This window comes from Rhinolophus sinicus, chromosome 17 (assembly GCF_057876585.1).
Source record: "Rhinolophus sinicus isolate RSI-liver-muscle chromosome 17, RSI-T2T, whole genome shotgun sequence".
Lineage (NCBI taxonomy): Eukaryota > Metazoa > Chordata > Mammalia > Chiroptera > Rhinolophidae > Rhinolophus > Rhinolophus sinicus.
In genome coordinates this window covers 102,453,575-102,525,663 of record NC_142517.1, presented here as the reverse complement: position 1 = coordinate 102,525,663, position 72,089 = coordinate 102,453,575, and the positions used below count along the sequence as shown (strand labels likewise).

The 72,089-nt window shown below is 33.8% G+C and overlaps 1 long non-coding RNA gene across 1 annotated transcript; it reads left to right on the top strand.

Moving 5' to 3' along the window:
- The first annotated feature begins 23,611 nt into the window (after positions 1 to 23,611).
- Positions 23,612 to 56,578, top strand: LOC109456546 (uncharacterized). The gene is made up of 3 exons (XR_002138889.3): positions 23,612 to 24,089; positions 24,225 to 24,309; positions 52,297 to 56,578. It is a non-coding gene; the product is annotated as an uncharacterized LOC109456546 (long non-coding RNA).
- The last annotated feature ends 15,511 nt before the right edge of the window (positions 56,579 to 72,089 follow it).

Genomic DNA, 72,089 nt, shown 5'->3' with positions numbered 1-72,089 from the left:
TTTCTTTATGTAGATTCAAGTTTCTGACCTATATCATTTTTCTGCTCTCTGAAGAACTTCTTGTAGCATTTCTGACAAGTTACATTTACTGGTAGAAAATTCCCTCAATTTTTATTTGCTTAAGAAAATTTTTATTTCTCCATCACTTTTGAAGGATAATTTTACTGGATGCAAAATCCTAGGTTGGTGCTTTTTTTTCTTTTCTTTGAACCTTAAAATTTTTGATTTCACTCTTTACTTGCATGGTTTCTGAAGAGCAGTCTGATATAACTTTTACCATTGTTTCTCTATAGGTAAGGTGATTTTTTCTTCTGGATTTTTTTCAATATTTTCGTTTTGTCTATAATTTTCTTCAGTTTGAATAGAATATGTGTAGTTTGTTTATTGTTAGTATTTCTTCTGCTTGATGTTCTTTGAGTTTTTTGATCTGTGGTTTGGTGTCCATCATTAAATTTGAAAATTTCTCAGCCATTATTACTTCAAACATTTCTCTATCTCTTTCTTTCTTCCTTTCTTTCATCCTGTCTTTCTATTTTGTCTCTTTTTATCTTCTCATTCTCCTTCTGGTACTTATATTAGGTTTATGTTACACCTACGGTAATTGTCCTATAGTTTTTGGACAGTTTGTTTTATCTTTTTCTCTTAATATTGTAGTTTTAAAAATTTCTATTGATGTTTCTTCAAATGCACTGATTTTTACCTTGCCTTTGTCTAGTCTATTGATTAGCCGATCAAAAGCATTCTTCATTTCTTTTACAGTGTTTTTTTTTTTCATGTCCTTTTTGTTCTTTCTTAGAGTTTTCATTTTTCTGTTTACATTTCTCATTTGTTCTTGCATATAATAGCCTATTACATATAATTGGCTGTTACATGGAACTGATAATGTCCACTTTTTCTATGAGAGCACTTAGCATATTAATTATAGTTGTCTTATATTTGCAATCTAATAATTCCAACACCTCTGCCATCTCTGAGTCAGTGCTGATGCTTGTCTCTCTCTTTAAACTGCATTAATTCTCTTTTAGTATATATTTTTTGTTGAAAGCTGGACATGATGTAATGGTTAAAAGAAACTTTATAAATAGGTCTTTTGTATGAAGTTTATATTTATCTGTATGAGAGTTAGACTATGTATATTACTCACTATAGCCGTGGGTGCTAAAGGCAATAATTTTTCTAGTGCCCTCATTTTCTTCTCTCCTATTGTCTTTGGTTTTTCTCAGACATGTTTCTAAACATGTTTAAAATGACTTATGGTACTTTGTGGCTAGCCTTTCCACTCTGAGTTATCATGTGATCAGTAGAAGGTTTTTACTTTAATGTAGCTTACTCAGTGTTTTTCTTTATGGTTAGTGCTTGTTGTATCCTGTTTAAATATTCCTACTGTAGGTTCATGATGGGTTACTCCTATATTCTCTTTTGAGTACTTTATTATTTTTTTCCATTTATATTTAGTTCCACTAACTGCCAAAAAATGCATTCTGTGTATGGTATGAGATAATAGTCAAATTTTACATTATCTTTATGTAGATAAACAATTTATATAATATATTTTCCAAAATGAGACACTCTGAGAGTGAAAATGTATGTAATAAACAATTATGTTTAACAAAGAGGCAACCAACAGAGAAGATTTTTGCAAATAATGCCTCCAATAAGGGGCTAATATACAAAATATATAAGGAATTCATACAATAAACAACAATAACAGTAAAAAACAATCCAGTTAAAAAGTGGGCAGAGGACCCAAATAGACATTTCTCCAAAGAGGACGTACAAATGGCCAATAGACATATACAAAGATGCTCAACATCACTAATTATCAGAGAAATGTAAATATAAAACACAATGAGATATCACTTCACCCCAGTTAGAATGGCTTTCATCAACAATACAAATAATAACAAGTGTTGGAGAGGCTGTGGAGAAAAAGGAACCCTCACATACTGTTGGTGGGAATGCAGACTGGTGCAGCCGCTATGGAAGCCTGTGTAGAGGTTCCTCAAAAAATTAGGCATAGAATTACCATATTCCTCTCCTGGGTATTTACCCAAAAAATCTGAAAACATTTATTTGTAAAGGTATATGTGCTCCGATATTCATTGCAGCTTTATTTATGGTGACCAAGACATGGAAAAACCAAAGTGTCCTTCAATAGATGATTGAGTAAAGAAGTTGTGGTATATATACACAATGGAACACTATTCTGCCATAAGAAAAGATGAAATAGTGCCATTTGCGACAACATGGATGGATCTTGAGATTATCATGCTAAGCGAAATAAGCCAGACAGAAAAAGTCGAAAACCGTATGATTTCACTGATATGTGGTATATAAAACTGAAAACAATGAAAGAACAAGACAAACAAATGAAGAAACTAAACTCATAGACACAGACAATAGTTTAGTGGTTACCAGAAGGTAAGGTGGGAATGGGGTGGTAGATGAGGGTAAAGGGGATCAAATATATGGTGATACAAAGAGGACTGACTCTGGGTGGTGAACACACAATGTGATATATATAGGTGATGTACTACAGAATTGTACACCTGAAATCTATGTAACTTTACTAATAATTGTCACCCCAATACATTTTAATTCAAGAAAAAAACAAATAATTACATTAGATCAAAATCATCCCCACACCATATTTTGAAAATGTTTACTTTTCCCATTGCTTACAGCACTACATTAGCGTTTGGGATTAGAAATCATGTAGTTTGCAGTGGGGTCAACTGTTGGTGGGCCTCTTAACAGGGGCTCATGAATCCTCTCTGGGAGTGTCTCTAGCACTTTGTTCGAAGGGCTGGTTTGGGAACAAGAGTCTGCCTAAGGGCTAGCAGCTGGGTCCATAGAGAGAGGTCCTGTACCCAGGTGTGTGGACAGTATGGTTGCTGCCTGGTCACTGGGTGGGTCCCCGAGCAGGCAGTACTGGCTCTGGACCATAGCTGAAAAGGACTTAAACCAAGTCCCAGGATGGTTCAGGACTAACAGCTGGGACCAAAGTCCACAGACCTGTCTCTAGAGGCACAAATGGGCATGTCTCCCACCAGATCCCTAGTTGGGCAGGACTGCCCCCTGACCGCAGCTGGGAGGTTCATGAAGCCAAGTTATAGAACAGTTTCATGATTCACAGTCAGACCAAAGTTTGAGGGCTTGCCTCCGAGGACATGTTTGGTGTTTTTCCTGGTGGGTTTCTGGGTGGGCAGAACTTCCCACGGACCATAGCTGGGAGAGGCTAGAGCTGAGTCACAGGGCTGTTTCAGGATCTGCTTTCAGACTAAGTTGGTTGGCTTGTTTCTGGTGGCACCAGCAGGCCTGTCTCCCAGGATATCAGGGGCCTGGCGGGACTGCTCATGAACTGTGGCTGGGAGGAACTGGAGTCCAGTGACTGAGCCATTTCAGAATCTAAAATTAGACTAAATTTGGTAGGTTTGTCTCCAGGGGCTTCCAGATCACAACTGAATGGAGCTGGAACTGGGTCATGACGTTACTTCAGGGTCCATAGCCTGGGCCAAAGACTGGGTCTATTGCCCGAGGCATGGTAGGCATGACTCCTCCTGGGTCCCATGGCCTATGCTGCTGGTGGCAGCACCAAAGCCAAATAGAGTTGTAGCCGAGACCACAAGCAAAAGAGCTGTTTTCTGGTGTGTAAATAGGACCACAGTCACCAATCAGCCACTTGGGCACAGGCCTGCCTTCCCCAAAGGACCCTCCTTGGTCTTGGACTCCATCGGGTTTCACAGTCTCCTACCTGTATCTCAAAGCTCTCACAAAAACACACTTTTTTTTTTTTTTTTTTTCTGTGAATGGCTGACAAATTATTGTTGTTGAGGGAGCATATGAGTGAGAGACCTTTTATTCCATCATCTTGCTGACATCACTCCCCCTGGAGGAAACTTAAATGGATATTAACAAGTGAAAGAAGCCAATCAGAAAAGCTGTATATGATTCCAACTGTCTGACATTCTGGAAATGGCAAAACTATGGAGGTAGTTAAAATATCAGGGGTTAAAAACATCAGGGATTAAGGAGAGGGAGAGATGAATAACACAGAGGATTTTTAGGACAGTGAAACTATCATAATGGTGAAAGTATGTCATTATACCTTTGTCCAAACCTATGGACTGTACAATACAAGGAATGAACCCTAATGCAAACTATAGATTCTGGATGATAATGATGTAGGTTCATCAATTGTAATAAATGTACCACTCTGATGGGGGGAGAGGATAATGGGATAGGCTATGAATTTTTGTGGGCAAGAAGTATATGGAAACTCTGTATTTTGTTTTTAGGTTCATTCTATGAACACAAAACTTCTCTAAAAATAAAGTCAATAGAAATAATCTAGTCCAAAAGTTTATATGAAATGATTCTTGTGCATTTTCAAGGTGGTAATATATTGAAAATTATGAATAATATAAATTTCCCAATATTTTGCCACAAACACACACACACACACGCACACACACACACATATATTTTTAACAAAGACTAGATGTTGGAAAACTGGTATCTTAACACATTGATGAATTCAGATTTCTTTTTTAGTTTCCCATCCTTTTACTGAACAATAGCTTTTCAGGAGATTAACTTTGCTGTCCTGAGCAAGAATTAAATTATTAATCAATAAAAGTGTAACTCTTGTTCTTAATATTTGCGTAAGTTCTTTACTTTTATAAATAATTCAATTAGTTAGAAACTTCAGAAAACATTACATAATAATAGCTATAAGAGTGGGGTTTTTTTTGTCCTTTAGTGGAAATGCCTTCATACTTCTTAATATTTCATTTAATTTTTATGTTTATTCACATGGTTTATTCACAAGGCTGGTGCATCACACATTTTTGAACTACCCTCCCTTATATGTTACCACTTTAGATTAGAACACAAATGATGAAGTTTTAATTTGTAAAATAACCTCTCAAAGAGTTTAAATAGACAAAACCTTCTGGTCTTTGACTGTTTCAAAGAACTCGGTAGTAAAACATTGTGTCCAGTGCCTTATGGTGGGTTTTTGTTTGTTTGTTCGGTTAATTCCATCTATCAAGGTTTTTAAAAAGTGTCTTTTACTGGAGACTTAGGATATCTATATTTTGCTACAAATATAGTCCACTTTACCACAATTTCACATGTACTTGGTGTGTGCCTGGTATTTCACCAAAGGGATGCTGGCTCTGCTGGGATGGGTGGGTAAGTGCCTCTTTCCTAGACCACAGGAAGTTCCATTTGCTGTCCTCTTCCTGGGGATGGGGTCTCACTGCTGCTGCATCACTACATGTTTTGCTTGATGCCAAAAGCTGGAGGCAGTAAAAAATAAGTCAGTAATATTGCACAAAATATAAAAGTCAGGTAAGAACCGACTTAAGGGACCCACAACCAAAACGAGGAAATATGGTAAAAGGAGCATTGACAGGCTAGACTAGAAATTGATTGGTTGCAAAGGCACACTCATGTTGTAACTGACGTATTTATTTAATTTACTCTCACACTCCATAGTTCTGGTGTTGGGGTACCGAATAAATGTTTGTCTGTACTGGCTTTGCAGCGTGTAGTCATATTTCAGATGCTGTAATTTGATAAGCAGTACATCTGAGTAAACTTAATCATGACCTCTGTTTTATTGTGTAATAAGAGCAGTGACCGAATTGTGTCGACAATTCTTACAAGGCTGGTATTTACAATAAAAGTGCCCTTTGTTTCTATTTCCCTCTCCTCTCTAAAGCATATTTTTGACTACTAATAAAAGGAACCTAAAAATTGGGGGCAGAGGCTCTTCAAAAACTGCCACATGAGCCTTCAACGGTTCATCAGACGGAGCCCATAACAGGATCTTCCCCAGTTTTGCAAAATCTGAAAGAGACTGGTTGTTGAATGGAAAGAATCTCTGCAAATCAAGTCCTGAGTGCTAAGGTCATTGTGAATGAGGGTAAATCTTAAGGGAATTACCTCTGTTTCGGTGACAATGTGGGTTATCTCAGCTCCCAAATCTCTACTTCAACATCGGAATGCAGCTGGTGAACCAGAAGAGACAAAGACCCATCCATGGGTGCCACACATGCATAGCTGCATATGTTGCTTCACATCGGTTTAAGGACATTAAGCATGTTTACCATCTCAAGCTAATTGATATTTACCTGAATGCAAACCAGATTTTATTAACTCCTATACTACTCTACATATTCCTTTCAACCGTAGCCCATTCTATAATTAAATGGACTGCTAATAAGGCTGACAATGACAACAAATATGGCTTGCAAAGGGCAATTTTGAATAATGGAAACTTATTCTGTGACCAGAAGTCCCAGGAATTCACATAGTCAAGTGAGGGTTCTGATTTGCCTAACTGGGAAATGACTGATTATAAGGAAGGCCATGTCAATAAATTCTTACCAAACTAATAAATAAGGAAATAAAAGTTCATCCTTATCTTCATCCAATTAGGATAGATTTATTTTATTTTAGCTAACATTTTGATATAATAATTGTAGCTAAAAGATAAATAACACACCAGTCAGGGGAATCATTTTAGGGAAGCAGTTATTTTCTTAACTAGCAAAATATTTCTGGAGTCTTTGCTGGTTATATCCGGAGCAAATTTAACAAAGATCATGTTTATTAAAAGTCCCTTTGGTTTATCGCAGATTACTTTTCAAGATCTAGTACTTTACTCTCCTTATTATTTCCTCTTCACCATGTTTTCCCTCATTTTAAATTCTCCATTGAGACTGCTTACCAACTCGATTATCCCCAAACTCTCACTTTAAGTTAAAAAAATAGTATATTCAATAACCCTAGAACAAATATAATTTATAAAAATAATAATTTGCAGTGCCAGCTCTTTGGAGGGATTTTTTTTTTTTTTTTCCCTCCTCTGTGAATGTGTCTAATGAGAGACTGTGTATGTATCAGGAGGGGAATAGACCATTTGGGTTCCCAGATTGCTTGTCCTATTTAGCATTATTATTTTTTTTTTTAAGTTGCAATTAGTATTAGCCTTAAGAAATGAATGAAAATTGGCGATGAATGAAAAAGTTAATAGATGTTAGTATTGTAATTAGCAAGGGTCTGATCTTGCAAGAGTGGTTTTACAACTGCACTCTTTGGAGGGCTTGCAAGTCTCCAGCCTGTCTGCCTGGAGCTTTGCACCACATGTGAGGGAAGGGTTTCAGTGGAGAAAGAATGAATTGCCCTCCTCTGCCACCCTGTGATAATGGGAACCCAAGGAAACGATATGAAGTTTGAGCCTCATTCACCCTCACAGACATAGTCCGCCTTTTTACCAGACAAGTGAGAACAGAACACAATAGAAGTTTAAATGGGCCGTGGGAGCAGACATAATGTAATTGAGATGATGTTTTTATCTCAGTACAAAAAAAAATGGAGCTGTTAGATGTGAGAAAAGAAGCATCTAAATATGTTGCTGGAAAAGAGTGATCCCTTAACATGAAGAAGTAGCAATTCCTTTTGTGCAATTTTTCTACCATTTGTCCAGAGGTCATCTTTTTCCTTGGGTTCGTCCTTTGTCTGAGTGGCACAGAAAACAACCTAAGTTTGCAGTAAAATGTACTGGAAAAGAAGTCTAGAGAAAAACATAAAAGGACTGAGAATAAAAAAATGTAATTAATACTTGTTTCGATATAAATTCAAGTATAAAACTTTACAATTGGTAAATATATTTGAAGCTAACAACACTCATTGATGGTAATGGTGTCAGGAAATGACATCTCTCATACATTGCTTGTGGGCATGGAAATTTTTAAAATGTTCACGGTGGGCCATTCAGCAGGGCTACAAAGTATTAAAGAGGAGAATGTTATTTGACCTTGTGATTACAGTTCAAAATAATCTACCATGAAGAAACAGACAACTAAAGTATTGTATGTAAAATGTATGGATGTTTCTTTCAATATTGCCTAGAATTATTAAAAAAATAAAATAAATAAAAATAAACAGTAATAAGGTATAGGCTAAATGAATTATGGTGCACTGATACAGTGGAATACTATAAACTATTTTTAATAAAAGAGTTTAAATACAAGGGAAAAATAAAATCATAGAGGAAGGAAGACATTCTAATTAAATCACAAAGTAATTATCACTATATTAAAATTAAATTTTTTTGCCTACAAAAGTGTAAATGACCAACATCTATAAAGAAATGGTAATCTGGGGAAGACACATATGACATTCAACAATTTTGATTTACTTAATATGTAAAGAGAGCCTGTGAATCAATACAAAAACCATCAACACCGAACAGTAAAATGAGAAATGTTCATAAACAGCCAAATTCAGATTAAAAAAATGCAAGTAGTCAGTAAGGACTCCCAACCTTATAATTTTAAAATTTTAGCTAAAGCAACAATGAAGTACTACTCTTTTACCTATCATACCGGTGGAGACAAAAAAAAAAATAAAAAAAAAAAATAGTAGTGTACAACTGTGGTGAGGGAGAAAAAAACAAGTGGCTTAATTTCATTTTTCTAGAAACAGAAAATGGTAACACATTTGAAAAACCATATGGTAAGAGCTGTAAAAAATTGAAATGTATCTATATTTTCACCCCACAATTACATTTCTAGGTATTTATCTTACAGAAATACTAGCATATATGTTACATTTATAAGGAAGAATATCTACTGAAACATTGTCAGAAAAGCTAAAGATCAAAAATAAACTAACAGTATACTTAAGCAAATTGTAGTACCACCTTTTGATTGTGATACTATATGGCTAAAAGAATGAAGTAGGTCTATATTGCTGATATTTGACCCTTTGAAGGTCTGTAAATAAATGCATTACTAATGGAAAAAGTGTCCAAATTTGGTCTATGGTATGTTTTCATTTGCTTAGAGATCTGGAAAGATACACAAGGAAAAGAGCTTGTGTTGGGAAGATGATGAATTCTTCACTCCACACAACTTTGTTGTGTGTAATTTTTTCTACCATAGGCATGAAAGTATTTTTCAATATAAACTTCTAGATTACAATTAATAATATATAAACACATGGAAAAAATATACCTAATATGTGTATTTAGTGTTAAAAGCCATGTCTAAGGATAATCCTTTGTCCATAAAATACATATTTTGTTGTATATTATATTTTATCATATATAATATTGTTATATTTTATATATTATTGTATCCTTAGTTAAGCACAAAAAAATTAAAACATATATAATAAATATTAATAATGCTTAGCATCTCTGGTGGAGTTATTGGTGATTTTGTGTCCAAGCTCTGCCATTGTTAAATAGCCTGGTTTTCCTGGGCCAGGGATTTGTAGAGGTTCCTTTGGGCAGAGAGGTATCTTAGTAGTATCCCAGTTCATTGATTTTCATAATGCAAGTCTAACTTCTCAGTTCCCCCACATTCTATATCTCTGTGATACTTCATGGAACCCCGCTTTCCTTGTTTGTATAAACCAAACCCAGCCTAGGACTCCCGATGCTGGCAGTTCACCTCTCTCCCTGCTCCCGCTGTTCCAATAAGGGATATACCTATTTCAACTTTGGTTATGTCCTTCATCTTCAGAAAGTGTGAACATTTGCTTGTGCTTCTGAAATCTGTCATGACAACCCCTCTCAGATTCCTGTCTCTTCTGCTTTTTCTCTTCTCTTCTTCTTACTAATCAATCTCTTTAATCATGTTTTCAGATTTCCCCAAATTGACCTGAGGGCATGATTAGAATTGAAATAAACAAATACAAATAATAGCATTGACATAAAAACTAAGTAAGCTTTGATGCTCACCATTCATTCTTTTATAGCATAGCTTTGAGATTCATCTAAGGCAACTGGACCATTGTTCAATGAATATATCTTAAGGACGACTACATGGATACTTTCTCAGACTCTGTATATTTAGGAATGTGTATAATGAGTTTTATTACCCCTCAAAATAAGACTGTGCATGCTGGGTTTTATTTCCCTTCAAAATACAGTTGATTCTTTAATAACGTGGGCAGTAAGGGACACCCACCCTGGGCAGTTGAAAATCCATGTATAACTTTTGACTTTCCAAAACTTAACTACTAATAGATTACTGTTGACCAGAAACCTTACCGATAACATAAAGTTAATTATCACATATTTTGTATGTTACATGTATTATGTACTATATTCTTGCAACAAAGTATGCTAAAGAAGAGTTATTAAGGAAATTAGAGAAAATACATTCATCATATTTATTGAAGAAACTACATGTATAAGTGATCCCACACAGTGTGAACCTGTGTTGTTCAAGGGTCAACCCTATGGAAGGCCATCTCTGTTGATTTCTTCAATTTAAGATGATGAAAGAGATCTCAGTTAAACTCAAGTTTTCCTTATTTATAAGCAACTGAATATATTCCACTGTGACTCTCATCTTAAAAGATGGACCGATTAGAGTAATTACATTTAATATGATTCTGTTGCTTCTGTAGCCACAGAAATCTATGAAAATTCTTCTTCAGTCTCCAGGACTTTTGCTGATTTTTACCCTGGCTTTAGAATCTCTTGATTATATTGGTGGTGACATGGGCAGGAACCATCAAAATGCCTGTGTTCAAAATGTTATCCCACCTAACATTTACACATTTATTCCAATGAGGCTGCTAAACCTCAAAACATACATGTAACTTCTATTTAAAGTAACCTTGTCTTATGATAAATTTGACACCTATAAATGATTTATTTTTTTCCAAACTATTGTAAGTTTTTCAATTTTAATAAGAAAACAAAAAAGTTAGTGAGAAACCTTGAAAATCACATTGTTGTCTACACAAATTAATTTGTGATGAAAATGTCCAGAGGATTTCTTGGTTGACCCAGTGACCTTACTTTGAAGTTAATTCTAAAAAATGATTCTTAAATTTTCTTAATTGCTGGAATTATTATTGAAGTAAACATATACCATCTCAAAATTATTCTCTTTACAAATAGCTGTTATGAGAGTTTTCATGTTCAAATATGCATGTAAAAATCAATCTCCATAATTTAGTCACATCTCAGATAAAGTTATTTCATACTTATTGTATTAGATTCCTCCAGTTCATACAATATTCTCTCTTTCCGTGAAATGAATAAATTTCTAGTTGCCTGAAAGAGTTATTCAGTTACCAAAAGTGCTTGGCTTCTACCCAAAAAATAGTTTACACAGTGACAGTTATGAGTGATAAAGTGATATGAAGAGGTACTTATATACTCACAAGAGCATACATCTGCTAATAACTGGAATTGCCCTCAGAGCCTGCAGCAACTTCTTCTGAATGTCTTCAATAGTGCAAATTTTTGTCTTTTTACAGAAGACCTGATTTTTTATATACTCAGCTAAGAATTTGTTCAGTAGCATTGTATGATTTCCAAAACTCACAGAAAATCTCCTAGTAAAATAAAAGTAAATGTATTTTATACCAAATTCCACATGGTAACTTCATGACATTATTGAAAATGCAAATTAAGAAACCATAGACGTTTTAAAATATAGAGTAAATAATTCTTTGTGTTCAAATATATTTTCAAATCATGATGCAATATTTTAAATGGGAGCTCAATAATTAAAAGAGCAATGACTTACCGGCATCTTGCCTATTAATAAGTTTTAATGTCTTATGGCCACATAAACTATAATCAGTCATAATTAATATATAACTTAATAGAAAACCATTATGAAGTGTATATTCATGTTTACTTTAACTCCCTTTTACATTTTTTTGTTTACTAGGAAGTTACCTTTTACAGGTAAGCTATACCTATGAACTCCTACTTCTGAGGTCTTCATTCTTTCATTATTACTTTTATTTTTTTAAGATAAATTTAATTTGTTTCTCTCTACTGCATGTTGTCTTCCCATATTCAAGAATGTAGATTTATACTCTATCCTGAAATAACCTTCACTTGACTCACAATCTTGAACAGCTATTGCCCTAATCTCTTTGGGGGTTATAGACAGGTAGAAAAGCGTCAACTTGTTCTGAGTCTTGTATGCTCTACTAAATATTTCAGTCATTATTCTAAGAACAAAGTATTTAAGATAAGGAATGGATCTGGAAGTAGAATGATTGGATGGTTGGAGACATATTTAGAAACTAAAATTGCCAGGATTTAGTGATGGATTAGCTATCAAATGACTCTTCAGTTTCTGGCTTAAAGAACTGGATAGATGGTATATTTGTTCCCTGAAATTGGGATTTTAAGTTATTTAGAGGAAAGATTCTAGAAGACACCATGACTTAGAAGTACTTTGGATACAAGTTGGAGGAGGTGTCAAATAGGTAGCTGAGTTTATAAGACTGAAGCTCAAAAGCAAAGTCTGGGATAGAGATGAACATTTGGGATTCATTTGGTTATAATCAAACTATAGACATGAATAAAGTTGCCTGGAAAGAGATTAAAAGTGATGTGAAAATAGGGCTTAAAACCAAGCTTAGAATAATTACACAGTGTATGATTAACATAGGAAACTGTCTGCAATAAAGACTTATGAATAACCAGGGTTAAGAAAATGGAAATGTTAATGTAAATCAAGCCAAGGGAAGATAATTTTCTAAAGAAAATGTTGCCAAATCTGGATTAGAGTTAAAATCTTTTTTCTTCCATTAAATTTTGGAACATAAGAAATCTCTGTGGATCTCCGCCAGAGCCACTTTGGTGGAGTGATAGATCATCCAGTCCCTTATAGACTATGATACAAACATTACATTCATGCAGATCCACAGTGATCTACTAGTCAAAATCAATTTTCTATCGTCAGTCTTATTTCTCCTTAAACTCTGTTGATGATGCTGATTATCCCTTCTCACTTGGTTATTATTTCTCTTAATGTCATAGATAATTCTTACTCTTCCTTCCTTGGTTCTTTTCTAGTTCCTACCTACTGTTTGCTTCTCCATTTGGTTCTCTCTTCCACAAGTCTCTCTTCCAATTTTGCTTTTATTTGCAAAGACACCTTGAAGACCACAGTAATTGGTTAGTGTAATACTGTCACTGCAGGTGGGAAATATACAGGTGACAAGGGTAGCCAATCTGACACTGATAATGTTCTTCTAAAAGTTTTTAATTTACTCACAGAAAATATATTTCTCAGTGTATCTCTCATTAATTAACAATTTGTGGATAAAATTGTACAACGTAAGTTGTTCCAATAAAAATCTTAACAAAAGAGTCCAACTTTGAGAAAGCCCACAGCATTCTAATCAACCAAGTTTAGAAGCACTGATTTAACCAAATTTTCCTTCAGATTTGCAATTATGTGATGATGACAAAGTTCAAAAAGAGATGTAATTTTGTATTTGAAAAGAATGTGAACAGAAATGTGATATTGAGTTCCTAATCTATGGCAGACATGCTAACCAGTGTTTTCTCATTTAATCTTCACAAACCTCTCTTTTAGATAAATTATATTATCTGTATTTTGTTTCAATTCAGGAAATTTTGACTAAATAATCACTTTTATTCAAGATTTACAATGATAGAAATAGGATTGAAATTCAGTTCACTAAAACTTCTACTTACATGCTTTTATCACTATTATATCCAGTAGTGTTTTTCATAGTTGCACAATATTTCCAAACACAATAAAGTATAGGTGATTACATTCAGATCCTAATACTTTATTTAAAAATTGAAGTAGAAAAGAATTTGCATGAATAACAATTTTAAATAATTTTATTATGTTTGGTAACCATGTCTGCATATAGTTTGAAATGAAATGTATGGTTTGCTTTTGAGGACAGACAGCTAACCTCAAGGTTCACTGAATTTCAAATACAGTGAAGTCATGCTTTAAACTTTGACTCTGAAATCACAATGCAAATTATTCCATAAATAATCTCTCTAGCCAGAAAATTCTAAACATCAGTTTTTAACCTTTTAATTTCATTGATAGATTCTCAAAAGACCAACCCTCCAGTTGCATTATTAGCTTGTGCATTTATAGTAACTAACTAATAATATGTCCCTTTAATATACAGCACATAAAAGAAAAGCTTGTGATGTCAAGTTTCCTTATTTCAGGATGCTTTTGTTACTTCAAGTTTCTGTAGAAAGTAAAGTCATTATTATGTGAATCACTATTTCCAAAAATCAGAGAGGGGCACAAAATATATCTTAAACATGTATGATTATTTTTGAGTTAACTTAGATTACAATATTCAGTTGATATTCTTTGAATATTTACCCTAAGATTTAAAATTATGGTCATAAATGCTAATTTTACATTAAAATTAAATCAAAATAGACAGACACAGTGGTATTTCTTTAGAGAAAATAGTAAGTGAAAATTAGGACTTTTTTATTTTTCTGATAGGAGTATTGCTATTGCTTCAAAAGTCTGGTGATTTTTACAGTAATATATTTAGATTTCCCATTTTCTCCATCCTTAATAAAAAATAAGTGGTTTCTAACACTTACCAAATACTGAATTTAGAATAGTTCATCTATTTGTTTTGAAATTTTGAATAATAGACTAAATAATGGGTTCATAAACAATGCTTTTAAATCTATACTACATTCCTGAAACTAATGATTTTTATTTTATTTTATTTTATTTTATTTTATTTTATTTTATTTTATTTTATTTTATTTTATTTTATTTTATTTTATTTTATTTTATTTTATTTTATTTTATTTTATTTTATTTACCAGCAATAGGTAATTTCATTGTTTCTGTCTTTGGGATTTTGGAAAATCATCATTTTTGGTCATAGGCATAATTAGTCACCTGACATTGTATATATATAGTGTTACCTTAGTGAGAAGCAAACATTATATTTTTAAAGTGTATTGTAAATTATTATAAAAGTGTTTACATATAGTTAGTTTCTTTTTTGCCATTGCAAAGTGAAACTAAATATTTCAGGTTAAGAATGATTTTACATTTAGGGTCTATTACTATTTATGACTTCACTCCACTTCTTTGTTTTGCTTTTCTGTTCCCCAGTTACTTTAAGGAATTTGAATCGCAGTAAGTTACATTTATTTTGAAATAAAAATACAGTTCAAAACAACTTTCATTGCCAGTGGAAATTTTCTAAAGGTATCTATATTTTTTTAGGGATCTGTGATTTATTTACACATTCCTTCTCTGTAAGACAGTCTGTTTTATCATAATAAAACCTACAAATAAAGGATCTGTTCCACGAAGCAATGTTGACATATTACTAAAAGTACAAACACAGTATTTGTTTGTCAAAAGTGTTTCCAAAAGATTATTTTATCAAAGTAAAAATATAACACTTAATAACAATTTCCATTATGCACTTGAAATTTTGAAAATATTCATGAATGATTACAATAACTCACATTCTCGCACATCTAGTTAAACACACACACACACATAGGTATGTATGTATATGTATATGTATATCAGAGAAACTGAATTTTTTATCAGCTGTGATAATGACCTTGAAAGATAATCTGACTTTTTACCTAATATAATTATTTTCTTATTAAATTGGGTTCTTAAACCAGGATTATTTTTGGCATTTATCTAGATATTTTAACTTTATTTTTGGAATCTAGAGAGAAAATCACCGACCCACTTCACTCTCAAATGTAAATCAAATACACATATGGTAATTATATATATATATATATATGTGTGTGTGTGTGTGTATGTGCTTGTATTTAAGACATAAGTAGTGTAATGGGCTATTTGTTTCTATTCTAAACAAGAAAATTAACTAATTCTTATTCTTTTTAATCTGAGTAATATCAAAAATAATTTTTTCCTAGAGCCACTTATTTATAATTAAAACTTTCAGCTCAACTAACTTAAATGTTCTCCTTTTTATGCTGCATAACACAACATGGCATGACTGTTGCTGATTAAACTTATATCATTTTTAATATGGTATGTGCACAAAGTCATTAGAAAATCAAAAACTAGTGGTGAATAAAGATGGCAGAGAAAAATTTAAAATCTTCTTTACTAACATAAATCATAGCCCAAATGTAAAAATATAAGTAAGAGATCTTGTATAGAGCTTGTTTGGGATGTGCAAAGTTTTACATTGCCTAGGTGAAATATTAACAAGGAGGAGTTGAGAATCAATGTAATATGCAAAATTACCTAGCACAGGTGTCGGAATATGGTAGGTACTTAATAAATGTGTGTCAAGTCAACTGAAAGAAGACACATTAGTAATTTGGGAGAAATATTTGTATGTACTTTGAATATAGAGTAACTTGCTATAGTTTTAATATGTTTGCATTTTGAGAGTTTCAATGAAGGAGATTTCTTTCATTTAATTTACTTAACTTTGCTTTAATTGATTTTTCAGTGAATTCCTTGTGGTGTCAATGGTTCCCCAGGGTGCCAATTTTGAATCATGCTATGCTTAATTTTTAAAAAATCAACTAGCTTAGGCAAATGCGTTGATCTAGGAAGACAAATATAAAAATATCTCCTTTTATACTGATATCTAAATGTAAGATTTTTTTACTGTTGACTTAAAATTAGTCACTTAAAAAAGCTTTAGTGTACTATTTACAGCATTTATATCTCATATAATCATCAAATGTATAGTTAAAAGTATTAGTGAAGGCAATATTGAGCACAGTCTATTGACATTGAAATATGTTCTGACTGATTACACTGATGGAGACTTCAATGTTTTCTAGACTGAGTTGTATCTAATAGTGGGTTTTGTGTTTTTCTTTATTTGTCTTGCTATTTTCATCTACTTTCCCCACTTGACTCAGACAACAGCAATAATTCGTTACATTGTGAGCAAAGAAACTTGGGTAAATCATAGTGATAACAAATAAACATAAAATTACATATGTAGATGTATATATACACAAAGTGCTTTGTTAACAAAAGAAATCAGTGTAAGGAGTACTTATAGAAATCAGTATAAGAAATAGTTGTGCCAGCATCATCTAATTTAACCCTCATGCCCTGTTGTTCTGGAGCCAGCTCCTCTTGGCCCACAAGAGGTGATTATCAAATTATCAGGTTGCTAAACACAACTATTATTATAAACAAACAAACAAATAAATAATAAACGTACCATAAAATAAATTATTCTGAAAACAAAGATAATAAATACTCAGAATTTAGCAATTCTTATTTACTTTACTGTATTTTCTAATATCTTTGCTTTTGAGGTTTTTTAAAATCATTGCAGTTGTATCGTAGAAGTAATATTATATAAGTAAAATGATATCATGTGAAATACTATAGTATACAACATAATGATGTGCATCTCTTCCCAACTCTGCATTGGAAGTTTGAATTTGGCCATGGTGGAAGGATTTACACTGCAAGAAATCAGCAAATTTTGCAAATCAGATAGTTGTAAGCATTACTGGCATGGCACAGATCTCACAGTCCAATCAAAGATATAGACTATTTTATGGAAGTAGAAATTTAAACTCAAAGATTTACCCAATGCCACTCATCTCACATGTGTTAAAGCAACATGTTCTAATTGACTCTAAACCAACATCTTTTTCAGAGATGCTCTGTTGTGTAGCAAACATCCACATTGTAATGTCCAACTCCATTGAGCACTTCCTGGGTGCCAGGTTCTCTGATAAGTACTTGCTATGCTTTATTTTAATTGCAATGGAATAGTTATAACTCTCATCTTTATTTTATAGATGAATTAAGTATAGCTTTGAGAATGTATTACCTTTTCCAGAGTTGGAATCTGAACTCAGATCTCTCTATCTATGAAACCAGAACTCTGCTCCTACTGCTTATCCGAGTAACCCTCAATGGGTGATTTAAGACCCAAAAAAGTGGGCGGAAAAATAGTATACATATGAAATTTTCTAATTTTGGCATAGGACTTAATAGTCTACTTTTATTTTCACTGTAATTCTTACCTATTTTTAAAAACTATAAAGCTGTTATAAAATTCATCTATTTCTTTTCTTTTTGATGCTAGTAACAAAATGTTTCCTTTCACCCTTCCCTCCAAAAGGCCACAGGCTTCTTTTTAGGGTTTTCTAACTTAAACCTGTTCTTTGCAGAAGAGGAAGCCAAATCCTAATATAAATTCAGGCATTAAAAGAGACTTGAGACGTATTTCAGGAAGCATTTTCAAGATGCACAATATTATTTAAAAATAAAACATTAGTGTTTTTTACTCACTTTTCAAACCTACTTAAAGGAGTTTCAGTAAGTAATTTAAATAATGAGAATGACTAAAATCTAAAATGACTGATAATGGCATTAATGTTTTTTATTAAAGAGGTGGAATCCTTAACAAGACATCAAGGTTTTGGTAAAAGAGAAACATTTAGAGAAATAAAATGATGAAATGCAATTTAAAAAGGAACACTAAATATCATAAACTAAATATCATTACTCTATGTAGGAGAAAAAAAAGAGCGAGAAAGGAAGTTAAAAGAAACAAAAATATTTTGGTAATAGCAAAGAATGATGATGGTGTCTTTATAGTTTCCAAAATGGCTACCAACCAATGAAGATGCTGCTATTTTGTATTAATATTCTTCTTTAAATTACATACAAACTCACTTACAGATGAGCCATATTCAAATATTTTCTGCAAAAAAATATATATTTGCTCTTTTGTTGTTACCACATTTTATTCAGTAGTTGTATGTAGTTACAATGGTAGAAAACTTTCCATTTAAAGATAACTTAATGCTTGAATTAATAATTTTTAACTTAACAATAGCCAGTGTTTGAAAGCAACAGGATCATTACCTAACGGGAGATACACTTTACTTACTAAATATATTTTTATCATTAATTCCATATCATTTTTTGAAATGAAATTCAAATGATTGAATTCTGATTTCTTCACCTTTCAAAGAATGATTTTATTATTGTCGGGAAACTTTTTTTTTAAAATGCAATGTTGTGTGTGTGTGTTTGTTTTTTTAAACCCCAGACCTGATAGAAAAAATCTTTACAAATGAACTGTGAAATCTCTATGAATATTTCACTTTAACCAAACTTTACTTAAAAAATGGTATCTGGAATAATATAAAAAGCTTCAAAATATTCAGTAACATAGGTTATGATATTTTAAAAGAGAATTATGCTGTCCTTTTATAGCATGTGTACAATTTTATAACAAAAATGAATGCTACTGATACTTGAAGCTTAAGATGGCTAAATAAAATCTATTTTTGTTCTTTCAGACTGAAAAATCTATTGTTCAGATTCTACAATGAGAATGGAAAAACTATACACTTACCCAGGCTTTATATACTAAGCTGCTTTATTTGTTTGTTTGTTTGTTTGTTTTTCAGATACTACAGATGCAAGCAGAATGATAAAGAGAATTATTTCAACTTGAAGTAGGTTAAGAGAATGGCTTTCATATAGAATTGAATTTCTGATTTTTTTTTAACCATTCAAAAGTTTTGGTTTACGTGATGTGAATTTTAGTTTAGAACACCATTAAGTCTATAATGTCACAAGTAATACATTCATAAATAGAAATATATTTTTTAGAAAGTTGATTTTAGTAACATTTTCAAAGGGGTGATTTTATTTTTAAAATTTTTCCTTAAATACATTTTTTTAAATTGACAATATTATGATCAAATCACTCCTAAGGTAAATCATCTTCTCACTAGATTTATTATTTATGTATCTTTTAATGCACAAGCCCCCAATTTTTTTTTGTAAAATTGAAGACCTCAATACTATTGAAAATAGTAAGCTGTGATGCAGATTAAAAGAACATGTTTTATTTTAACTAATAATCACATTATTATTTTTTCTCTTACATTGTTGCTTTAAAATATCTGATGATGCTAAGTTATTAGTATAATTTATGAAAAGTAAAATAATTTGATTTAAAATTAAGATTAGTTAACTAAGAATTTATATTACTTTATAATATACTATTTTCCAATATTTTAATGTATTAACCAATACTACCAAAAACTAATAAGAAAATATGACAAATATGCACTATCAGACTGATTCTCTTTATACCTTAAACATTATAAGATTTTTTTTTCTGTATGGTGCAGTTATTATTAATGAAAAATTAATTATTATTTACTTTTAACAAGGTGGTTCTACTCATGTATGTATTTCAATTTTAATGAGTAGCTGAATAAAGTAGAATTTGGATAAATATCACATAATTTTATATTCAAAATTGGAATAAAAATATGTTGAAACTCTAGTCAGTAGATAAGCAGAAGAATTAGAAAAAATTGTGTATAATTGCATCAATTCAACATTTTTATTAAGCTATTTGATGTATATATATAGTACCTTATCTGGTTGAAAACATTCTTGTGAAGGCAATGCTAGACTTATTTATTCATATTATCATACTCAGATATACTTAAAGATGATCATACTTGATAAAGAAATATTGGATTTTGTAAGGTAATGTATAAATTATCCACCAGAGTCAGCTCTTTTATGATAAATTTAGATGTTATATTATTGCTCTAAACAAAAATACAAAGCATGATTAGAGAATTTAGAAGCAGGATGCGAGAAGAGGGGGTAAGGAAATATTTTCAACTGCTGCATTTGGTTCGTGATGACATATCAAGTAAGTGTATTATTTGTCAAAGATATTGTCTTTCTGCCTTAGAATGTTCATTGATGGATTTCCATTTGTTGTTTTACTATTTCCTGAATGCAAAGCAATAGTTAAAAATTCAGGATGATACATAGCCCTGATAAATAAAGTTACTCCCAATTTGATAAACGTTTCCCCCCCTCATTTGTCAAAAGTGAAATAATTATAGTACTTATAAAATCCAACTGCCTGGATTTTTAATTTTGCACTGTAAATCTTAAACAAAAGTATATACTTTCTTGAACATTAATCTTACTGTGACGCTCTTGTCAAATGTTATTTTCTCTTAATCAAAATAGTTGCTTTAAAAATATTAGACATTTTTTAAAACTGAAAACCTTATTGTGAATGTATTAACTACATTTTAGAACTGGGCGAGGCCTTTGAGGTTATCAAATCTCATCCCGATATTTTCCTGGAGAAGGAACTGAGGCCAGAGGAATTAAATAATGTATCCAAATTGAATAACTACTTAAAGGCACTTAGAGGATTTTTCATCCCAAGAAATTTAGAGAAAAAAAAAAAGATACCCTGTAGCATCCATTTCTTTTTACTTGTCTCATTAGAATTACTCTGAATCCGTGAAGCCACAAAGCAACTAGGGTATCATAGATGCCCTGTGGGGACAGAGTAGTAAGGTTTTACACTTGTAACTGTGTGTGTGTGTGTGTGTGTATGTGTGCGCACGCGCATCTGAGGGTCCCTGGATTTCCCCAATCTATTTTCTTAGTAACCGTGTCCATAGCTTTAAGTGTAAATGACAAACAATCCTTTTTGTCAACATTTTGAAGCTTAAGGTACTTTTAGGAATCTCATTTTTATTCTTTCAGATAACTCCTTATCTAAAATAATATTAGAAAATAAGAGGTTAAAAGAAAGGAAAGAAGCATATATCCAGTATGTTCAATAACAGTGCCCCAGAACTGTACTTCAACTGTTCCAAAGACTGTGTTTTCACAAACAGAAAATTATGTCAGAGCTACATGGTAAAACTTCATTCCATATTGCGATTCCCCTGTTGTAACCATTGCTGATGCCAACACATGTTCTGCATAAGTAGAGAAACACAAATTGAACTCAAAATGCCCCACGAGTATTGTGCTTCATCACACCCTGGTGTCCCGTGTGTGGCTGAATGAATAACAAATGACCGAGCTATTAAGACACTAAACAAAAGTCATCTAGGCCCATAATATTGATGTAACAGCATCTCAATATTGTATGTGCTTTCATCAGTTTGTGTAGAATAAATCTTTCTACCTTTAAAAAAAAGTCCTACTGAACTGGGTGGTCATTTGTTCCAGGCATTTTTTAAAAAGGGAATTCTGCTGTAGCTCTTCTGAGTAGTTACATATGTTTAATATTACAGGTATATCTACAAATGTATGATTGTGCAGTTTCCAGGGTTTTTTGGTTTTGTTTTTTAACAAGATCTAGTTCCTGATGCTGGCCTTTATAAGTTTGTCTTCATCATAAACTGCCAAATAGACAACTAAATGTAGTATGTCAAATAGTTAAAATTATATAACATGTATCGCTGTACACCCAGACCTCCTTTCATTATGATTAAAATCTAATTTTTAAATTGTTTTGAGAGAGCATGAATTAAGGAAACTACAAAGTGTGTGTGTATTATATAATATATATATATAAATATTATATATAAATAGATATATAAATATTATACACACACACACACACACACATATCCCTCCCCAGAGCCATGATCAAGAAGGAGTTTATTAATGTCCTTTCAAACGTGAGCTCCAGTCCAAGTGCTGTGCTTGTGCATACACATGTGTGTCACATGTGGGGGGGTGTTCACAAGGATGTTAGAAAATGAGTTGTAGTACTCTGCTTTCATTCGTTGTTCCATAAATATCCAAACTGTCAAGTTTTAGTAAATTGCAAATAAAGAATCTACTTTTGTCCAACATTTATGACAGTTTATCTGCATTTGAACATAGTGGCTTGCTGTACTGTGAATATTTCCTATAAAATAGCGTTTGAGTACATTAATGTGACCAGACTTCCAAAGCCCCAAGATAGCTGCACCAGTTGTCACAGTGCAGGCAGATGTGATGTGAGCATCCTACGATATGCATGTAAATTTATATATTTCCCAATCATCCTCTATGTTGGAAGAAACATCCTGGTTTTTAAGTTATTTAATTATTACCTAGGCTCCAGTTTCGAGTTTTAAAATTTGTAAAGGTAAAATGTTTTTTTCCCTCAGATTAACACAGAAAATAGAAAGACTAAGGCACATTAAGGCCAAAGGCTGCATTTTGTAGGGGATAGGTTCTGGTTGAATGAGATCTGGGATGTGTGCCAAATTAATAGAAAAAATCCTGTTTTTCCTCTCCAATAGCCACAATGTTCATTATTAAGAAAAGCATATGAACCACAGGATTTGATTTTAATAACACCAATGTCTTCATTAATCTGTACATTCCATTTAGCCTCATTATTGAGCAAATGCTGAATTAATGCAGCACATATTACTGTTGGACTTCCCTCACAAAACCTTTCTGCCCTCTTTTATCATTCATTCAAGGACTATCCGGTATATATGTCGTGTTTTTAAATAGGCTTGTGGCCCTGGAGAGCTGTTTTCTTACCTCGGCTCTAAGAGGCAACCTTAGGCTTGGGCATCTACAAAGGGCTGTGGGAAGTGAACTGCAGATTTTCATTCAAAACCATAATTATTTTTCTGTCATTTTAATGCTATCATGTCAAGAAGGCCTCTTCGTCACCTGCAACTGAGATGATATTTCCTTGATGGTCCCTGGGCCTCCTTCTAAATCAAGAGTGGTGATAGCCAACACTGCTTTGTATCTGCGGAACAAATAGTGGCCTTTGTCCAGCACAAGTCCCTAAACAAACTTAATCTCTCTAACACTGTGACAGATGACATTTAGATGTCCTTGTTACCCTTAAAATGAGTTTTATTGACAATCAGAGAACAAAAAGAAGGCCCGGAGAAAGCCCAATGTTTTATAGACTTGCTAACAACATCTTAGAGCAGAGGGTGAGGAGAAAGCCTGAAGTTGCCCCCATTTTCCCCTGCTTTGCTATATCACCATGACAACAGATATAGAAATCACTTAGTGACTCCTAGAAAGAAAACACAGTGACACAGTACCCCTTGTATGGCGAATCAAGCTAAAGCCTTCATTCAAATGGCTATTCAGCTTGGGCATTCATGTAGAGGATAGGGTGGATTTTACACAGGTAACTACAAGAGAAAGGCCAGCAAACTCTCCAGCCACAGCATATGGCAGAGTCTCTGTCTAATTAATGCATCCTCAATAGAATTGATCCATTTTAAATTTGTTTTCCTTTACTTGAAACATCATTAATGTAAAGGGCAACATTAATCAACATCGTGGAACTTAAAAGGGCATTAAAGAGTGATCTTTTTCCCTATGCAACAAGAATCTTTTCAAGTCGTTGTGTTAACGGCCGCGGCTTCTGAGTTTAATCAGAAGGCAAATCTAGAGAGGCCTCTACTGGCCAGTCTCTCTCTGTGCAGCTGTCTGAGGGGAACCGTCCTGGAAAAACAAGTAAGAGAATGATTTTCAGCTTTTATTGGGAGGGTGCACACAAGATGGATCACCGATGAACACACCGTACAAAACACTGAATAATGGCATTCACACTTTTGAAGTTGTCAAGTGTAACTGTTTTTTTTCCCCCAGGTAATAAAAGGACCGTAAAGCTCTGATGAATGAGCTGCTTGAACATGTTGAGATATTTTAAGATTATTCAACAATGAAATAACAGGTAATCTTTATTTTTTTAATTGTACGTGATACTCTCATGCAAGTTTGAGATTTAAAACCATTCTAATAGGAAATCGTATTTCTTGACATTGTGTTTGGGGTGGGCGTTGGATGGTGCACACTGTTCACAAACATATCCAAATATTTTCCTCAACCAGCAAAAAAACTGAAAGAAAATCTTCAGATAAAACTTAAGTATCCAAAATTATTTTTTTATTAATTGCAAAACAAAGTTTACTGCCAAGATTTCCTACTTATAGTGAGGAAATGTGAACCAAATAATAGTCCTCTCAAGTGAAATTTTACGTGAAAATATCATTGCAGCATGTTTTTTCGTTTGTTTGTTTCTTGGGTTCTTTTTGTTGTTGTTGTTGTTTTTAATCAATTAGGCCAAGAATAGCCTCACTGCTTTTTACAGTAACTTTGGGGGAGAAAAGAAAGATTTTATTTTTTCCACCAGAAGTTTAAAATTATTTAACATTTCCTGGGGTAAGATTATATATGATGTGTTTTCGTGTTCTGTGTTCCCCTTAAGGGAAACTTAAGGGTTTTTTTCTCTCTGAAAAAAATGACCTGACTCCACATATGTCCTTTAACTTTGAAAGTTTTCAAAAGGCAAAATCCTAATTCTGTTCTTGTTTCTCAACATTCATATTTTTACAGTCAATACTATTTGAAATCTGATCACACCAGGATGCTATCTAAATTGCCCTTCAAAAATCTCATGAGTTATTTTTTTGTTGCAGACTGATATCTTTTACTTTAGGATTCCTCTCGGCATTTTTTTCAGTAGGGTCATTTCACATTTCAAATTGTTTCATGCTTATTTGAGGTAAATTTTTAGTCAAGCAATTTTTCATAAGATACTTTGGGAAGCATGGCTCAGTAAATTACTTTCTGGATTATGTAGGTAATGTATGATCTTTCAAGTAAATTCTGTTAGATGTCTTGGGATCACTACCTTGTAGTCCCAATAGTGACACCTACTGGTAGGAAGAGAACCAAAAGTAGTTTTAGTTCACTTTCTGTTTATTGTTTGGAGAATGCTACCAGGGACTCTGTTGATGTATACACGTACTTATTTACAAATTTTTCAGGTCTTTTAAACATAAAACTGTACATTCCCCAAATTTTATTAGTGAGAGGAAAAGCCCAAACAGTATAATGCAAATATTTAATTATAAAACACAAAAGTTACTAGCAGAGAAATGTGGTCTAAGTTAACACTGAATAGTGTGCAGATATGTAATTATGATCTTTTCGGTTCTTATATGGCATAGAAAAATGAGAAAACAAAATTTTGCAGTATTTTTCCTGAAAGTGCCATATTTACAGTTAGAAATAGAAGATGGACAGTCAAAAGTCTTAACAGAAATGTTTACCATTTCTCTAAAGTTTCCTTACATGTTTATTAAATGTTTTATGTTTAAGACAGAGCAAAGTTGATCCATGAACAAAAAGTAGAGTGTATACTTCAACCATCTTGAGGTTTTATGCTAACACTAAAAATGTTCTTCCAGACATGGATTTATCACACAGAGAGACATTGAAATCACATTGGAATGTGATCATTTCTCAGCTGAGCTTGTTCTCTCCTGGTTGGTAAAATATTGGACACAATGAGAGCATATTCTGTGCATCAGAGAGGATTCAACATTAAGAAACAAACTGCCAAAACTGATCTGCTATTGAAAGGAAATAATGATCTTTGTTTCTCTGTGAGGTTTCAGTGATACTTCTTTCTAAACTATATTTGTTCTTAATTTATATATACCATTAGTACATCAGAGAATTTCTATTTTTCATACAGCACATAAAGACTTTCATAAGACACTGCTTTAAATAATAATCTGAAGGCCCAAATAACACCTGTATAGTTCTTTTCTTTTTTTGACTGAGTAGCAATTTACTTGTTAAACTATAAAACATAACATATCAGTAATTCTGGAGTTTTACAGTCACATGAGATAAAAAATAGCAAAATAGAAAGTAATCAACTTCAACCCAAATTCAATTGGAGTGGGCATTTCGATGCAAAATGTGGCTGATACTTCTTTCAGAGAACTCAGGATCTTTATTGATATTTCAGATTACAAAGAAAAGATGTCTATTGGTCCCCAAAAATATTGTTTTGCTATGGGTATTGTGGTCAGGCATATGGTAAACCAGCGAATAATTTACTCCATGGTACACATTTATGACTACTTTTGTGATATCACTGTGAGAAACATGTGAAAATGTCTCACAAATTATGTGGTAGACAGTTCTATTGGTGTCTTTGAAACCATCTTTGGCTCTGCTGTGTGCCTTTGTTTGTACAACTTGAGCACATGCGTCAAAATGTCATCCAGATTACAAGCATGCAGGAAATGAAGTAAACTGTATCAATATCAGGAGCATGCTACTTTATTTCATTAAATACTTCATCAGCCAATTTCACTTGGTAAAACTGAAAAATTCCTTCTCTGTATTTCTTGCAAGAGATGTTTTATAAGGTTGTTGTTTATGATCTGAGAAAAAACCTTCAATAATTATTTATGATAATGAATATGAGGAAACAAAGGATTTTTTTAAAATCACACAAATTGCAACGCACAACATTTACACAAAATTATTTGGCCAACACCCTGGCAATTAAGTTGGGATACAATGTGCTCAGGGTGCAAACGAGAAGAGAAATGAAAACAAAATAGCCACAAAGATTAGGAAAGTTTGGTTTTGAGTTGGGTGTTCCTGAGTACCTGAACTAGCAATTCAGCAGATGCTCAGACACAACTATAAAGAAAGACCTTATTTTGCCTTTAGAGAGTTCACCCAGAGATTACACAAGGGATTTGCACAGAATAAAGCTTCACAAAACCCAAAGGCTGTCAGAAGGAAACGGTATCCAGGAGGACAGGGCAGGCCAAGCATCCCTCCAACAGCAAAGCCACACAAGAGAGCCAGAGGCAGTGCAGCGGCTGCCAACACAACTGCCTGCCACGTCTGCCAAGGAGCCAGAAGCCGCTTGTGGGAAAATATCACTTACCCTTAGCATCTGGGTCCTGTGATTGTTATCCAAAGAGACAGAGTGGTAAGATATAGTGGGATAAACAGCATCCCATTAAACACACACATGCACACAGACATGCACAACACACAAACACATACACACATACACACAGAGAAATACACACACATGCACACACACACACACACCATTCTCTCTGTCCACAGAGAGAGATAAGCCATGCACTGCCTTGAATTAGAAGGACTTCCTCTAGTTGGAATTTTTCAAACAAGATTGATTCTTAGTTATATATTCATACTTCATAATGAGATGAGCTTTAGTAATTACTTTTCACCAATAGCTTTGGTCTGTAAAAAACAGAAATTGGTTGTTATTTGCAATGTTTGCAGATGTGTGTAGTCCACTATGAAAATTTTATTCCCTTGGTTGTAGCTGGCTGATAGAATTATTTAAAAATTAAAACCTGATCATGGACAAACTAAACAAACTAAAATGAGCTTTGATGTTAAACTTCTTTTTCCTTTTTTGGTTATTGTGTCACTATTTATGTTTAAGAGGCCAGGTTCTAAACATAAACTAACTCATAAAATAATTGGGAAATTCTTATTCAATATGTATTATATATAAGCATAATGCAATATAAATAATTTTTAATATATAATTATGATTTTAGTATAATATATATATTGCATATGTACTGACTTAAGTTTGATAATGTCTTTTCTAAAATATACACTTTCAATTTACTTCTGAACTAGTGTTTTTGAAGTTTCCAAACATAACAATGTGATCATGTAGATTCATTCTGTATTGAAATATGGGGCAGGGGAGGGAATCTTGAGAATTTAAAGATTGGAGACACCTTGTGGTTAGCACAAAAACCTTAACTGTTCAGCAATATACTTATTCTTTGAAGATTATCATAATTGTAGAAAGCAAGTAATGGCCTCTTTTTGAGTCTTCAGTAAAAGGGTAGAAAAGTATTTTTCATTTTAAATATTCTGCTGTCATATCAAGAACAGAAAAGAATGCTGTTTTAAAAGTTGATGGCAATATGAAGTACCCAAAGATACATTTTTTTTTCATATTTGAATTCATAACAAGTCAATTTGATTACCCAGGATAATGGAGAGCATTTGGAATAACCATCTCACTTATTCACACAGTGAATTTATTATTAAAACTTTTATTTTCCATGAATAAAATTAAAATTTCAGTTGCATTTGGATGACTAAAACCATGTGCATTTCAAGGTCATAAAATCCAATTGCTTATTTATGCATGTTATCTGAGAAAAATGTATATGGGTCATTTTATGCTATGATATACATATTGACATGCATATCACTACTTATAAACATATTCCACATGTACATAAACTATATTATATGGACATTTAATTTTTTTATTTGTACAAATAGCAAAGTCATTTAGGAGTGTCTTCCATGTAATGATAACATAAAGACAGTGTTCAAGGGAGATAAAATACTGTGGAAGTGCAAAACCACATAGTAAACAATTGATATGTTTTATTAATTTTTGTTGTTTTTCATACACACACACACACACACACACACACACACACACACCAAAAGAAATTAGATTCTGATAGTGTTTTGATTAATAGATTATTTTTTTCTGGTTCCAAATAATTTTCAAATCATTCAAATTTAGTTCCACATTTATAACACTTCTATACCAACTAGAAAATGATGGTGAAAAGTATTTCTTTTGTGTTGCGTATCTGTGGTGGTGGTGGAGCCTGTGAATCAGAACAATGCTCAGTTATGGCAACAAGGAAGAAGATAAAGGAATAAATAGATTCTAACCATTTTATTTCACTTAAAAATTTTAAATGCTCAACTGAAATGTGAAATACTTCTACAGTTTTTATAAATGCATAAAATAATTTTTGACTAAATGCAAAATGTCAGTAAGAATTCATAAAAACATTTTTGTGCTAAGTGATGTTTCATTTCCCATAAAGGAAACAAATGTCTCCAGAAAGATATGTGTAAAGTCAGACCTACTTTCTCAAGGACGTTTAAATCATTATACTCTAAAACTACAATCTTAAAAGCAAGCATTTCATTTTAATTTTATGACCAAACTAGTTGTACATATTTGTCACTTTTGTTATACCTTTTCCATAAAATTTTTGTGTTTGTTTCCTTGTCTATTTGCCTTCTTTTTTTTCATTTCATTTTCATTGCTAAGGTTTGCATCAAACAATTTCAACTCTTGTTTTTTCAATTACATTTATATCGTGCCTTTAACTTTTATTATAATTGTTTTTTTTTTCTTAAAATTAACTGGTTTCTTAACCCATGAATTTAATTAGGCATTCTTTAATATCACATAATACATCTTAGGATATAGCATTATATAGAAAAGCATTTCTCCAAATCCTAGTGTATTAAACTGACTGAATTTCACCTTAATATAATTACATGTGGCAGGACCATTTAACCCTTGATGATCTTAGTATTTTAAATTCTAAAAGGGAAGATCACACTCATTTACTAAAGCCAGCACAGTTTGCATACTTAACTAAATACATAGCCATGAATCCCAGGGATTTTTTTTTTTTTTTCCCTGTAAGATACCAGCTGAAGCTGCAGAGGACAACTTAGCCTCCCATTCCCTGTGTTCATCCTATATTCTTTACAACTGTCCAAACTGTATTAGAATTTGCTTATAATGATGTTATATGATGTCCTTGTTGTGATACCTGTGTTTGCGGAGAACTTAATATTGATTTACTGTGTCTTTCGCCCGTCTTTGAGCAGCCTAGATAGCAATTACAGCTGTTGGTGGTATCTATTTTGTCTTTTCATAATTGTCATTTCTTGGTCTACTTAAGATTAAAATATGAAAATTGTACCACGTGCACATCAACAGTGCATTAGCCAAGTTATCAACAATATCTGTGAAACAGCATCATTTTAACCATGGTTCTTTACATTGCCTCTTTATTTTATTTATGAACATTGCATGCCACAGTATAAACTTGAACAAGGAATGCATTCAAAGGTGAGCCTCCTGACATCAAGTTCTCATCTGGACCATGACTATCTTCCTGAGAAATCACCAGGGTCTTCTCAGTACCTACCTGCCTCTGCCAAATGCTTTCTCCCCCTCAGACTGAGGTTTCTGACAAGCAGGGCTGCTTTGTTATTTTTCAACTCTGACTTTAAAGAGCCCTCACAGTTTTTGAGCTCTCTCTACTATTCTCATTTTAATCTACATTCCATAAAGAATATGGTACTTTTTACAGGGAAAGCCATTTTTTAATAGTAGAGCAGACTTGAAATGAGTTTTTCCTAATCACAAAGAGGCCTACCAGGTATAGATTTCTTCAAGGGACCATTAAGAGCTGCTTCAAAATTCAAAAATGTGTCATTTGAAGACCAAAAAAACTTATATGGGGTTTAACACTGTCTGGGCTCCTCTCATTAGGAAATTTGTCAAACAGAGGCTGTAAAAATAAGTTTTAAATTGGTGGAGAGGAAACTCTTTTTGCAACTAATTTTAGATTTTTTTTTTTTCTGGTCGATTTATATAAAACGCACAGTTGAAATAACTGAAGCATTTTACGATTCTGTCTTGACTCAACAAACCTTGAACTGCTGGAGAAGGATTTTTTATGATGCACAGTGAAAATAAATATTTCAAGATGAAACTGAATAAATATTTGAATACTCCCCCCTTCACACACACACACACACACACACACACACACACACACGCTTTCCGACCAGCAGACTAAATCTACCTAGGCCCTGAGAGGCATTCATTTTAAGAATCAGTATTTTTTATTTTACTACATCTGTTTTGGAGACTTTTCAAAAAAGGACTATGTGCTGGGAAATAATAAATGCATCTGCAATCTCTAGCAGAGGCCCTTCTTCACGATACCGTGTTGGGTGTTTGTTGGTGTTGTTATTGTTGTTGTTGCAACCTAGCTGATAAAGGGTTTCTCTTACACAAGAGAATTTTGACAGGGTTGACTCCAGACAGCTTTCCAGCTGAGGTCTGGGGCCTTGCTGAACCTTCAAAATTTTCCCATTTGAGCTGCATCAAAGTGAAGGAAATTCAAGGATCACTAACGTCTCAGATGGTAGCACTTGCCCTAACAACGAAGGTTCAGGAATTCGTTGGAGCAGGCTGAGGTCATTTTTCTCCCCTTTTCTCCTAATGCTTTTCTCTATTAATCAGAGCTCAGAGCTCAGATTGGTCTTCAACTTCCTCCCAATCCTTGCTAAGCCTGTCATTTCTAGCTATTATTTACTTTAATGGACTTTGGCTGATCCCTTATGAAGCTTTGGATCTGAGAATAATAAGGCTAGAGAGTAAAGCTCATGGACATGGGTGTGGGTTTGCCTGCAGATTAACCGTGGCAGATGGGCTTTATTGCGGCTTCCTGTGTCCTGAGTGTTGATTGAGAGGGTATAATGAGAGAGGTGGTGTCTACACAATGGTCACCGCCACTTCATTGCACTTTGCGTCTAAACAACCCCATTTTTCTAAATCTTTGGGTTGTGAAATTTTAGGAAGTCAGAGCACAAGAACAAGTGCAAAAACAACTGTAAATAACCATGAATGTTAATCCAACACTAATTGGTCCCTTCTTTCAACATGAGTCCATTTTGCTCAGTTTTTTAAAAAAATTCTGGGTAAATTAATAGCAAAGATGGTTAAAAAAATGTTCTTGCATTAGGTAGTTTAGGATGCAATAGTGAGCAACATGTATTTTCTGTGTGTGCTTTTTGTTTGCTTGAATTTTTTTGTTTGTATTTTGTTAAATATATGCTCTGTTTGATTATTACCACAGACAACAAAAGCTGAAGTTGTCATTATCATCAGATGCTTTGGGAGTTATCATGTGGAGGGTATTTTTTCTGAATTAAACTAGAGGACACTAAAAATAATATCAGGGCAATTGTTTCATCCCTTGCATAGCAAATCAAAGAATTTTTTTTGCCTTTTTTTCCTACATTTGATTTGAATGTCTGCTCATTTGCAACTAGCCATGCAATTAAAATATTTTTGTTACAGGTGCCAACTAAAGGCCTTTTACACATTTCTCATTTTTAAGATTTTACTTAATTCCTTCCTTTCACCAATGGATTAAATCACAACTATTGATTCTTTTCTTCCTTTGGGGCTTTACCCATCTGTCTTAATGCTTTCATCCTACACCCCTTGGTCTCGGAGGGGTGTTCTGAGAATGAACCGCCAAAACCTGGAGAAGACTAGGTCAAGTTTGTGTACAAGAGTTTAAATTTTTAGTGACAGTTCTCTCTCACAGCCGCCTGAAAGTTTCCACACAGTGCTGCACAAGCGAGCACCACCAATTATCCTCCTCCTTTGAAAACCATTATCAAGTTTTTCAAAACTTCTTTCATTTCACTGTTGTCATTCAATGAAAAGGAAACTAACCACCATGTCAAGACAACTTCGCTGCCTAGCAACGCAGGGCCACATTTTAATTCTGACTTGCTTCTGGTCTTGACTAATAGAAAGTGACTATGTTAAGCCAGTCACAAGAGTTGTTTGTCACTTCTGAAATGCAAACAAAACTATATTGTTTTCCAAAGTATTGGGTGTGATTGATGTAAAGATTTACAGTAACATCATTCATTTTCCCTTGTGTTTTAGTAGGATTGATGTCATATCCTTTCATGCTTTATTAAATGCTTTAAAAGAGCTCAAAAAAACATGACGCTTTTTGTCCTTTAAAGAGTCTAAAGAGGGTTTTTTTTCCAGTGAACTAGACTCCAACAACTTGTGAAATTTAATGAATCTATTCAACTAATGTCAGCCACATCAATAAATAATTTAATAAGAAACCATCATCCATGAAGGCGAATGCAGTTCAAACAATCAGAGAGGAACAGACCAGACCAAGGTCAACATTATGGGGTGGGGAAGGAATAGTTAAGCTTTTAAATTGTGAGTCTTAGGGTTTGATTGATCAAATTTTCCCACAGCCCTGTATCCTTAGCTGTTGGTATGAAAAGCTGCAGGTTGCTACTAGTGCGATTTTAATGATAAATCTCTTCAGGCATATATGTTGAGATTTCTATAGTGGAAACAAACACATTTAAATTCCCTAAATTCATAAAAATGGTTATTCAAATGGAGAACTTGTAGTTGTGCTTAAAAATAAGTCTGCTGCAAAGGACTGGAAGCCAATCAATAAAGTAGAAAAGTATTGCTGTTATATTTTAAATGCTCTCTAAATTTGTTGCCATTTTTAGTGTTTCAGATAAATGTATAGATGAACTTTATTTACTAGATACTTTAAAATATGCCAAGATTTGTGTTTTGAATGTGCATAATCTAGATAAAGGTAATATTCTTCTTCAAAATGATATATCAGAATAAAAGAAATTACACATTTAATTATCATTTCTTTGTGATGTTTTCATATTCTAAGCAGTAATACAGCATTGCTTATCATTTAACAGAATGTTTATTAAAAACTACAGCTTAGAAATATCAACATCACACAAAAAAGTTAAGCTAGACTTCAGCAGCATGAAAAGTCAGTAGACATGTCTATTCCTTTCAATTCTGACCTCAAATGGCTATCCTTTTCCATAAACCTTTACTCACATTCAAAAATGAAAGCTAGTAAAGAAGGGCAAAAAACACACAGTTGAAAACTCTTTAATCGTAATAGACATATGTTTTGAGATGAATAAAAAGTATTGAACATGAAGGATAATAATTGAGGTTAAAGAAAAAGAGGTTATTTATCTTGACATTAATTAGAAATCTTAATGGGCTTTTATAAACTTGAAAAGACTCAATTTGTTAGCAATATTTTGTCCAATGGGCCTATATAGACAATAAATATGAACTCAAAGAATATTAGTTTTAACTGAAGCAGGAATGGTTTGGGTTCTGTTTAAGAAGACCATCTTTGAAATATTGTATTATGGTAGCACATGATGTGCTCAAATACGCCTGGCTTGGGCCTCAGACCTGAGTTTGCATCCCACCTTTCCACACTTCAAACAAGGGCATGATACTTACCCTCCTGCAGCCTTCATTTCCTGTCTATGAATAAGGCCGATAACATCCTCTTCACAGGGTTTGGGGGTGATGAGAGAGCATCTGGCCCTTTGAAGGGCTCAATATGTCGTAAGTAGCAGTGATAGTAATATCACTATAAAGTATTGCTTAAAAGCCCAAATTCTGGAATTAGTCCACCTTGGTTTAAATTCTAGTTACTAGCTGTGTGACCTTAAGCAGATGGTTCATATTTTCTGATCATCAATACCTCATCTATAAAACGAAATTAATAATAGTACCTACATCTTAAGGCAATTGTGAACATTAAATAAAATGTTATATATAAATACTTAAAACTTGGCCATAAAGGTAAGGGCTCAGTAAACAAATGTTAGTTGTTCACGTTATTAATCTTGTCTTTCCTCAGCTATTAAATATAATAATAATTTGGCTCCTCACATTATTTTGTGTTAAATTAAAATTAAAGGCTTTGTTTCCAGATTGGTAAGAAGACTACTTAAACTAACAAAGTCCATCTATAACAGAAGGAGTGGAAAGATAAAAGTAAGCTTTTAACATATTGTTTATTCTAGCTGCAGTTTTAATCAAATACCATCATGATCATTGCTGTAGTATGTCTTGGCAAGCCTCATAATATTCTAGCTCCAAATCAAAGATGCTTTGCCAGCTAAGTCTAATTATTTTGCACAGCCAATCACCATGCGACAGTAGTAGGCACAAAATCTGATGTTTTGAAGCCCAGTCTTCATTTTTCTCAGAATTTCCAGCAAGAGGACCTATTTATGATCCAAATGCAACATGTGGCCGTGTATTATTTGTCCTACACAGATTTTTTAAATTCTTGTTATTAAGTTGGTTCACAACATTCAAAACTTAGATTTCACGTTAAAATTCAGATTTCTAAGTTCTCCAAAAAAATCAGACTGCCAGAGTGAGCCGGCTTTATTGGAGTCGAGTAGGGCTGAGTGTCCCTGATGCTTCTGATGAGATCTGAACTCTTCACCCTGTCCACCTTTGCTCTCTCTCACGGGGCATTCATCTGGATTTACACAGCTAAACTAGTGCCTGGCCCCCAGAAGCATTTTAGATTTTAGCACAAGAACTCAAATTAAAAATTATGAAAAAATTATTAGCTAAATCCAACATTACCTGTAGTACTCTGGGCCCAATGTACTTTGTAATTTCATTACTTTTCCTTCAGTGTCTTCCTAGGATATTTGGTTTAGCTACTCTTGAAAAATGTCCAAGACAACTTGTCTTAGTTAGACTTGAACGTAAAACATCTTTTTCCTTCGCTGTATGTAGCTTTTCTCCTAGCTGGATGGAGAAAAAAATTAAGTCCCCAGGTAGGATTTGGGCACAGGCTTTGAATAGCACAGAGCTCTGAAGTTTGTCGCATGGAACTTGTGACAGCCTGCCGGCCTGCCCAGGAAAGCACTGTGGTCAGACAAGGGTGGTGATTTTCCTGTTTCTCCTCTCCACCACACCAGACACTTTGTGCCCAACAGGTGACACCATGTGAAGTCTGACCAGTGGCTCTTAGAGAATCCAACTGATAGCTTGATAGCTTCTCTGGGAGGGATGAGGTTGGCCACATGAAATTATCTTGTTGAGAACACATGTGTGTTGATACAATCATTTATGTATTTACTTTATAATTTTTAAAAATTATTTTAAGTTGAGTTATAATTATAGTGATGAAAATAAGTATCATAATAGCATTTAAATAATACTTTCAGACTTCTTCACATTGTTCTCTAAATACCTTGGTTTGCGTTCATTTGATAATATTATTTATCCCCATTTTTTAAAAACAGGCTATGACGAACTAAGTATTTTCAAGTGTCAGTTATTTCTTCATACAAGCATCATTAAATTTCATTTGTGACAAGGTGTGTTTAACTAACTTATTAATTAATTAGCAAGCTAACTAACTAGCTTCATAAATAAAAGAATAATATGAAGGTACAAATCTCTGAGCCTCTTACTACCATAAATCTGAACCTCTTACTACGGTCAGTACAAAATGTACTTTGGGCTGTTTTGTCAGAATGTGGGAATGAGTTTCACGGGTATGTCTGGTGTAGTTGAGTGGAATTTGGAGTGTTTCTAGTGACCTTGGATGGAATAGAGTTATTTCCTTGCTTTCCACTTGAAATTGTGGCCTCTTTCTTATTTGCACAAATCCCCGATCATCAAAGCGAATTATCTGGCCGGTACTACAACATGTGTTAAATAGCTCATTACTTATTTATATAGACATTTTTGTCATATTCAAACTTGAATTCTCATAACTTAAAAACACCCACAAGCAGATAATAAAAACAATTTCAATTAATTAGTGTTTCAACCATTGTTTGCTATGCCTTATATATAGGTATTTTTATTTAACTTTATATAACATTTTTTATTTACCAAGAAGTTTAAAATAAGTGTCTGCATAAGGAAATTTCCTCTTAGGAAAATATACTAAATTTTCTTGTGATGGCTAGCTGCATATTTTTTTAATGTTCCTTTCATTTCCTGTCACAAGATGTTAACCTCAAAAAAACATTTGGTATCGCTGAAATAAGATTTTTTAAATATTATTTTCAAACCACAGTCATCATTTTTTGATACTCGTGCCAGTTGAATCTTATTGCTCGACTATTTAATCTCACTTGTCATGAGAAATACCAACACAGAAAAATAATTTTGATATGAGAAAAGGACTTAAGAAAAAGCTTCAATATCCAATTAAGAGTTTGGCTCCTCAAGCTTATATCTAGACCTAGATATAGAAATCTGTGTCCCAAATTTAATCTAGACAAATGGGGTCTGGCTAATTTCTCATTTGGAAAGAAAAACCATAAAACATGAAAAGTATTCATAAATGTGATTATTATTTTAGGTGAGGCTTTTTGTGCACAAATAAATATTTATATGGGTTCACAGTCTCTAGATTTAGAATGATTTTGGAAATTGCGTAGTGCAGCTTCACAAACAACAAGGAGACAGCTCTCTGTATCATTCCCTACCTCAGTGGGTTATTTTCTGGCTCTTCCCAATGATGAGAAGCTCCTTTCTTTTTAAAGAATCCTGTTTCATTGAACTGTTTCAGTTCTCTCTTGGGGTGAGGCAAATTCCTGGCTCTGACTTCCTAGGTCTCTGTTGAGGATGACCTGGCAATGCAGGTAGAGCAAAGAGGTTTGCAGAATCATTGATCATAGCCGTGAATATAAGCAGCTAACATGGTGTTTCACGCATAATATATATTAAATAATTACAAGTGAGTGTGAATACGTGAATTAGATTCTCCTGTATCTGGGATTTGTCTTAAGGTAATGATAATTGTGCCAGTCCGTCTCCCCCTTGCTCAAAGAAGAGTGCTGTTAGGGGAAGGAGAGCGCAGCAACACAGAGAATTCTAATTCAATTCAATCACTACTCTGCCTCTACTTCCCTTTGCTTCAAAATCTAACCCCACTCCCTCATCCCCAACATAGTTGGGCCCAATGTAGTTTTATTTTGGGGTGAGTCCAGACGTAGGTTTGTTTTGCTCACAGTGGAGAAAGGGAGGACTAAAACAGCGAAAGATATGTGCCCATTCTGTCATCTCATCCCTTAAAATGACCTTGATGCCACAGGAGTTGTCCCAGCCCTGGGCAGCCCTGAGCAGGAGTTACTGAAGGGTGCCAGGCCCCTGTTTTGTGTTGTTACTTATTTTCATGTCAGGATGTCCTCAAGTCATTATTTACTTTAGTAAATATTTCCAGAATTCCTACTTGAAATCAGACACTTCACAAGTACTGAAAATACAAAAATGAATAAGATATAAGCCCTGCCCTAAAGTTACTCACCATCTATTGAGAAAGATAGACATATGAAAAATTTTTTTTTCAATGAAAAGAGCCTCAAAGAGAGATCAGCATACCGCGCTGTATATAGGAGCAGTAAATGACTGTATGAGCGACTAGAGTGCAGTTCTGTGATTATCAGCGACAACCACATCTTAGAAGGTCCGCTGGTGTTTCAGAACAGAGGGTGAGCAGGAGGAACGGCAGTGAGCTGCATGGCTGGAACACAGAGCATGATGGGAAGTTGGGCAGGAATGATGGAAATTAGGTCAGACTGCAAAGGTAGTTTTGTATTATTAACGCAATGCGATTGCTTCCATTAGCAACAAGATATATTGCCTAGACTGTAAATGGATTTAAAAAAAAAAAAAATTGAATTAATCAGAAGGACCTGTTCGATTTGCTTCTTTCCATGAATATACTTTTGCCCAAGAAAGTTTTTATCCACACATGAAAAAGAGCAATGCCAGAAGATTAATCATTGGTAATACATTTTATACAAATTTTAGCTAAATAAATGAACTTTGAGATTTCCTTTTTCATAATGAAAAATTTTAAACTATTTATTATCAATAGAGAGATGGCAAAATGAATTTTGGATTACTCATACAATAAAATACTATGGATTCATACAATTAAGTTGTAAAATATTAAATTATATAAAATTGATAGGTATTACATACCTTGTTGGCAAAATACAAGGAGGTTTCAAAATACACAGTAAGAAATATAGATAATAGTATTAGTGCTGGTCATCTCTGAGTAATAGGATTAAGGATGATCTGAACTTTCTTCTCTTTAGTGTATCTATTTAAATTTTGTCTATGATACATATGCATTATTTTTTGTATAAGAAAAAAATGGCTAATACCCAATGGGGGAAAAAAACAAACTCTTTTGTTGTAACAAGGACCATCTTCAAACACTCATTCCCAGTTCAGTCTTCCTATATAGATGGAGCAGTAGAAAAATGTCAAGATGTTTCAACTAGTCCTCAGACCCAACAATTGATATGGGTGTCTCCATGGTGGCACAGCTGAGTACCACTCAGTCCACATAACATCAGTTCTGACCTGAAAGTGTTTCTCTTGTTAGTTGAATTTATCCTACAAAACAAAAGTTGATTGAAATTCATTATAATTCTTCCACTAATTTTTACATATATATGTAAAAACATATACATATATACAGTTTTAGGTATGATGTTCTTCAATAACTTTGTTTTGATAATTATCTAAATGAGTAAATATATACTTTATAAACTTACCATTATTGCATTTGCCTCAGTTGCATAGAGTTCCCTTTTATCATCCTTGCTTTTACTTGGAAGTCTTGGCTAAATATTTTCCTTACTAGATCTGATATTGTTTAGATTAAAAATTTCCCAGTTTCTATTTAACAAATAACTCAAATAGCAAGAAATTTAACTACTTGATTATATAAATGTAAAATTGTGTTTTACACTGATTTTGAAATGCTACTAATTAGAAGATATCTCATCTGCAAAATATTTTAAAACAAAATTATTTAATATCAAATTTTAAATGGAATCCTTTCATCTACTTCCAAAGCAATTTTAGAAAACTAAAAATTTTTAATAATATGGTTCTTCATATTTTAGTAGTGTCTTGAAAATGAGCATCAACATTCAGTGATAGCCAGGACTATTAAAATGTTGCTTTACTTTTGAGCAAGGACATCTTTTTTGAACTTTATTAAAAAGGCAGCCATAAATCATCATTGTAGTCCTTTGTAAGCAAAACACAGAAGCCATACATAGTTTGTACACCAGCAGTTTCATCTTCTCTTCATGTTGTGGCAGATTAATACCAGCTTAGCCCAAACATCCAAAGTTATGCTGCTGGCAATGTAGCCATCTGTTTTTAATGAATATCTGGGGTCTATTTTTCAGTTAAGCTTCTCTTATTGTGTGTGTATGTTGCTTTTCCAGAGCTATCTGCATAATTGCTTAAAGATTTTACTACAAAATTAATATCCTTGCTGTGAACAAGGGAACAGGGCAAAAACCAGGATGACAGAGCCTGAGACGAGGTGAAAAGCAAATCCAATTTTTCCTGGCACCATAGAAACCTCGTCAGGACTAGCTTTATCTAGTAATCCACGTTTAAACTTTAACCTGTAGGGGGGCTCTTTGTGTTACATAATGTAGGCATAAAAGGAGGCTGAATCACTAATCAGATTAATCATATTTTGTAAGACTCAAAAGCTTCATTAAAAGGACCTGGTATCTAAGTCACACATTTTTGTTGGTGGTGGTGATAGAAGAGGCATTTGTCTTTAAAATAAAAATAAAAAAGAGAATGACATGGAAATGCTCAAATATCTGCAACTTCTACTGAACCTATAGCAAATGATACCAGAACAACATACTATCTTAATTCATAAAATTACTTCACATCTTCACAGAATCAGCACATACAGTATCTCACTTTCTTCATCTTTTCATCTGAGAAGGTAGTATTGGATAAAACTTATGATTGCTACTACAACTTTTTTATATATAAATTATATGTTATCTATATATAAAATGTTATAAATGTAACATACCTAATGTGAATGAAGTTAATAATGTGTTATTCTAAGTCATGTCTCAAAACATTTTATAAAGTTGATTGTTCAATTAAAGAGAAGAATATTTGATGGAAATGGAGACCCTTCTCAGGAGCAAAGTGAAAAGGAGGATCTTTGTAGGTACAGCATTTATAAAATGTGATGCAAGGAAATGCAGTTGCAAATTTCTTTGTTTGTTGAACAAGAAGGAAGAGAAATATGTCACTAAACTAAATCTTTGCAAGCAAAGCAAATCTTTGAAAAAAGAGGCAAATGAGTTCTGTGGTTGACAGTCTGTAACATGACTAGGTAATTGTGGGGAAAATGCAATTGCATGTGTAACTTTATGTACACAAAGATCTCCTCTTTGAAAACTCAACCCTTATACTTTAAATCAACAAATAGTTTTCAGCGTATGGTATGTTACACAAATGCTTCATAACAAAACTGCTTTAATAATAATCTTGGTGAAAGAGCTTGCCTACTAATAGCTCTCAAAATTCATTTCACGCTACCTGGTGAAGGATACCATATAATTCTGATGTCTAATTAGGAGTACGTATACATTACATTGGTTCATTTTTCTCAGCACAATATATATCATCCAAAGGAAAAATCATTTTATAAGATTATATAGTCACATCTGTGGAGCTCTAGATCTTAAAATGAACTATACAAAATTGTTCATCAAAATACACAAATCTTTATAACAAAGTCATTTAGGATGAGGAAACTCAGCCAAATGGAATGGGTGTGTTAACAACAACAAAACAAACAAGAAACAGAAGCAACAGAAACAACTTTTTCAGTATGTGATGAGATGATATATAATATTTATATTATTGACCCTTTTAAATTGTATTGCACAAGACCCAAGTCTAGCAACAAATTTGTGGTTTGAATATTATAATACTCATAGTTCTTGAGTGAGCTATTGATAAGTCATATGCATGAACTCTCAGCAGTATAGATGCATAATTGACAACACCAGAATAGTCAAAATTGAGATTTTCTGCATTTATAGATATATGTATCTATTATTAATTATTCATAATAATAAAAGTATATCTCTATGTTAATTTCAATATTCTAATAGTGCCTCTTGCCATAAGATATAAAAACCACCTTTTGGCATTGAGGCAGAAGCTCTTTTCTGTGGAACTGGAATTTGCATGGCTTGTGTTTTTCTACTTCTATCCCCACAGATAAGCATAATATTAAAAAATGCCCACTTTAAAAAATATTGCTTTGTAAGTGTTTGTTTAGATTTTGTGAGCACCTTTTACCTATGATTTTGAATTATGAAGACCTTCACTATTATATCAGTTCCCATAAAGAAGTAAAGTATTTCATTGTAGTAGCACTAGTTCTACTCAAGTGCTTTGACCATCTCTCCTCAAAACAGAAACAAAAACAAACATATATACACATCAAAAAAATAAAGAGGGTAACAATAAGGCCTTACTCTTTTAAGGATTTAACATCAGAGATCATTAGGAATTTTGACCTCTGATGACCTTCGGCCAAGAAGTGACAATAAATGTGGTACTGTTGATCTATTATCAGGATACTGGACATCTAGTTCTTCCAGAGCATCTGTGTTTTCCGTAAGTCATGTTAGGGTCCTGGCTGTCAGTGTGTAATCTATAAAATGGGGGAAATGACCTTAGTTCTCTGTAAGCCCACTTATAATTTAAATACTCAGTGATGCTAAATATATGGATAATGCTTGAAGGAAAGTTTTTTCTTTTACAAATATAATTAGTTAGAGGTTTCTCAAGTAATACGGACAACAACATAATTGCTATGACCTCAGTTTCACTCTGCAGAATTATGTGGTCATCTCTACTATACAAAGAAAGTTCGTCAGTCTAGTGGATGCAGATAATATAGGCAGCACTTTGAATCATTTGCATCCCCTAAGTCTCAAGCTGTTCTCAAATTGGCAATTTTGCCTAAACTAGGCATTTATTTGATTGATTTTTTTTTCTTTCTGCCCTGAATAAATTGTGACAGTTTTTACCTTGTCTCAGCATCAACTCACTCATAGTAAGAGGAAGCCAGACATTCAACTCTTGGGTGATTATAGTTCTTGCACCTCCAGTATGCAAAACATTTAACAAGATTCAAAGAATGAACAGAAATACAGAGAGTGCTTTATTTTCAGATCTTTCTTGATGAAATACTCAAGCCCATCTTTCAGATAAGATAATTCTCCACCCTCCCCCAATGGAGGGAAAAACCTTTGCAATGCTTTAAATAAAAATAAAACAAACACAAACAAAACAACAAAAAACCTTACATGACTGCTTCTAAGGGAAAAAAATAATCCCCTTTGGAATAGAGAGCAGCTGCAGAGACATCTGTGGGCTGAACAGAGTCCTAAAAGAACAATTGCGCATACATCTGTGGAGATAAAATAAGTGATGGATAAAATGTGAATTAAGAGCTCACATTCTGTAGATACTGTTATAAATGTATAAGAATAAAATGAGACTTATAAAACATCTTTTCTTACTTCACCATCAACTATGGTGAATTAAGATTCAACCATAAAAGAGCAAAATAAGTGCTGGATTAAGAAAGGTCAGCTGGAGGGGCACAAAACTGTTCCGGGTTTCTTTTTGCAGGGTAGACCTAAGGGCACATTTATGTTCTCAGTGAATACTGCAAATTTTCATTTGACCATCTGTACCAAGAGAAATTTTGGTACTATCCAGCACACCACATGTGTCTTATGCCACTATGCATTCTTTCCTTAATAACCTAGAATATTTTTTCAAGCCTTCACACCAGTTTTGTAAAATGTGAAGTGGACATGCAGTTCAGACACTGAAAAATCAAATATTTTGGAAATTCACATAACAAAAAATATCTTTAGATGTCATTCATTTCTACTTTACTTTCCAAATAAAATATTCCAGTCCAGAGCAGCTAAGAGACTTGGCCAAAATCTCATGAATAGTGGCAGTACTTCTACAAGAGCTTAGGTGTTCTGGCTTTCGATGTGCAGTTCTTAAAATTATACTCTTAGTTATCTTGGAAATATTTTACAAGTTTTATAAAATAGCATTATGCTTCTAGACATAAATTGAATGTTAATTAGATTTAAACACCTTATGATCAGGGAGCACGTACATATTATTGGGTAGAGTTTTTTAAAACCTTAACATTCTGATAATTTATTATGCTATTTAAATTGTTCCAGATCGTAGGAAAGATGGAAATCTTCCTGAGACATCCAGTGTACTTTCAAACTCCTCTCGCCAAAAACCAAACAGGGTATCACACAAAGAACATAAATCAATCACACTTATGTGTGAGGTTACAAAACATTTCTATACACCATTAGCAAATCAAATCAAATTGAGTAGTATATTATATGTATAACATAACCAAGGAGGTTTTCGTCCAAGAATTTAGGGACATTTTATCTGAAGGAGAAAAGCAGCAAGTCTTGTAGATGAAGGTGAAAGAGTGTAATTTTCATTTCTTTTCAAAATTATTCAAAACCCAGAAATCAAAAAACATTTATTTCACATGATAAAGACTATCTTAAAACAACAGACAACAATTTTTAAATTGTGAAATTCTGGAGTCACTTCTGTTATTCAATAGTTACATATATTCTACTTAATTGCTATAAAAGATGACCACATTATAGGTATAATTATTACAAAGGAAAAGACAAAAATAACTCTAGTTGTAGATCATATGTCTGTGCTTGGAAAGTCCAACATAATCACTTGGATCAACCGAAATAATACGAGCAATAATGTAATAAGTAAAAGATATAGTAACAAATCTAGTCAAGAATTAACAGCTCAATAACAATTTAGATTTTGAACCTGTCAGAAAGAAAAAAAGTCTTATTCAAAATAACAAAGAAAAATATATGATATACAGAGAGAAGAAAAGTTAACTGCAGTAATAATCTAGAATTAGAAAATTAAAAGATAGTAAATGAAGGCTGAAATATATAGTGTCTTATTATATTCCTGGATTAAAGGATTTATAAACATAAAGAGATGCACTTTCCCAGAGTCAATCTATAAATTTGTATAAGTTATTCAATATACCAAAGGGATTTTCCTTCAGAATTTTGCAAACTGATTCTTAAGTTTATTTGCAGCACAATAGCAGCAAAATATGAGAATTGCAAAAACATTATTGGAAGGAGAATGAGAAAGCCTGGCTGTATACAATACTAATTTACATTCTAAAGATACAGTAATTAAAGCAATATGACACTGACATAAGCATCAATCTAGCAAGATACAAAAGTCAGAAACATACCTGAGGACATATATTAAGTACATGGTAAAGGAAATAGGTCAGATAGAAAAGTAAGTGAAGTTTTAGTAAATGTTATTGATGTAGCTTATTACAGTATATAATAAAATTAATTCCTGATGAACTAAAAATACAAAGTTAAAAATGGGCTCAAAGAAGTACTATGATAAATATGTAGGTCAAGACATATAAACTTGGACTGAGGATGACTTTCTAAGTATGCTACCAAAAACAGAAATATAAAGGCAAAAAATCAATAGATTTGGTCTCTTCTCACCACTACACCACTACCTCTCCTGCTGAGGTCTGCCATATGAGTTTATTTCAACATGCTGGTAAAACCCTCGAGGCAAACAAATTAGGAAAACAGCACTAGGTACCCAAGGACTTGAGAGGAAAACAATAAGGTGGTAGAAGTATTCGGAAAGGGGAGTCAGAAGTTACCACTGAAAATATATCTTAATTTGGTGTGCCTGTAAAATTCACAGGCAATATAAAATGACAATTAACTAGAATAATAGTTGTAATAATAATTTATTATTTTAAATAATCATTAATATCAGCATATTATTTCTTCTACACAATGTGTTCCACTCAATCAGTATTTAGAATTTAGACTCAGTACTTTCATTCAGCTGTATTATAAATGAAATTGAGTTTTTAAAATAGGCGGCAAACCCAACCACTCTGCTAAACATATGGGTCTATGGGAAAATACACTTTGTTTTCCAAGTGACTGACTTTTAAATAGACTTTGAAAATAAAACTATTAATAAAGCATGAAATACTTATATAAATATATTTTTTTCTGTTTATATATGTGTCTGTATATATATACATATATATTAAGGTTTTTAATTTTTATTTTAGCAAGCGATTCAATACAAAAGCAATAGAAACATGTATTAACAAGAAGTTTACAATTGAATACATTAACAAAAAAATCTGTATATATTATTTTTTACAGCAATTTTACATGGTAAATTAACTGTAAATTGTTCTTTTTATATCTATCTGCTGTCTTAATTCTTAAAGTATTATAGGTAGAAGGCCTACCTAGCACTATTTACAAGTACCAAATTAAGATTGTATAACTTATATAAAATTTAGCACAACTGAATTTGGCAGCTCAATTTAATATCTTCGACTATTCAATAGGCGTTCTGTGTAAGAAAAACACTACTTGGACATATTGACAAAAGACCAAAAATTAAATAAGTTTTCATGAAGATATTAAAGGTATCCATTTTGAGAATACTTAGTCAGATACCAGTAAAGAAAGCTGATGCCAGATTGGTCCCATGAACTACAGTTAAACCCAAACCAACTATCTGACAAATGGAAACTTAGTGTCTAAAAGATTTGTGACAACCAGTTAAAGTATACCTGTCAAGTTAACTTGGAAGATGGTGGGGATTCAGCAATTAAGTTTGTTTCAGTATTGCTTCAAGTTCAATATATACATACACCATATTTCCCTGAAAATAAGACCTAGCCGGACAATCAACTCTAATGCATCTTTTGGAGCAAAAATTAATATAAGACCCAGTATTATATTATATTGTTACATTACATTATATTATATTATATTGTTACATTATATTATATTATATTATATTATATTATAGACACAGTCTTATATTATGGTAAAATAAGACTGAGTATTAATTTTTGCTCCAAAAGACGCATTAGAGTTGATTGTCCGGCTAGTTCTTATTTTTGGGGAAACACGATATATATATATATATATATATATATATATATATATATATATATATATATATATATATTACAGGCACACATAGATCACACATTATATAACATAATAAAATGTATAACAATAAATGCTTCTGTGTAATATAAATGAAGTTTGACCTGATGAATTTTTAAATTGTTTAGAACTAATGACTCCCTTTTTCCTAACATTTTCTGCCCTTTTATCAAGAATGTCTGTATTGGTATCCTATGCCTGTCGTATTGTATTTTCAAAGCACATAATGTGTTTCTTGAGTTTCACAGGTTCACAGATGGAGAGGAACTCTTTCTCAAATGGATCATAACCAGAGCCTTATCAGACCTAATTTAGATGATTTAGCTGATGAGATCGGGGGCTTTTGAGTTGATGAAATTTAGATAAGATTTTTGGACTTGAACCAATGCTGTAATGAATTGAGACTTTTGTGGATGAATGTATCTTACATGTGGGATGGACATTAATCTTTAACGTGAGAAGGTGAAATATAGGCAGAATGATATCCTTCCCAAGATGTCCATGTCCTAACTCCCAGAACCTGTAAGTATGTTAGATCACACAGCAAAGGAGAATTGATATTGCAAATAGAATTAAGTTTGCTATAATCAGCTGACCTTGAAAAAAGGCCCAATGTAATTACAAAGGTCTTTGTAAGTGGAATAAGGGAGGCAGAAGAGAGAGAACCAGTGAGATGGAACTGAGAAAAGGACTTGGCCCAATGTTACTGGCTTTTAAGATAGAGGAAAAGGGGCTATGAGCTAAGGAATATAGGTGGTCTCTAGAAACTGGGAGGAGCAAGGATGAAATTCTCCCCTTGAGCCTCCAGGAAAGAACCCAGCCTTGCCAACCCCTTGATTTTAGCTCAGTGAGACCCATTTTGGACTTCTCGCCACCAGAACTATAAAATAATTAATTTAGGTTGTTTTTAGCTATCAAGGTTGTAATAATTTGTTGCAACAATAATAGGAAACTAATATAGATTTAAATGTATTTAAAAATTTTATGTATCTTAGACACAATGATGACTTTGGGAGTTAGCCTTTAGAAAAAGGATCACATTGCTTCACTCTCCAATAGAAAGAAATTCTTATCCATTATTTTCTAACTCTAACTGTAAATATTTGGGCACAATTATTTTTATTATCTGGTGGTGGTAGATTTTCACAGTGGCACATTTAAAATAAGCGTAAGTTTAGTGTATGACATATCCATACAAAAGTTAACATTTCTATTCACTTAGTTTTGACTTTCCTGGGTGCAAGAATCTTGACTTTCATCTGTTCACTAATTCAACTAATATTTATTGAGCACTCATTCTATGCCAGGCATTATTCTGGGATTTGACAATAGTATTGAATAAAAAAAGTGATTTTCTTTATTTCATGAACCTTATATTTTAATGAAGAAAGATAATAAGCTAAAAACTGAGTAAACGAGGAAATTATTGGATGATGATAAGTGTTAAAATATGATGATTGATTATTGTGTGGAATGAGTGATTAGGAAACACCTCAGATAAGTGACATTCAAGCTGATAGCTGAATGACAAGACAGAGCCAAGGATGAGAAGACCTGGGTAAGTCATTATAGACAGAGAAAACCGCTAGCAGTAATGTCTTAAGTTAGTGTTCCAAAACCCGGAGAAGGGGAACAGTATCAACTGTGTTGAATATTCTTCAGAATTCAAGAAAGATAAAAGGAACTATTGGAGTTGATAACATGAAGCCCATTAGAAGGTTTTATTAGAGGGGGTACAGGGTAGATGTTAAGATATGTATGTATATATATAGATAGATAGATAGATAGATAGATAGATAGATAGATAGATAGATATAGATATATATAGATATATATATAGATATACAAATATACATATATACGTACATATGTGTATATATATCAAACAATATGGTGAATGTTTAAATTTTAAAAAATTATTACAGTAAAAGACACATTGTCATTAATCCCCCTTAAAATACCCCCCCCCACACACACTTTCAACACATTTATCCCATCATTCTTGGCACTTTCAGAAGCAGTTCTGGAAAGTCCTCCTTCATGAGTGTCTTTAGTTGTGCTGTCATGGCTGCCTCGATGTCCTGAATCATTCTGACTTTGGGGAAGAGCCAGAAGTCACACCATGCCACATCCAGTGAAAAAGGTGGATGAGGACACACCATAATGTTTTTATTTGACAGAAATTGCTGTACCAGAAGTGATGTGTGACAAGAGGCTTTGTCATGATAGAGGATGATTTACAGCACACTTTGAAACACACTTTCTCTTAACCGTAGCTCACACCCGAATGACTGCACTGAACAAGTTGAAACTTGTCACACACTGTTACTAAGGTTCGATGCACCATTTCCTGTATTGAAGATCCCTGTTTTTCTGGCACTCAGCATCAGCATTCACCGTATTTTGTAATCACAAATGAAAGGCTCCATGTCTCACATCGCTACTGGTAGGCATCTTCTTAATTTGGGCTCAATCTTTAACCAGCTTTGTAGCTTGGGCAGTAGCATAACCCTTCATGGGCAATACCATTAACACTCAGGCAATTATAAATTCAGAAACAGAGTTGAATCATTTTACAAGACATAGTGAAAAGCAGAATAAATATATTATCTATCATTCACACCGGTGGCTAATAATCAACACCGAGCATTTGCGTCTTCCATTTAAAAATGGGCTTCCTTTTTTATCTCCAAGTCTCCTGAGACCTTCAGGGAAACCAAAAACATTAAAGAAAGGTTTTTTACATAATCTCTATGTCCTCTCTTGACAGTAACATCAGTGTTCAGGCTCTGCAAAACCAGACATGTTCTGGATGGCCTGTTTGTTCTAACAGTGTTCTGTCCTTTTTCATGCTCCAAGGATCGATATCTCAGATTTTCGGCTTCTCCAGATCCTCGGCTCAGAAATTATATCTCTCTTGCCCATAAAGAATCTCATACTACAACCTGTTTGAAATACTCCACTTGTTAATGAGGCTTCAATAATGATCTTCTCAGAATCATGTGGTCTGTCTTTACTCAAAGTTAATAGCTAAAAACATAAAAAAAAAAACAAAACAACAACAACAATAAGATACTGAGTCTAGAGTCATGTTCTAAGTAAGGATAAAACTGTAGTTAGGTAAGATCTGGCATAGCAAGAGCCCAGCTGGGGTTAGTGTGAAAAGACACATATTTTGTATCTTGTACTGAACTTCTAGCACAAGATTTGGAGTAGTCAGAGCTAGAGACTTGTGATAAAAATATGCATAAATTCGATTGCATCAAAGTAATTGTAGGAGACAGAATGACAGAACCTTGGTTTATCATTTAATCAACAGACGTCAGATTTCTTTCTCACTCTCTGTCTTCCAATGGCCTCTCTGGGGAAGAGTTTGGAGAGATGGCCTGTAACAGGCCAAGCATGAGGAGAGAAGGGCCAGGAACAACATGAGGTTAATGCTTTCAAGTTACAACCCACAGCAACTTCAACCTGCCATGAATTAGAGAGTTAGTATAAGGAGAGGGTGGGGAGTTTGATTCTACTATAAACAATAAAATGACAAATCAAAACAAAGTGTCACTCCAAACAAGCATTAGGGAAAGAAAAATGATGGCAAATGTCAGGAATATTGGTTTATACTTAATTGAAACATAACTGCAGGAAAAAGAAGTCACCTTTAAGAACCGACATTTTCTATAAATTGATGCTAATAGTTTCTTCTGTAGCATAAAACTGTAAACTGGAAGCCTTTTTGGTGAGCCCTTGGCTTTTTAAGCTTATATAAGCACTATGGCTGCAATGCCTCACTAAAGAAAATTTAAACCTTGTGGAGAAAGAGAGAGAGATGCTTAATTTGAAGTGAACAGTGAAGATTATTAGTGACAATACTGGTATCTTAATTAAGAAGCCTGTTGCTGACTGTGTTAATAAATTGGCACAATTGCAATTCAGAATGACAGTGCTCAAGGGAAAACCTGTCTCTCTCTCTCTCTCTCTCTCTCTCTCTCTCTCTCTCTCTCTCTCTTTCACTCTCTGTCTCCTCCCTTCTTTCTTCTTTCTACATAAGATATGACAGAATACATGGAAAAATGCTTGATATCACGTGTGGAGAACAAAAATAGAAATTCAAAATTCTCAAAACGAATCTTACAGTTTTTGTTCAGAAATGAAACACATCAAAATGACCTCTTGTGACACAGTGTCAGAGGAAAATGGGAAGAGGCCATTCTTGTAAGACAGCAAAATAATACAAAGTGACAGAACCTGATGTCTTAAGAGTTTATGATTGTCACCAACACATTGAAATAGTGGAAGCATTTGTATCGATCAAGTAAGCCAGTGGTAAATCAAATTATTCAAGTCAATCAAGTTATTTTAATTATAACAATCAAAAATATAGGGTAAAGTAAAATGTTTCAAAATGAAGACGCAATCAAGCCACAAATTTAGAATAAAATGTTATAATTATCCATTACTTTGGCACAATATGTGGCTTTGTTGTAAAAGCTTCTATTCTAGGTCTATGAAAGCATTTGCTGGATTACCAGCAAATAAAATTGTGTTTTATTGGGTCAGCATTGTCTTCTATTGATTCCATTTGGGGATTGAATACATAGGGTCATATATCATGATCAAATCATTAAGGCATCATAGTTCACAGCAAAATTCTTAAGATTTTATTTGCGTTTCTAGTTGACATAAAATGTCATTTTCACTTGCATCAGAGTAATGCTAAAGTTATATTCATTACTAAAATCTGGCTAATCTGGCTTAATCTGGTTTGAAATTTACCTTAGAATCAGAACTCTCAGAACTAAACAGAAACTCAAAATCTATTTAGTCCAATGGCATGCAAAAAAAGAAAATTAAGGTTTAGGGAAGTGGAAAGGGCTACCCAGTAGCCATAGGTATTTAGCATTAAATGAAATGTAATTATACTCACATCTCCTCTGTGTTAACCAGTGACATACATGAAAGACTTTTCATAGGAATAAAGTGTTGATCTACAGCAACCACTTTAAGTGTTCTACTCAAGTTGAGTCACTTAAAGTGTTAGTAATAAAAATGATTAAAACACACATGCACTTCTAGCAATGAATTTACTTTTAAGATTTGAATTGATAAAAATATAGTGTTGAATGAATGAAATGTAGTAGTCTCAAATTCTAAACAGATAAATCACAGGTCCTCTGGGCTTTCTTCTCCTTCCTTCCTTCCTTCTTTGCCTTCACAGCCTTATGTTCCACCTTCACCTCCTTTTGTTCTTATTTTTCTTTAAGTATCATGGTGGCTTTAAAACGTCTGTAAATTAATTGTCACTCCTCCCTTTTAAAGGTGGTGCCTAATTTCTCAGTTGGCTAGACTTGGTTACTCTCTTCTGATGAATAAAATGTAGGTGAAGTAACCATATGTAACTTCTGACACTGGGTTATAAAGGCATTGCAATTTCTTCTTGTTCTAATTCTTGGATCACTTGCTTTAGAAGAAGTCAGCTGCCATGTCAAGAGGATGCTCAAGCAGCCCTCTGGAGTAGCCCATATGGGGAGGAAATGAGGCCTCCTACCAATAGCCATGTGAGTGAGCCATCTTGGAAATGGATATCATGGCGCCAGTCAGGCCATTGGATGACTGCTACTCAAGCTGACTGACATCTTGACTGCAACTTCTTGAGAAACTCTGAACCAGAACCACCCACATAAACTGCTCAAGACGTCCTAACCTAGAGAAACAGTGAGATATTTGTTTGGAAGCCTCTAAGTTTAGAGATAATTTATTATGTAATAGTAGATAGCTAATACACGTGTGCTACCTTTATCATGTCCAATTCTCTTCCTAAAATTAATTAGAAGGATTTCTTTAAAAATGGAATAATTATATAAGTATCACACATTTTCTGTACAAAAATAAAGAATTCAAGTAAGCATATATGAACAAGAAACACTTATAATTGAACAATTCCAGATAATGATTATTCACATTTTAGTGTAGATGATTGAGGATTTTTACTAAGCATTTAACTAAGCTTTAAAAGACCACCAGATATGTCCATAATAAGAAATTAAGAACATAAATTCTGGAGCCAAACTGGGTTTGAATCCTAGCCCTACTGCTAATTAGCTGTGCCCCCTTGAATAAGCTATTTAACTTCCTTTGCCTTAGTTTTTGATCTTTAAAATAGAAATAATAAGAGGATATGTGACTCCTCAGCTTGCTGTGGGTTTTAATGGAATTCATATATGTAAAAGCATTGGAATTGCACTTGAATCATGGAAATCATTCTACACATTTGTGCTATCATTATTTTTATGTTATCATATCCAATGAAGCCTTTTATATTTCATTGATGTTTAAAAAATTATTTTTAGCAGCCTGTGGCATAGTCTATCACTCCCTCCTTGAAACATCCCCTCTGTTCCCATTTGTTCCAATAAAGTCTTGCATTTCTTCCTACTTAACCAACTGTTCCTTATCAGTTATCTTTGTTTGCTTCTCTGATTCTCACTCTAAGATTTGGAGCACTCCAATGTCTGTCTTTGGACCTTACCTTTTCACTTTCCAGTCTCTCTAAGAGATCTGCTTTAGTCTGATGGTCTTATTCACCAAGGCTCAATGCATTTCTAGGCTCCTTTCATCAATTTTGTCTGGCACTCAGTAAGACTGGTAATCTGCACATCCATGGTTACTTATTTGTTCATTTGTTTTAATCTCATGAAATATTTGTTTAATTTGGAATTTAATTTTTGTTTCTGTTATATTTGTTCAGACTCATTCATTAGGAATTCCAATGATCTCTCTCGGATGTCCAAATTCTATTCTAAACCATTGTTTCCCGTCATCGTTTTTGTCTTTTGTCCTTCCTTTGTGTTCTGGAAAAGCTCTTAAATTTACCATCCACATCAGGATTTAGTTTCCTGAAGTGTCGGTTCTACTTTTTGCCTGCTTTGACTGCAGATCTCACATTGTGATAATATAGTATTAGTCACTTTGCATTCTTTCTGTACCACAGCGAGGCTTTTCCCATCAATTGGCTATATTTAAATATCCTTTTATTTCTTTTAACCTCACAAAGGCATATTTTAATTAAGAAAGCAGCATACCTTTCTAAAACTACTTCTGTTTCCTATAATATTTTCTTAATAAATATTCCCTTTTCAGCTTCTTAAGTGGCAGGCTATTTTAATTTTATGTTACATAATCATTTCTTTGCATATGTCTGTTTGTCTTTGTTTATATTTGAACAAAGAACATTTTGTCTATGCTTGGTACTTAACAAAACCCCATTTGAATGGATTCCGGTTGTCACTCTTCAATGAAAAAATAAATGTTGTTAGACCTGTCTCCTATCTTAACTGCCAGGGGTGGGAAACTTGAGTGTCTTTCCCAGGTCAGTGATCTGCAATTGAACCGAGGAGGAAACTCAGCTTGTCGATGCAGGGAGCCTTCACACCTGCAGTTCTTGCTCTGGATTTGACAAAGTTGTGGTACTGCCAGCCATTTATCTCCTGTGGTTTTCTTTTGGTTCCAGTCCCTGTTCCAAGTACATGGCATGGTACTCTATTCTCTGATGCATTCTACTGACCGTGCCTTGAAAAAGTCCCACCAGAATGAGCAGAACCTCCCCTCCCACACTGAATTTCTCACCCGTGTGACTGATAGCTTGTGGCTCTCCTGGGCTAGTGGTGGACCCACAGTGGCAGAAACCCTGACCCGTGAAGTGTCCCTAGTGGCTCTCCATTGACTCTAGCCCTCCACATTTGAGCTGTTTTCTCAGAGAGTAGCTCGCTGCTTTCTCAGAAGGAAACTCTGCTGTTATTCTCTGAAGTTGTCTATTCCTCTGGCTTCATACAGTGGGCCTCTTTACTTTGTCATGATTAAGCACAGTTAGACAGAAAAGAGTCTTTGTTCCCAAATGAGCACAATACAAAGCAGATGAGGAGGCCGTTCGGCACCTGTTTTCCTCTGCCTCAGTGGTCAAAACCTTCTGCCAGAGGAAGAGTACAAAATGCTTCCTTGAACTTTGACCTTTTTCCAACTGAATGGTGTCCAGAAAACGTGTGATATGGATGTAAAACTTTATCTTATCATTGGGAAGTGACCCAGCATTTGTACCCAATCCAATCAGCCTCTGAGTCACTAACTCTGATTCAAACTCAAAAGAAATAGTATCACTCACACCATTCTGTGGGGATTTTAACTTCCCACATACATGTTGCACTGAGGTAAAAAGCAGGTCAATAAAATTCAGGCAGAAGCTGGGTTAAGATTTCAGACAGAAGTAGACATGGTCTTAGTAATTTTGTCTCCAAATTGTCAATGTTTAATCTTTAAGAAAAAGAAAGGGAGCAAGAACTTCATCATTAATAGGAAGAAGCAATTCATACCATATGTTAAATTTAACTTAAATCAACTTGGGGGAATTGCAAATCTAATGAAGCTAATTCATTAAGGAGGTGGATTAAGATGGACTCCAATGGCTCTGTAATCGCTTAGTCTATATTCTAACAATAATAAATTGATTACATTTTGCATTTGTCTGAAACGCTATTTGACAATTGGTATAGTTGAGACAAGAAGCAAGTCATTGAGACAAAAATCATGTCCACCCCTTATTACATTATATTTTTGTTCTTAATGATAGCTGTTGTCAGCAGTTACAGCTCTGGGAATAAAATGCATCTTGCTTTATTTTAACTGTGTGTATACAGTTTGTATAGAATGATTATGTAATCAGTGTCGCTTACAGCATTGCTGTTTGTGCATCATTAACATTATACCTTTCCTTTATCATCACCATAACACTGTAAAACAAACATGCCTCTTCTTGTCTTCTTATTATATTTCATGCCATTAAAAGGGAAAAGAAATGCTATATTTATCTCGATATATGTTAAAAAAATAATGAGGATAATTATCATGACTGCATTGCAATTTCACAGCATGGCTATCAATTACAAATGGCTCAATCCACATTATTTTAGTTCTTAATGTCAGAAAAAATTTTGTGATAAAAATGCAGTAATTTAATTGATTTCCCTCTATTATTACTTTCAGTGCTATACTTGTGATATGGGCTCAGTGACGGGAAATTCAAGTTTGGAAAAATAAAAGAGGATGAAAGTTGATCAGCTCATTTTTGTTTATTTGGATATTTAATCTCAGCACTGAATGGCAGGTGTAGACAGTCTACGGATTTCAAAATATTCAACTTATAGTTAGTTAGGTGTGAACCAACAGCAAGATTGACAGAATCATTTTGCATTTGCTGGTTTTTAACTACAAAAGCTATTTGCTTTAATGACATTCACTTTAATATGTGTGATAAATACTGACAAGCAATCATAGACCCGTGAGAATGCTACTTAACCATTTTTCAGACAGTTTTTACTACCAGTACTCCTATTATACATGAAAGACAAGATTATCCTTTCTTTTTCTCTGCTATATCAAAATAACCTCATACTGAGAGAGCTGAGTTTGGGAAATATTAGTCATCGATGAATATGATACTAGATTTAAGAAGCACCTGACAGTGGTTTAAAATAATTGCCAAACATAGAGTCCTCTAACCTCTATCATAATGAAGAGATCTTATAGTTGCGGTTTTGTAATGTTTATTGCAACAGAGTTTTGTACTATGGTCATGAAATCTTGATCAAATAGTTAACTGGTTAGCATACAGATATAAATCATTGGAGAGAAAAAAGAATAACAAAGAATCCATATAAAGAAGATCCAGAAAATAACTTAAGAGAACTGAAATGTATAGGAGTGATACTGGTGATGGATGAGCTGTATAATATTGTTTTTCTCTTTTCCATGTTTTGCTGTAACTAACTAATTAATCCCATCTGCTCTCTATTTGTGTTTCCTGTTTCTATAAACTACCATTAACATGATTTTTAAACTTAATTTCCTAAAAAAATTTACTACGAGGTATTTGTATTTCGCCTCTTGACTAACTTAAGCATTAGATGGAAAGGGTCTTGAGGGCAGAGTCCATGTTTAATCACCCTTTTATCTCCAACTGATACAATACATTTTGAAAGTTAGTTGCCAAATAATGATTTCTTCTACAAAGGAAAGAAAAAAATAATTAACTTAAATTTTCATTAATAGTTTCTCTTTGTTTTTAGCAAAGAGTGCTATATTACAGCATGTTTGGTTGTTTTTCACTATTCAACTATTTCTATTGCTTTAATTTCCTATATATTTTGGCATCGTTGGCTTTTTAGAATCACATAAAAACTTTAAAGTGTATCTTCTTTCTAAGTGCATCATGGTCTCATTATTATCTGTTTTAAAACTGTTAACTAATTTAGCTTTAAAAACAATCACTTTAAGTCTTTCCAAACTTCAGCTAAAACAGAAAATTGACCAAACAATTCTATGACAATATTTTAGAACAAGTTAGTTGAAATTTTGTGGTATTTTTGTCTTTAGTTATTAGTTCATATCATTCATTGAGGTTTTATTTGATATTGGGTGCCCTCTGAAAGGAATTAAATACAGTATTTAGAATACTAACATATAATCTTCGAAAGTATAGTTGGTCAGTGTGGCCAGCAAGCACACTTTATTTTTCAACAGTCAATGAAAAAGCAGAACAGCCAACAAGGGAAGAGAGCACCAGAGTTTTCAAGTATGTTACTATTTGCTTTTCTGTTTTACACATGATGGCATATTATATTATTGATGGGTAAATTCAGGATAATAAAAAAAATTCACAGGTAGAAGGGAAATAACAGGAAGAAACATCTAGACCTTAAATGACAAAAAACTTTAACAGAGTATTGGAGGAATCAGCAGTATGATTTCACATCCCCAGTGAACTGATTAATGGAAGCTATAGGAAACTAAACATGACTCAAGAGTTTTCATGAAAAACTGCTAATGCAGAGAGCATCTGGCATAATTGGATGTGATATTGGCTCTGGCTTTTTAAAACATCTTAGTTTGAAGGGAGGCAACTTTACCTCACACTTCCTATCTATAAACATGAGCAAGTGACTATTAACATTTTCTTATTTATAAGATTAGCTATCATGTCTGTGGTACATGAAAAAAAATAGTTCAAGGATTCAACCATTGATACTGGACAGTTCTTCTTAGTGTTTTAAAAAGTAAAATAATTTATTTCCCCTTGAACATGTTCATTTTGTACTTAAAATTCTCTAACAAATAAGATTATCATGAATGACATTTTTACCTAATGTCTGAACCCATACTTTTCCCCCCTGAATAAACCTATGTGGGTATAGTTTCAAATAGTAGAATTGACTTTTTAAAAGCAGACCCAGATCCTCTTTAATGCAAATGTATGATAATTTTCTTTGTTTTGCTACTTTGTATCAGTCTGTTCATTTATTTTTATTTATCAACTACAGTTGAGCTTCAATATTAGTTTCAAGTATACAGCATAGTGGTTCAATATTTATATAATTTACTAAGTTATCCCCCTGACACAAAATGATTTTACTTATATATGGAATCTAAAGAACAAAATAAATGAACAAGCAAAATAGAAACAGACGCAGATACAGAGAGCAAACTAATGGTTGACAGATGGGAGAGGGATTAGGGGCTGGATGAAAAAGGTGAAGGTATTAAGAAGTACAAATTGGCAATTACAAAATATTCACGGAATGTAATGTACAGCATAGGGGATATAGTCAATAATATTGTAATAACTAGATGTAGTGCCAGGTGGGTACTAGATATATATATGATGAGATATTACTCAGTCATTAAAAAAAATAAATGAAGCTTTACCATTTGTGACAACATGGATGGACCTAGAGGGTATTAAGCTAAGTGAAATGTCAGACAGAAAAGATATGATGATTTTCATTTAAAGATTTCAAATATCTACTTCTGGGGAACTTCCTCAATGGATTGGGCAAGTAGTTACTTTGCTAATGAAGTAGGAGAGGCAGTATAATGCAATGGTTAATAAGTTGGCCCTCATCTACAAAGCGTATGAGTTTGGATCCTGACTATGTCCTTTAATGAAAGTGCATGCAATTTTCCTAAATGCCTCTATGCCTCAGTTTCTCTATCTTTAAAGCAGAGTAAAAAAAAAAAAAAAAAAAAAAATATATATATATATATATACTTCATAGAATATTCTGAAGATTAAATAGAAAAATACATATATATGTATATATTTACTTCATAGAATATTCTGAAGATTAAATAGAAAAATACATATATATATATATATATATATATACATATATAAAATATGAAAGCAAAAATAGGAAAAACAATTAGAAAACATAGAAACAGAACAAAATATTAAAACTTAGAAAAAAACTAACCTAAACTAAAAACACAGAAAATAAATTGCATATAACCCTAGATATTAAAACTCATTGAAGTATAATTTGGGAATTTCCAGTCAAGATGATGGAATAGGTAACTGTGTACTCACCTCCTTTCACAAACACATCAAAATCACAACTAAACTACAAAACCACCATCATTGAGAATCTCCTGAAGTCTAGCTGAACAGAAGTCCTACAACTAAGGACATACAGAAGAAGCCACCTCAAGACTGGTAGGAGGGCCAGAGATTTGGAACAGCCTAATCCCACACACGTGTGTGAATATTAAAAATCAGGAGGGGTATCTTTGCTATGGAGGAATGAGGAATCCCAGCCCCATGCCAAACTCCACAGTTGAGGGTTCTAATATTGGGAGGGGAAGTCCTCATAATTTCTGACTATGAAAACCAGTGGAGACTGTGGGTGATGAAGACTGAGGGTGGCTGCCGTCACAGGGGTTCTTCTTAAAAGGCCAGCACACAGACTTATTCTCTGAGGGAATCACTCGCTCTGGACTCCAGCAGTAGGGCAGCAGCTGGAAAGGCACCAGAGACATATGGAGAGGAACTGAACTGTCTGGCTTCAGAACAAGGGCTGGAGGAGCAGCTCTGTCTAAGCAGGTGCCATTTTGTTCCTTTGTTGAGCCCTTCCCCCAACTCAGCTTGCAGAGGTGGGCAGTTGCCATATCTAAGTATCCACTAACCTGACTAACACCATTCAACCTGCCCTGTTGACTCCCTGAGGCCCTCTCCCATCCATGCCACTTCTGGTGGCTATTTTATACAAACAGCCCGTCTTGGCTCATACTGTAGACTTTCTGAAAACTCTCTCAAAAATTTGCAAGTCCCTAGCAAACAGCGTCTGGCCTTAGGATGCCTCATACTTCTTACTAAGCAGCCCCAAGTCTGGCAGCAGGCCTTGATTAGCAGCTTAGCCTCTCCCAGGCACCTCCAAGCTCAGCACAGTGGCAACCATCTGCAGATCACTTTGTAGCTCATACCAAGTGGCCTCAGGCAGGACACAGACTGTGGCTGACCTTGGCCTGCAACAGAGTCTCCTCCCCCACAAGAGGCCCCAGAATGAACACACCTGGGGACCAGTTTCAGACCACAACAGAGCACCACCCAACCATCACTACAAAAGACAGACCCAAAGGGCAGACTGGGCAGGCACCAGAGTCCTGCTGAGGCAGAGCCTGCTCTATAAGGTCAGCCCCTGCACAACATCTCCTCCACTGCAGTCACGGCCAGTCCTCACGGACAATCAGCCTGAAGGTCAATCCCTCTCACTGACATGCAAACAGCAACCAAGGCTTAACTACAACAGGAGGGCACACACAGCTCACACAAAAGACACACTTGCAGCACCCACCTCAGGTGACCAGGGAGACTGTACCACTGGGCCCCACAGCACACCTACTACATAAGGTCACTATACTAAGACTGGAAGACATAGCAGCTCTACCTAATACATAGAAACAAACACAGCGGGACAACCAAAATAAGGAGACAAACATGTCCCAAATGAAAGAATAGAACAAAACTCCAGAAAAAGAACCAAGCAAAATGAAGACAAGTACTCTACCAAATAAACTGTTCAAAACACTGATTATAAGAATGTTCAATTATCTCAGGGAGAACTTCAACAAAGAAATAGGAAACTTGAAAATGGAGATAGAAAACATAAAAAAGAATCAGTCAGAAATAAAGAATACAATAACTGAAATGAAGAATACATTAGAGGAAATTGACAGAAAATTAGATAAAACAGAGGATCAAATCAGCAATTTAGAATATAAGATAGCAGAAAACAACCAATCAGAATAGCAAAAAGAAAAAAGAATCCATACAAATTAGGATAGTTTAAGGGGCCTCTGGGATATCAGGTATACCAACATTCACATCACAGGTATACTAGAAGGAGAAAAGAGAGAGCAAGGAATTGGAAACCTATTTGAAGAAATAATGACAAAACTTTCCTAACCTTATGAAGAAAATAGACATACAAGCCCAGGAAGTGCAGAGAGTCCGAAACAAGAGAAACACAAAGAGACCCACACCACATCACATCATAATTAAAATGCGAGGGGTTAGAGACAAAGAGAGAATCTTAAAAGCAGCAAGAAAAAAGCTGTTATTTACCTATAAGGGAGTTCCCATAAGACTGTCAGCTGATTTCTCAACAGAAACTGTGCAGGCCAGAAGAGATTGGCATGAAATATTCAACATAATGAAAGCAAGGATCTACAACCAAGATTCCTTTACCCAGCAAAACTATTATTTAGAATCTAAGGACAGACAAAGAGCTTCTCAGACAAGGAAAATGTCAAGGAGTTCATCACATCACACCAAATCACTATTAAAAGGAATGTTAGAGGGACTTTTTCAAGATGAAAAAAAAAAAAAAAATCAAATATATGAATAATAAAATGGCAATAACTACATATTTATCAACAATTACTTTTAATGTTAATGGGTTAAATGCTCCAATCAAAAGACATAGGATGGCTGAATGGATAAGAAAACAAAACCCTTACATATGCTGCCTACAAGAGACTCAACTCAGGTCGAAAGACACCCACAGACTGAAACATATTTTATGAAAATGGAAACAAACAAACAAAAAGCTGGCATAGCAATACTTATACCAGACAAAATAGACTTTAAAGCAAAGCCTATAACAAGAGACAAAGAAGGACCCATTAATCCCACTTCCTGGTGTTTATCCGAAGAAACCCAAAATGGTACTTCAAAGGAACATGTGCATCCACATGTTCATTGCAGCATTGTCTACAATGGCCAAGATGTGGAGGCAGCCTGATATCCATCAATGAATGAATGGATAAAGAGAAGGCCGTACATATATATGATAGAATGTTATTTAGCCATAAAAAATAATGAAATTTTGCCATCTACAACAACATGGATGGACCTAGAAGGTATTGTGCTGAGTGGAGAAAATCAGACAGAGGAAGATAAATGTCATGTGATTTCACTTATGTGTGGAATCTAGAGAACAAGATAAATGAACAAACCAAACAGAAACAAGTTCATAGGCACAGATTGCATTTAGATGGCTACCAGATTGGGAAGCGGGAGGGAAGTGGTGAAGAGCATAGATGAAGGGGAGGAGGGGATTAAGAGATACAATTAATAGTTACAAAATAGTCATGGGGATATAGAGTACAGCATGGGGAATATAGTCAGTAGTATTATAATAACTATGTATGGTGTCAAATGGGTACTGGATTTATTGGGGGGATCACTTTGTAAGTTATATAAATGTCTAATCACTGTGTTGTACACATGAAACTAATATTGTATGTCAATGTAATTGAAAAAAAATTTGAGTTAAAATAAAATAAATAATAAAAATAATATATGTAAAGATTTCCAAACAGTAGAAAAAAAGTATAATTTGGGAATATTTATAAACTAAATGTATCTGCAAACCTGGATCAAATTAATTTTAAAATTTAGAAATTTTTCTTCATGTAAAATTAAATCCAGAAAATATAAAATCTTAAACAAATCGATAATCAAAGAAGAACTAAAGAAAAGAACTATAGCAAAAACTATCATTATATATCCTCCAAAAAGAATCAAATCCATCAAATTTCACAAATTTTTTTCACATCATTAAGAAAAATATATTTGTGTTATTTAAATTGATTCAATTATAACCCAAGGAGGAACACTTTGAAATTATTTTTAAGAATCCAGAATAACTCTGAATGACATTTAGATAACACATACAGAGAGAAGGAAAAACCATTATTATTTCTGAATATTGATGCAAAATAATAAATCTTGAAAAATAGAATTTAGTAGTCAAATATAAGCATAAATGAAAAATATATAGAGTTCATGTCAAGTATTATGAAGAAAATGTGTCCATATAATTCAGGGTATTAATAAAGCAAAAGAGAAAATTATGATTACTTTGATAGATGCTGAAGTAACATTCCAAAATATTATTTTTAGTTCAAAACTCTTATAGAAAAGTATTAGAAAATTTATAAATATTTTTGTTTATGTATGTACATGTAAATTTATATTTTAATGTCAAATGACTATTAATGGTTAACCATTAGAGGCATAATAATCATTTGAGGAACTAGACAAAAGAACACACTATTACCAATGTTATTGAATATTGTTCTAGAAATGCTAATCAATGCAACTAAATAAGAGGACAAAAAATTTTATATTTATTTAAACAGCATTTTAGAGGAAACAGACAAATCAATGGACAAAATAGGGAGGTAATAAATAGACCAAAGGTTTATATTGGGATTTTGGATATGATAAAGGTGATAAAGTCAATAGAGAAAATCTGGAATACTTATGTTATTGGAGTAATGTACAAGTGTTATCATTTGAAAGAGAACAAAGAAAAAGCTTTACTCACTTCTTTCACCAAAATATATCCTGGTTGTATCAAATCTTATTAGTAAGAGAGATAATGGGATAAATAGAAGGGAAAAAAAAAGTATGATTGAGTATTTTTATACCCTTGGATTGTAAATTCTATTTCTAATCATGTCTTCCAAATCATAAAATATAAAGAACTGTTAAGTTTGACCACGTAAAATTCAAAACATCTGAATAAAAACAAATAAGAAAGGTTTAATATTCAAATGCATTTGACAAACAGGAAAATAGAAAAATTATCTTTAAATAATACAGGCAGAAGTTCATAGCAACAGAAAAATGGTCTAGGTTTAAATATAAACAATTTATATCAGAAACACAAGTAAAAGCATATGAAAAGATCTTCAAACTTACAACCAAATACATGAAAATTAAAACAACATTGAAATGGCACTTTATTTTCTTATAGGCAAAGAATAAAATGTATCTTAATACTTAGGGAGAGGAATAGGCATTCTTATACTCTACTGATGGGGATGTTAAATTTCTCTGGGAGGCAGTGTGTCAATGTGTATCAGAACATATATTATGAATTTGCTTTGACTCAACAATCTTGCATATAGGAATACACCTAAAATAAATAATAACACAGAACCAACTCCTATGTCCACAAAGGCATTCAACACATCATCCTCTATAATCTAGAAATTGTAAATAGTATCTATGTAAAGTTCAGACAATTAGGTTCGCAAACTTTCCACCATGTAAGCACAAGGTGGAAAGTTCACGAACTTAATTGTCCACACATTAGGTACCCAAGAAATGCATTTTAAAAAATTAAAAGCATTTTTGAAAATTGACACATTTTACTCAAAACCTTTGACTCAGTAGCACTACAGAAACAAAATCCTAGTCCAATACTTTATCCACAATGTTATAAATAGCTTTAATTTAGAACATCATGCAATATATACATATATAAAATTATTATGTTGAACTCCTAAAATTAATACAATGTTATATAAATTACATTTAGATAAATAAAAATAAATAAATAAATAAATAAATAAATAATTAAAATAAATTTTAAAAGTAAAATAAAATGAAGTGATTTTATCCCACATCCAGAGCTAGTGACCGTATAATTTAAAACTAATTGCCTAAGTGTATTGAAAATTAATAATTTCATAAGTGTTTCCTTTTTAGGGAGTGATATAAACAGAGTAAAACAAAACAGAATGGAAGAAGAGTGTTTGTGAAAATATTATTGTTATTCCCCAGTTTCTCTACATTTATAACTGGAGAAATACCATCAGCACAATTCACTTTGTTGTGGTGACAGTTTTTTTTTTCTTAATCAGTCAAAATGTACAATGTGTTGATTCCTTATGCTCAAATGTCATGAGACTTTCTAGAAGGTCAGTTGTTTATTTCTTATTCAAATCTTATTTTTGTGTACTATATTCAAGAATAGAAATTGCTCCATACTTTCAAGATTTTCTTGTAAATTATGTATAGTTTATACAAAAGCTCTAAAAAGAGTTTTAAAACATTCAGTGAAGGTTTTGATACTTGTTCAGAAAGCCATTTTCTTCATTCTGAAAATTTACTTTAAAGTTACATTTCTGTTAAGATGGAAGAGAGCATATACACACAATTCCCAGCATTTGGGAGAATAAGGTATTTTTAATTTTCTTCTAATATGGGATTAGACTATTGGGTGCAGTGATCAGATGCACAACACTTACCTTTTCTAGAGGACACTCCCATCATGTTCTGTGTGATAATTATATTTATACATTAATGTGCGATATATACAGAATGTATGAAGGTCTGACAATTAAGTTTGCTAACTTGTTGCAACAATGTTGCTAACCTTTCTTGATATCAGAGGGATTATTTATTATGAATTTGTACCAACTGGACAAACAGTTAACCAAGTTTACTATTATAGTTCGAAGTCCTAAAAAGGCTGCATGAAAAAGTTAGACAACCTGAAATTTTTGCCAACAATTCACGGCTCTTGCATCACAACAAGGCCCCAGCTCACAGGGCACTGTCTGTGAGGGAGTTTTTAGCCAGTACACAAATCACTGTGTTGGAACACCCTCCCTACTCCCCTGATCTGGCCCCCAATGACTTCTTTCTTTACCCAAAGATAAAGGAAATATTGAAAGGAATACATTTTGGTGACATTCAGGACATCAAGGGTAATTAATATGACGACAGCTCTGATGGCCATTCCAGAAAAAGAGTTCCAAAATTGCTTTGAAGGGTGGACTAGGTGCTGGCATCGGTGCATAGCTTCCCAAGGGGATTACGTCGAAGGTGACCATAGTGATATTCAGCAATGATGTATGTAGCACTTTTTCTCGGATGAGTTCACAAACTGAATTGTCAGACCTCATATATTTACAAAATTATTTGCTTTAGTTTGTCTTAATTCAAACCATCTGCCCTTTCCTTTTCATTTTAGTCCAGAGATTTTAGACAGAAAATGTTCAAGCATTAGTTATTTCGGTTTCCTTTCTAGGAGCTTGTTGCCTCTCCTCCTTCTTTTTTCACTATCTAGTGAAAAAACTGTTATTCCCCAGTTTCTCTACCTTTATAACTGGGGAAACACCACCAGCACGATTCACTAGAGTGTGGTGACAGTTAATTTTTCTTAATTAGTCAAAATGTACAATGTGCTGATTACTTGATTCACAAGGAAAAAAATCATTAAATAAAAATCTCATTTGACTGGTTTTAGCATATTAGGGCATATATTTTTTATTCAAATTCAGAGAGCATCTGAATGTTAAATAAGCCGCAAAATATGTTCATGGTGAAACTAATTAACATTACAACCATGAGCACAATTCCCTTATGGGTTAATTTCTCAATGAAACTCAAAGATACTTTTTGACCTAGTATAATGCTGCTTCTGCCAAGGTTAAGAGAAAGATATCACCATAATTAGAGCATGTGAGTCTGTATTAACCTGATTTAGGTTGGGGAATCAAAGATTTGCACGAGGATGGAATTCTTAATAATTAGGGTGTAAAACATGCATGGATAGGGGTTTAAACACAGCATGAATTAATTATTCAGTGTTGTTCAGTCCATTTGGACTTATAAATTACAAAAGGTCATAGAAAGAAGATTGTAACCCTTATTCTCTTTCCATTCTAACAGCATTAGACTTCTTAAATCTCAGTCTTTGCAGAAGATGGACAATTCCATTTAAAATTATGAAATGATAATAGGCAGAGAAAAGATAAATAGGTACTTAAAATGTATGTGGGGGAAAATAAAAACCATGTACCCTTTTTTAGGTAATCTTAGGAATCAAGAGTGCTTAAATTTCACATATCAGTTAAATAGTTTTCACTTCCATTTTTGTAATCTATATTATACTAAATTAATGTTGCTTTGACTCACTTTATTTCATTGATAAAGTTGGTATTATCCTTACTTGGTGGTACCGATTTCAGTAAATTGATGATTTCATGATTTTTATGTATAATTCTTGGTGGGGAAAAACCGCCACAAACTAGCAACAACAAAATACACTTGGAGACTGTGGCAGGTAGAATAATGCATTCCCCCTCCTCCCAAAGTCCACATCCTACTCTTGGAACCTATGAATATATTACTTATATGGCAAAAGGAATTTTGCAGATATGATTAAATTAAGAGTCGTCAAATGGGGAGATTATTCTGGAATACCCCAGTGGTGCGCAATGTAATAATAAGTGTCCTTCTAAGAGCGAGTCGGGAAGGTCAATCAAAGTCAGAGACCAGGCCATGCAATGATGGAAGCAGAGGTAGGAAAGGTGACACATTTGGGACAAGGATCCAAGGACTATGATCAACCTCTAGAAGCTGGAAATGGCAAGATTGATTATCCCATAGAGTCTCCAGAAGAAATGCAGCCTTAGCCAATACCTTTGAGTTTAGCTCAGTGAAACTGATTTCGCTTCTGATTTACAGAAGTACGTGGTAATACATTTGTATTGATTGGTGAGGAAACCACAAATTTGGTGGTAGTTTGTTGCAAAAACAGTAGGAAATTAATACAAAACTATAAGAAGCCAACAAGATACAACGCATCCCCACATACCTGACTATATTAATTATATAATGAATGATGCTATGCACCCAAATAAAGCAATCAGTGTGAATATTAGAACGAGAAGATTTGGTGTAGTCTATGCCTTTGTCATTAGGGAAATATTTAAACTAAATTCAATACCTTTTTTTCCTAAAGTAAGCATTAATTCAATTCAAATGGACAAAAATATATTAAAGACCTCTTTTGAGCAATATGTAGTCTATTGAATTACAATAGAGGATAAAATAATAAAATAAATTCTTCTGCCTTTGGGCAGCTTTCAGTTTAGCAGAGATAGATGCAAAATCCATTTAGAACAGGAAATGACACATGAGATTTGCATTTAAATCAAGGGCTGAGAGTTTATAGATTACAGGACCCAATTTACTGAGAAAGGACTTAGCGTGATGGCTAGGTATTGCAAGATATGGTGATGCAGTAAGAAAGGAGTAGGCAAAAAGAGTAAGGATGGGGAATAATGAGATTAGTGGTGGCTGAAGAGTGTGTGAGGAATCAGGAAGTGTTAACAGTCTATAAACATTGTTTCAATTACTTTTGTGCAAGTGGGGTGTTCATTAGTTTTTTAATTTAATTTTTTTCAAATCTCTCCCGATCTAGTTTCATATTTGCTATAGAGACTTTAAATTCCTCTTCTTAACTAGTTGTTTGTCTCTGCCCTCCTTTGAGCCTCCCTAAGTGAGAGAGTGTGTCCTATAGCTCTTTCAACTGTGATCCATTGTTTTTATACTGGAGCCCTGCTGATATGATGGTACGATGTGAGAGGAGAGGAGAGAAAGTTCTGCACTGTTCGATTAAGTCTCAGTCTCTTCCTGGACCTGTGTCTCGGGCTGGAATCATTACAAGTGTTTCTCCCATGGTATAGCATTTTTGTCATTCTGTGCCCTACTTCTTTCCATGGCTGCAGTTGCCAATCTATTTTCTTGAGGACCTAACCCATCTTTTTCATGTTTTTTCCTTCTCTTAGGTAAGATAGAAAAGCTAAAAGGGGAAAGAGTTGAAGGACTGTCCTTCCCCAAACTGGAATAGGGCTCTGAGAAAGACCTCCTCTTGGAAAGGAGGCCTTTGGTAGGGAGAAAGCTCTGGGCACATTGCACAAGGATTACACTTGCTAGCATCCTGCCAAAGTCACAAGGGGATGCTTTGAAGATGCTTACAATTTCCTAGAGATAAAGACCAAGAAATTATAGGGGTTCCTCTAAGACTGTGCCGGTTAGGAGTTTCTCATCCTCATGCTAGTTCCTACTCAGCCTGTAGCAGTTTGGCAAAACTGCAGTATCACGAACGGTTTGTGGCTCCTGCATCTTTTGCTTCAGGTAAGCAGACCTCAGCTGTGTCTCTCAAGATGAATTTCTCTCCAAAATGTAAAGTAATGGTTTGCCCCGCAGCCTCCGTTCTCTCCTAGGTTCAAATTTCTATCAGAAGTCAATTTGTTCAGCTTGTTCTTATTGTAAATATGGGAGGGATGACTTCCAAACTTTGGCATGTGGGAGTTGAAATCAGAAGTCCTTTACCTGACTTTCTAAACTTTAAACTTTAACTTGCAGTTTTAAATAAGGTAGTAAGAAGTGTTTCTACCAAGACAGTAATGTTTGAGTAAACTTTAAATACAGTGAAGATAAGAGTCAAGTGCAGATCTGGAAATGAACCTCCAGGAAAGGAGCAATGATCATGCAAGGACTGTGAGCCAAGGAGGCCAGTGGGGCCAGAGCAGCATGAAGGTGAGTGGGGGAGACAAACCAGAAGACTGAGTCAGAGAGGTAGTGAGAAGAAAAGTGTAGGTCTTTTGCAGGCCATTGTAAGGATTTTGACTTATATTCCATGATAAATGGAGTTTTGGGAAGGTTTTTAACAGAGTGATGCAATGGTCTGACTGGTTTTAAAAGCATCATACTGGCTCCTGCAGATTAGACTAGGAGAGAGCAAGGAGATTAATTGTAGTAATCCTTAGGTGGAATCACGGCTGTTTTGACCAATGTGGAAGTGGTGGATAAAGTAAGAACTGCTCAGATCCTGGACATATGATTAAGGACAATAAGATTTACTGGACTGGAATTGAGGTGCGATGGAAAGTGTGGCGTAAAGCAGGACTCCATCTAATTTTCTCCAAGCAACTAATTTGTCCTGGATGATAAGATGTTTTTTCTAAACTACGTATCTGACTAAATCTCACTTGTGATGAGAATCACTGAACACGTCTCCACTGTGTTCAGCCCAGTCTTCTCAATAGGGCCCCCAAGCATTCTCCCATCCACCATGCCTTGACATGTGGCCTGTGTCTTAGTGTCTACCCCTAACCCCAAACTTCCTTGAGACTTTTGAATCATTCATTCATCCTTGAGATTCTACGGCAATGCCATTCAGTCTCAGGTCTTAGCATTTTTATATGGTCATTACTTTCATTTGGAATCCCCTTTCTTCTTTCCATTTCACATGTTACCTCCTCTAGAAAATTTCCTCAAACCATTCCTTTGTGCTCACTCTCCCAAATCCAGGGAGGCTGCCTGCGTCACTGATGCTCTGGTGATCCGGTGCTTATTTCATTGAGCTGCAGGCATGAGGCTACCCAGTATGCTCCCCACATAACGATGACTGTTGTGAAGCTAAGGTGAACACGGACCGTATGAGATTCGCCTGTGTGGATGATCAGTTTTGGGAGAGAAAGCAAAACTCACTTGTGTGCAGTTTTTATGGAAATTAAAATCTTAGATATGTTAGTATGTATGTAGTAGATAAAAATCTATAGGCACATGTTCTACCATGTCTTCAATTATTTTCCTCTAAATATTAATGGGGCATTTTATTCTGGAAAATTCAATTCACTGGTGTTGCTTTTATGCTCATAATTGAAGATAAATAGCCATGACAAACCTCAGTTTTCCCTCAGAATATCTGAATGTTTTTTCTTTGAATCAAATAATCCTATGAAACAATGGAAGATTGAACAGAAAGGATAATAAACTGCACTATGTATTCACTGAAAAATAGTGTACGTCCAGGACTTGGAAAAAGAAACTGCTATTGCGAGTCTTCCTTTGCAATATTCACCAATGAGAAAACAGTCAGGTGAAATTGTCCAAAAAGACACAATCCAGGACAGGCCAGATGAAAATTACGTTAAATCTTCAAAATAAAAGGTCTAGACATTAGCGAGCTAGGTTAATAGTACAGGCCAAGACTCAGGTGTTAGAAGTGAATTTAAATTTAAAGGGAAGTCCTACAGAGGTCAAAAATTAAGCAATTTTGAAAGAAACTATACCTTAATGAAAAAAACAGAAAACAAAAATACATACATATTATGTAATAAATGTTAAAGCCAAATATGTTGTAACAACTTACATCAACAGCTAGTCTATTCTTTCATTAACAAGGGATATATTTTTTCCTTTATAGTTTCAAGACTCCAGAGGAGAATCAATATATTGAAATGCATTGTTTTTGTTCAAAATCAACTTGAACTTCAGGGTTCGGATTTTGTAGTGAAACTGAAAGTATAAGGTGTGAGTTTCTTTTAAGAGAAGGAAAAAAATCTTTTTATTATAAGAAAGATTGAGAAAAAAGGGGAGGGGGGGCTCTGACATGAAATTTCTTTGAAATCTGAACATTTTGATGTTACACATACAATTCAGAACATATATTGTTCTGTTCTCCAAAATTTCCTTTTGAGGAAATGGGGAAGAGTTTGGAAGATAATTTACAAAGATGTGCTCAAGTAGCCCATCTTACAAGACTTCTTTTTCCTTTAGTGCCCTGGCACCAGTAGACTTGTAGGCAATTGTGGCGTTAAGGGAGTTGTTGGGCGATTAGGTGGGTACAAAGACACATATGGGACTTTGCTTGTTATACACAGTCCTTGGCTGTTCCCACTGATTGTTTATTCTAAGGCAGATCCTGGTGGCCATGGTACCTCTGGATCAGTAATTTGGATAATTTGGATATACCCTATCCAGAAGCATAACGGTATGTTCCTTTTGTGCTCCTAAGAAATTAATAACAAGTAGCACATTAGATTCTTTGACTAATAGAGGACTTGCACAAAATTAAATAGATATTTAATGACTAACAGGAAAGTTCAATGTTTGCATATTTGGTATAGAATCTAGCATATTAATTTGTTTAGAGAATGATCTATAAAATGCAAACTTATTTGATTTTACTTATTTACTTTTAATTACACAAAGAAAATATGAATATGTTCTTTGTGTAATATGTAATCAATAAAGAGCCCACTTAGATTAATACCATAAAGGCAGCCCTAGGGCCGTAGTAAACATTGTTACCATTTTTTGCACACATACAGAATTTATATAAAATATATAGCCTGTGTATTTTATATGACTGATATCACTCAGTACTTACTGTTTTTCAACTTGCTTTTTTCCTTTTTCCACATAGTTGAAAAATCTTTTCATGTCAGGGTATACAGCTGCAGCTTACGCATTTTTGCTTAAGTGCTAGGGAGCAT